We start from the raw sequence: 72,089 nt of genomic DNA on the forward strand, positions 1-72,089 counted from the left end.
CAGGCACTGGGTGTTGTTTATGTTATCTTATTTAGTCCGTACCGCAAAGATAGCCTCTTTTATTGGGGCAGAAGTTGGAGCCTAAAAGAGACTAAGCAATTTGCTCAAGCCAGATAATCAGGTCCAGGACTAAACTCATTACAGCTAAGCCATATTATCAACAATCATCTGAAATTTCCTCTTCCCAACATCTTCAAATGGTTTTCCTATTGTCTTGTATACGTCTAACACCCCAGAGTGACCAGGCACTCGATTCCGCGTGGACCTCTCTCTCCTTTCTCCTCTTTTATCTAAGGTTGCTATTGTCTAGTCCGTTTAGATGACCTGCTGTGAGAGAGACAGAGGTAGCCATCAAGCACCCTGCCCCAGACAAGTGCCTCATGAGACTAATCTCTAAGGTAGAGATCCAGAGCAGGATCCAGGGTTCCAACTGGAAGGCAAGTCCTTTATTGCTTTATTGTAAACCAATCGCCAAGCAAAAAACAAAAAAACAAAAAAACAAAAAACATTGTAACTAGATTAACCACATGTAATCAAGTGACCAATGGGAAGAATGATCAGCCAAACAGTTGGAGACATATCTTGATTAGTCCAATGGCCATTCAACAGGAACAAGAAATAGATGAGCTATGAGACTAGAGGACAAAATAACATTTGACTAATGACCTCTGCACCAGAGGCATGGAACTGACTTCGAGGAATTACAGTGGTGAAGGTAGATGACCCCGGCTTCATGTGCACAAGGAACCCTGGACCAGCTTCCTATGTAGGAGCAACTGTAGAGGATGCTGTAGCCCCAATTTACAGAGATCCCATTGTATTTATACCCACTCCACCAGGTGTAAACAAGGAAAACAGGGGTCATGCATGCTATGGACTGAATGTGTGTGTCCCCCTCAAATTCATATATTGAAGCCCTACGCCCCAATGGGGTGGTATTTGGATGTAGGGCCTTTGGAGGGCAATTAAGTTTAGATGAGGTCATGGGGCTGGATCCCCCACAATGGGATTAGTATTCTTATAAGAAAAGGAAGAGACCAGTACTCCACCATGTGAGAACACAGCAAAATGCTATCTCCAAACCAGTAAGAGAGCTCTCACCAGACACCGAATCTACCAGCAGCTTGATCTTGGATTTCCCAGCCACAAGAACTAGGAGAAAGAAATTTCTGTTGTTTAAGCCACCAAGTCTGAGGTATTTTGTTATAGCAGCTGAGTGGCCTGAGACAATGCCTGAAGTCTTTGGTAAAGACCAGCTCCAAGCACTGAACATTGTGGATATTTACAGACCTACTGACCCAGAAATCCTGGTATGATAGGATTATCAACATGATAGGTTATGATAGGTTAACATCAACAAACGCCTTAAGCATAGGGAAGAAGATGAACAGAGTTGGAGGGAGGCCCGTTTGGGAGAAACTCTGAGAGAATTTCGTTCCTGGTATCCCTGGATGGTAATAAGACAAATTAATTCTAATACCGGAGGAACAGAAATTCTCGCAACTGATAACGCTTCCTAGCCTGGTGTCCTTGGCCCCCAGCAGACAGGGTGGCACCAGACTGCAGGGTCACCAATGAGTCTGCAAACACAACAGCGGACAGACTCTCCAGTGTTGTTTCTCCCTGATGATAGGAACCAAAAATGGCACCTTAGATTGAGAATGCCTAAGGTTCACGGAGTTACCAAAGGAGCAAAGACTTCGCTGAGGGAAGGAAAACTATTTTTGCAATTGCCTTTTGCAACTGGGGAGACAGCATCGTTTAAATTGGCTATGAATAATGATTCGTGTTGTGCTCCAGACTATAGAAGCTCACACACACCTACCCAAGACTATCTTAGAGTTTCCAGGCTAGCATTCTAGGGTCCCATCTGCAAATTTATCTTCATTTATGGCAGACAAAACATTACAGAGACAGCAGGGTGCAATTCAGAGGTGCCTTGCTGGTAAGTGTACTCTATTTCTTTTCCTCCAACTTCTAACAAGGCATTCACAGGCAGAAAGTCTGTCCTTTACTGACCATGATGTCAATTTTTTTTTTTTAATTTTTTTTACCTTCCTGGAAGTCAGGAGATTGAGCCAGTCCTTTTCCCACTGGATGAATTCCCTGAGACCCTCAACTGGGCTTTCCCAAACCCCCCGTTGCCCCCAAGGCACTTACAACAGAAGGACAACCTTGGAGCTGACAATGCCCCCCGCATCTGGGGGTGCTCTAGTTGGCCACACTGTATACACAGAATGTCTCACAAAATATAAGGTTGAACAAGTGCCATATTTACATACTTTATTTAAACCCCCTCAAGATAAAGCATTTTTACACTGGTTAATAGTAAGTCACTTGATTTGTTAGCTTAGACCTTGTAGAATGAAAGGTCTGAAGTACCAAGAGAGCCCTGGGAACACAGGCCTCTTTCCTGGAAATGGTCAAGGCCCACTTTTCAGATGAAGCTCTGGAACTTAATCACTGCATTTCTTTGAGCAACTTACCTCACTGCCCTCTTCTGTAAAAATGGGAATAATAAGCTAAATAGTTTAAAAGCTAATCGTTTTTTAGGATTGTTCTGAAGAGCGTATGAAAGGCTACTCCTGGACACGGTGTCCAGCACATGGTGGAAATTCCACCAAAGCCATTGAGGAAGACAGGGGAGGGGCCGCCCAAGATCCCACGACAATTACCCAGGTGGACAAAGAGAGGAGGCCCCCTGGGAGCAAGATGTCTAGCCTCCCGGTGAGACGCAGGCCTTCAGTGATGCTGGGTCACGGGCGGGGAGGGTGCAAACAAATGAGGATAAGGAGGCAGAGCCAGATCAAAGAAACCCAGCCCTTGGATGTCTCCTCTTCTCCCTCCCCTGAGAAGAAGAAGGATGGCCCCTGAAACTACTGCCAGTGACACAGGCAGCGGTCTCTTTCTTTAAAAGTTAACAAAAGGGGAAAGATCCCTTTCTGCATTTTGCTTATTAGCCAAAATAAAAATAACCCAACTATGCCACAGCTAAATTTGGATTTCGTTCTCTATCCTGCCTCTCTCTCTTGTTTACCCAGTCCCCATCCATCCTTCAGCTCCATCTTCAAAACTCCATGAGTAATTAACTGAACTTTGCCATTGCTTGGAAGGACAAAAAGAGCCTGTTCGAGCCCCTGCAGACACAGAAGGGCAGGACGACCCTGGATGGAGACAGAGCTGCGCAGGGCTCTGGGACCAGCTCTGACTTGGTACTTCTTGGCCAGGCCACTGGCATGCTGCCTTATTTGAGTTCCTTCCCTTAGGATTCTTTTCTTCTTTTTTAATTTTTTTTAATGTTCATTTATTTTTGAGAGACAGAGAGCACGAGCAGGGGAGGGGCAGAGAGAGAGAGACACACAGAACCCGAAGCAGGCTCCAGGCTGTCAGCACAGAGCCCGACACGCCTGGAGCTCACTAACCGTGAGATCATGACCTGAGCTGAAGTCAGGAGGACACTTGACCAACTGGGCCACCCAGGCGCCCCTCTTGGGATTCTTTATTTGTGATCCTTCTATTATCGCTCATAGTGCGCAGATCAATTACCGCATGCATAAGTAACAGGCAGGCAGGAGGAGGAGCGCCTACCACTGATAAGGTGCTTTTGTGCAAATCCCGGGAAAGCACTCACGGAGGCTGATGCAGCCCCACACCAGGGCCCATGGATTAGTTTGCAGAGCGAAAGTTGGAGTTTCAGCTCCCACCTGCTCTCGCCGTCCCAGGCACCTTTGTGCAAACCAAAAAGTGCATCACCCTACCTGTCAGTCCTCCTGTTCAGTAAATATTTCTTGATGCGATGTGCCTCCTCGCTGATGTCTTTTAACTGTTTATGTGACAAGTAGGCTATGACTTATAGTAAGCATTTCAATGACCTCAAGAGTGGGGGTAACAACTTTATAATTACATTTCTAAGCTCAGGAAGGTCCAGTGGCAATAGAGTGCAGAAAACATAACGGTAACAGTTAATTTTTCCCAAAGATTTACTCATGCCGGTTAAAAGCTTTCTGTTTGCTATCACGCGAATATTCACCATTCAAATGAGGTACATTTCAGTTTACAAGTGAAAAAACTTTAATAGAAAAAGTTTATTAACTTGAGACTGTCGGAGCAAGGACATGAACTCATGTTGATTTATTTCCCAAATTGGTAGGCCAGAAGAATATGACGTATTTCAGGTTTTACTCGCTCACAGTTACGGCATTAAACACCACGGAATCGTCTGGTGAGATCAGCATTCTCTTTCAACCTTCTCTCGATCCTTGCGATTGTGCCTCATTCTAGTGCTGGCATGCCTTTAACACGCACCCTTGCTGTCTTCCTCTTCCAACCAATAGAAAATAGGTCTCAGGCTCAGAGCCTTCCACACACAATAGTATCCAAAAGAACAGTATACAGTTTTAATTATATTATCTTATGTCTATGGCAAGGGTTATGTGTTCTCCGTTTCCCAGCTATCGTACAAAATTTCCGTTCTAAATAAAATCAAGAACGTTGTAAAAGCAAAATCCTAAGCAAGTAACAATGTGGTATATTCACCATGAGAAAAATCATTACAGGGGTAGTTATAGGTGTGCAAATATAGCAAAACTCAGGGAGGCGTTGAACCAACAGCTAAGGATTCAGAAATGTGCTGATATATAACCTCCATATACAACTGGAGGGAGAATGCCAGGTAATTAAATATATCACTCTAGCCCTGAGGGTAGTGAATTAGACTAATAAGCATTTCATTCCACTATTTCTTCTTTGTCTGCCTAACCTTCTTAAGGGCTTCATTTTCTTTTTAATAATCTGGTCTCTGTTTTTAAGTCCCATGAGTGTACTTTGTTAAAATTCAGAAATTGGGGGTGCCTGGGTGGCTCAGTCAGTTAAGTGTCTGACTCTTGATTTCATCCCAAGGTTATGAGATGGGGCCCTGCATTGGTCTCTGCACTGAGCACGGAGCCTGCTTGGGATTCTCTCTCTTCCTCTCCCTTTGCCTCTCTCCAACTTGCATGTGCTCTCCTTCTCAAAAATAAAAATTCAAATTAAAAAAAATTTTTTTTAAAGAATTCAGGTATTGTTTTGGAATTTTTACTTAATTCACATTGGACTAGAATATTGTCAAGTACCCTGGTGCTTATGATGCATTTGGTTTTTTGTTCGTTTGTTTGTTATGGGTTTTTTTCCTAGTATACCCTTTGCAGTACAACTTAATAGTAAGTCCATTAGGAAAAAAAAAATTATTTGCAGATAACATTTTAGCAATTCCTTATGTGAAACTATCAGGGCTTTTTATTTGTTTCTGCTTCCATTGTTAGTAAAATGAGTTGGAGATAACTTTCTAGGCAAAATGTTTGTCCATGACTAATCATGAAATTATTTTACAAATAGAATGAATGTCATTAATGATACTAATGAGGGAGAGCATCTACATGAATTGATTGAAATGTTAAAGTGTTATCAAAATATTATGATCATAGCTATTCGTACTTAGCGCGTGAGTTACCTAGAAGAGTAAGGAAGCTTAGACAAAATTGATCCCAATTATCACTAACCTATCCACATGAACTGATCACATTATTCTACTGCTGGATTATAACAGTGAGTGAAACACTATTGAGCAAGATCACTGGTTAGCCTCTCTGGTTGATTGGATCCTCCAGCTGTACCCCACAGTTGTATGGGGCTAGAGACTATGTTCTGAGTTGGGGTGGGATGGTCACTGTCTGGGATACCAGGTCCGGTAGGGCTTCAAGCTATATTCTGTGACTGGGCTTAGTCATTGACTCAGCTCCCTGCCTGGGCATATCTACAGTCTCTGTTCACCAACTGGGCATGACTATATGCTGGGCTCTGCTGGTGGGTAGGGTAGTTGACTGGTCTCTGAGACTGCTCAGGGTCACTGGTCAACATCCTGGTTATCTGGGGCCAGAAGCTATGCTGAACAGTTGGGTGGGACTGTTGACTTGGCTCTCTTCCCAGGTGGGACATAGGATATGATCCTCAGCTGCTGGGCATCTGTGGCCATGCCTTCCAGTGGGGCAGAACTAAAGGCCATGCTGAACAGTTGTGTTGGACTATAAGTTTGCTTCCCTACTTGGGTAGGCCATAGGATGTGCTCCACAGCCAGCAGGGCTCATTGGGTAGGGATCCAAATCAGGCAGAACTACTGAGTCCCTGGCCAGACAAGGCCACCAGCTCAGCTCTATAGAATGGCTGCTGTCTGAGATCTCTGCTTGGGCACTGCTATAAATAGGAACATAGTCCACCAAGATCTCAGCACTGGTTGCTCTAAGCCCTGCTCCCCTTTTCCATCTCTATCTGGTCTGCAACATTGGAGCTCTGAAGTTTCCCCCAGTGATCCCATAAAGTGAGAGCTTAATAAGCTTAATAAGCCTCCCGAGAAGCATCACCCAGCGCTGGGGATGCTGGATGACCACCCTGGGTTCTCTTTTACCAACTGGAGAAACTGTGGGCCCATGAAGGGCATCTTACTTTGGCTTCTTACTGCTCTGTGGCAAGGGTAATGCAGTCAAAGTGGTTGTTACCCTTCTAATACAGTCCTTTTTAGTCTCTGTGGTCCAGGGGATGCCTCAGTTCCACTCTCACATTCTGGGATTAACACAATAGTGTCTTGGCTCTGGATCATTGCTAGTTGATCTTCTTGTGGTGGGGACTGAGTCATGAACAGCCTATGTCACCCGCTTGATAATGTCAACCCACTCAAATTTGATTTTTTTAAAAATATTAATACATACATTAAAGAAACTTAATGAACGCCATGAAGGATAAACTTAAAGAGATCCACACCTAGACAAATCATAATCAAACTTTCAAAAGACAAGAATCTTACAAGCAGCAAGAGAGAAGTGACTCATCCTATACAAGGAATTCTCGCTAAGATTAACAGCTAGTTTGTCATCAGAAACTATGGAGACAAAAGTTGGTAGGATGACTTATTTAAAATGCTGAAAGAAACAAATTCTCCATCGATAATTCTGTACCCAGCAAAATTAATTTTTTTCATGAAGAAGAAATTAAGCCCTTCCTAGATAAACAAAAACTGAGATAATTTTTCTCTAGCAGGTCAGCCCTGTAAAAATATTAAAGTCTCTCAAGTGGAGTTGAAAAGATACTAGAATAAAGAAAAAATAAAATAAAGAAAAAATAAAGAGCATTGGTAAAGGGAAATTACAGGTAAATGTGAGACAGGTTAAATGTATGTTTTTGTCAGCTCTTCTTTTTTTCCCCTCCATAAGATTTATTATTTGTTGGTTGGTTGCTTGGTTTACTGAGAGTGAGAGTACTTGAGCAGGGAAGAGAGGCAGAGGGAGAGAGAGAGAGAGAGAGAGAGAGAGAATCTCAAGCAGGCTCCAAAATGCTCTACGCTCAGCATGGAGCTCAACACAGGGCTTGATCTCACAACCACAAGATCATGACTTGAGTTGAAGTTCAGAGTTGGCCATTTAACCGACTGAGCCACCCAGGTGCTCCTCCCTCCATATAATTTAAAAGACAACAGCATACAGCAATAATTATATATTGTGTTGCTAGGCATTTGATGTATAAAGATGTAATATGTACACCAGCAATAACACAAAGGAGGGGGAAAGGTTGGAGCTATATAGGAGCAAAGTTTTTATACACTGTTAAATTAAGTTGTTGAAAATCTGAACGATGGTTCAGAATTGAAACTGACAGTTTCAATTATAATCATCAGGGAAGGGCTAAGAAAATGATTTTTAAAATATAGTAAAAGAAATGACAAAAGAATTAAAATGACACAATAGAAAATATCTATTTAACACAAAAGAACTCAGTAATAGAGCAACAGAGGTTGGGGAAAGGCATGACATAGAAAACAAATGATTAGAATTAGACAGATATGGGTTACATGTCACCTCTGCATCAGCTAGAAATTTCCTTGGAAAAATTTCCTTATACTATGTTCCTCAGTTCCCCATGTCCTATATATAGCATGGAAACAAGAACGTCTACATTACTGCCTTGCTGTGAGAAATAAAGCAAGTGAAATACATAAAATACTGAATTTGACATTTGGTAGATTCTCAGTAATTATTAACAATAATCATTGTAATAGATACCATATAAATTCTGAGAGGTCTTAACTTTCGAAAAGTAAAATGTATGCTCAAATATATTTAAAAAGCAATGGACGCAATATATAGAATATACACAGAAATACTCTTTACGTTTTAAGTATCAAAATACTAACTTAATCTTGGAAGATTTTATTTTAATAAAGCAGCATAAAAGACCATGCAAAGAAGCATTACCTATATTTCTAAGGTGTCACTTTATTAGAAGTGGACTTTTGTTAGATAAGAATATATTGAGACTAAATGTGTAAAGGTGTGTACCACGTGCATTCAATATTTTTAGAAAACAAGCATGATATGCTTCAAACGATTTTGAGTTGAGTGAAAAACAATACTGAAAAAATCACTCTGCTATTTAAAGCATATGAAACCAAACAACCATTTTTTTGGGACTTGATCTTGCTGGTTTACATGCTAAAAAGAAGTACTTCTCATGGTTCTTTCACGTGAGATAAAGTTAGCAAAAAATCTGGCGAAGCAAGGATACGCATAAGTTGAGATATTTGAACAGTTTTGCTGGCATATGTCAGAATCTTAAAAAAAAATGTTGGGGAGGCTAGAGTTGTCTTGGAATTAAAGGCAACAATGAAATAGGAAAAGAGTATTGGGTTGGGCATCAAGGAACAAACAGGGACCACATCCTGGACCCTGTACACTCTCAAGCCAGAAGATCTTGACAAGTTAACTCTTCTGTTTCTTAATTTCTTCCTTTCTAAAGAGTGAGGGGTTTTTTTTGGTGGGCTGTGTGATCCTTCTCCATTCTAATATTGTATGGTTCTGTGTAATATTTCCTCTTCTGGAAGAAAAATGCCAAGGCTCTACACAGGCTTTTTCTCTTTGAGTATTATTAACAAGGAAGACATGAATTCCAGAGTTTGGGTCAATTTTTCCTTAATGAGTGACTAGCAATTCTATGCTGCTTCTCTCTCCAGCTTGTTTTTTTCTTCTTTGCTGTTACGATTCTTCCTATTATTTAAAAAAATGCAACTAGAATTCATGCTATGATCCTCTTATTATACCTAAAGTCAGAGGGGTATTCCAAACATATGGCAACTAGCATAGCACAGGCATGAAACAATCAACAGCTACGGATGCTGGCCATACAGACATGTATTAGCCCTGCATAAAACTAGGAGAGGAACTTGATCGATTTATTTTTTTGCTCTTCTCAAATTTTTATTTAAATTCTAGTTAGTAAACACACAGTGCAATATTGGCTTCAGGAGTAGAATTCAGTGATTTATCACTTAAAAACTCTACCCAGTGCTCATCATAAAAAGTGCCCTCCTTAGTACCCATCACCCATCTAACCTATCTCCCACCCACCTCTCTCCATCAACCCTTAAAACTTGATCAATTTAGATAAGGTTTACAAATATTTGTGTTCTTCAATCTGTGTGTATATATACACATGTATTAATGTGGGATCATATTGACTTCAAAATGCATTTAGTTTATAAATTGAATTATCCTTAGTTATGTCTAAGACGCTTAAAGAGATAAATAAAGGAATAATATTCACTAACACTGAACAAAAAGGTATTCACTAGAAAAGGAGATAGATGAAATAAAAAGAAGTAGATATGGGAAAATTAGAAAATTTGGGAATTGAAAAATCATCATTGAAAAAAATTTAAATATGTATTAGAGAAGATAAACTCGAAACGGGAAACAAAAAGTGAATTGGTGAATTGGCGTTCATAAGAATTTCACCTATAATGCATCAAAAAGAGATGACAGGTGCAAAAGGTGCAAAAAGGTGCACCTATAATGCGTGCAAAAAATATGACAGGAGTTAGGAGTGAAGGAGGATAGGCAAGAAACTCTAACCTAAACCTAATGGCAGATCCAGAAGAGAATGTAGAGAGTAGAAAAAAAACACAATGTTTAACAAGACAAAAGACATTTTCACAGCTAAAGGGAGACATGAGTCCCCCAATCAAAAGTACTGTAGGATTACAGAGCAAGAATAATAATTAAAAAAAAAAAGACAAATAAAAATATATCTAGTCTTAGATTTTTCTTACCAAAGCTACAGAACATCAAGGGAACAGGGGTAGAGGAAGGGAAGACAGAGATTTTAAAAAGTGCCAGAGGGGAAAGCAAGATTAATTACAAAAATTTGACAGGCAGATTGACAACAGACTTTTCATGAACAACTATAGATCCTGGAAGGCAAAGAAGAAATATCTTCAACATGATGAAGAGAAAATTACTCTCAATATTGAATTTTATATCTAACCTCATAGTATTCAACAGCAAGAGCAAAATAAGGACATATTCAGACATGCAAAGAGAATTTACCTGCCAAGTACCTTTATAAAAGGAAATAATGAAGGAGACGATCTATTAAAAAAAATAAATCTGACCCAGAACAGGGATCAAAATTGAACCAGGGAAGACTGAGTTCATAAAATAGGCCAGTGAATTTAATTTTTGAATTCTCACTTTTTGTATTAAAAAGAAAAACAATAGAAAACAATATCACATGTTAGCAAGTGTTAAACGAACAGTTAAAGTGTCCTCATAGATATACAAAAATGCAAAATTATTTTTAGTATGCGTTTTTGAAATGGAAGGTATTCACCAAAAGAATAGAAATGCAATCTATGATTTACAAACCATAAAAGGGAAAGACAAATATATAAAAGTATTTATTATGCAACAGAAAACAATAAAGGAAATGAAAAAGAAGAGAAGGGATGATCAACAGAAAATTTGAAGATGGTAGAAAATATTCCAATAGAAACATTTTTCTCCTAAAGTCAGTATCAGTCCTTAAAAGCAGATATTCCATGTAAAACACTAACCAGAAGCCTATCCTCCTTTGTTTTAAGGGCTAAAAAAATATGAATAGTACAGTTCAATTAAAAATTCTCAGTGGCGCCTGGGTGGCTCAGTCGGTTAAGCGTCCGACTTCAGCTCAGGTCATCATCTCGCTGTTTGTGGGTTTGAGCCCCGCGTCAGGCTCTGTGCTGACAGCTCAGAGCCTGGAGCCTGTTTCGGATTCTGTGTCTCCCTCTCCCTCTGCTCCTCCCCCACTCGTGCTCTGTCACTCTCTCTCTCAAAAATAAATAAACATTAAAAAAAGTTTAAAAAAAAATTCTCACCCAGTTTCAATTTTCTAAAATGAAACTATGACAAAGTAAAAAAAGCTTATTTGTATAAGTAACAAATTATAATGATAGGTGATGAAATGCTTAAAACATTGCTTCCTGATGATCAGTTAATATGATTGTTAGCACACAGTTGCTTTATATCCAATGGCATGATCTCCCTCATTGCCAGGAACTCTGAGTCACATTTCCTCTTTGTGGACATTGGTGCACTTATCAAAATGTCCCCAAATAATTCTGAAATTCTATTCATTGCATTTAGAATATAACACAAGAGTTTTCTCATACGTCAATTTGTTGAAAATGTTAGTATTGGACTGGATGTAAACATAATTTCTTCATACATAAACAGCAGCCAGAAGGCATAGTATTGCAAAATAGGAATGGTTTAAGAAGGCATTGTTAAGGAAATTGTTCTAGAAAAACATTGATACGAAAGATGTTCTGTGGAGTATAATTAAAACAAATTATAATCATTAAACATACCAATTAAAAGACAGAGACTATCAGAATGGATAAATAAAACAAAATCTAGTTATATAATGCAGAAAAGACACACCTAAAACAACCACACAGATGGTTGGAAATAACAGGATAGAGAAGACTTACGTATTAGATAGGATTCTGCTATGAGTGACAGAAAAGCCAAAACGATAGTGACCAACCAAGTTCGAAGTTTGTCTCTCCCATAAATGGAGTCTGGAAGCCAGTTTTTAGGGCTGGCAAGACAGCTTCACTCCATGGAATTTCAGCAACCCAAACTCCTTGGTCTTCACAACTCTACCATTCTTAGGCTGGAGCCCTTGATTTTTGGTTCAATATGGTAGGAACTACATTCTAGGTGGCAGGACTGAATTAGGGATGAAAAAATAAAAGGAATGTGCCAGCCATCTTGAAGAATGCTCTTCGTTCATTTCACCTTCAAACTGAAAATTACCGCCATCATCACAGTGCAGAAGAGGCAACTGAGGCACAGAAAGATGAAATGAGTTGCCCAAGTCATCACATGACCAGTAAGTGGTGCAGGCAGAACTGGACCCTAGAGGGTCTGTTCTTATACACCACACCATATTGATAAATAGCTTAACTTCTCTAGACCTGTATTTCTCCATCTGTAACATCAAAAAGATGGTCTGGATCTTTGTGGGCCAAATAAGGTCTACAAGTGGGTTTTGTTTGATGTAATTGCTTTTTTATTGTTGGTGGTGGTTTTTTGTTTTTGTCTTTTGTTTTTTGGGTCTTTTTGCAATTAGAATGTCTTTAGGTAGATTACACATCACCCAGTCATCCAAGACCCTACCACCTCCCCCTTGTTTTTCTCTTATATTAGCTTTTCACTTTATTTCCCTTCTGGCACCAGAAGACGTTTAGGCTGGGAACCCCTAGATAAGATGCTTCTCCTTTCAGCTCTGCAGGGCTACTGTCAAGGAAGGAAAACAATCTTCTGAGAGATGTTCACCAAAATTATCCAGGGTTCATTTGATTCAGGAGTATGTCATTGAAATAACTCAAATAACCAGAAACTTCATTAAAATGGAACGAGATAAGCAAGGTGTAAGCAGTTTGAATATCCTTTGCTAAATTTATGTATACTAAATATGTGTGGCAAACTCCAAACTCGAGAGATTAATGCAACACGCTAATCCTAGTTTTCAAGTCCTACTCATCACAATATAGGAGATCCAGGACAGAACTATTTAGTAAATAGTCCATCTAGTTGGGGGTTCTTTTTTCAAATTTTTATTGAAAGTCAATAAATTTTTAAAAGCAGTTTTAGGTTCACAGCAACATTGAGGGGAAGGTAGAGATTTCCAATATACCCTCTGCCCCCACACAAGTAAAGCTTCCCCATTACCCACATTCCCCACCAGAGCGGTACATTTGTGACAACTGATGAACTCACATTGACATCATTATCACCCGAAGTCCATACTTGACATTACGGTTCACTCTTGACTCCACTTAGTTCTATATCCATCTCCTGTTTCATCGACTCAATTTCCTGTCCCTGACCTAACCCATCTGAATCTGTTGCCCAGTCAAGGTTACGCTGGCCCAGTTGGTTACCTGTTTCAATATCAATAGGCTAATGGAGGGGAATTCTCAACATCTCTAGCTGCGATAGTTGTGGTTGAGTGGGGCTTTAAAATCTAAACCCACTGCTTCATGTACCAGATCATGGTTCATGTTTCATTGTTTTAATACTGGCTGCTTTTCTCTTTTCCAGTGGCTATGGCACTCTGCTTCAGGAGCTGTTTGAGTGTCGCTTTTGTGTGTCTGTGTGGTGGCTTAGCTATCAAGTGTGACAAAAGGAAAAAGGAGCAAAGGAGTGAGAGCATCTTTATAGTGACAAATGTTAAGTCTACACTGGCAAAGGGGGAAGTGAAAATGAAAGAAGGCCGCTGGAAAAGAACATATTGGGAACACATGCTCTGGGAAGTACATGTTACTTCCCAAAAAACCATTCAAATATTTGTGTTCTGTGTCTTGGAAATTCAGTTATGGGTGAGAGCATTGGAAGCTAAGCTCCCACAAGAAAAAATTATTTTAATTGATGCTACATTTGCTTTCAATAGGAATGTTGCAGTTGATTAATCCATGAATCAATAAAATGCTAAGGATGAAACTCACGTTGGAAAGAAATTAATTAGCAGACTTCAGATAGTTTAAAAATTAAACCATGATAAGGAAGGAGGTTGTCACTTCTCATTAAGCCTTTTCACAATTAAAAAAAAAAAAGCCTCTGTTTTTGGAGACAAGAATGTGCTGCTAGAATTCAATGCTTCATCAAGAGATGGGACATGAAAGAAAGCAGGCAAAAAGATAAAAGAAATGAAAAGAAATGAATGTTTTGTCTTGTTTAATCTTCCCCAAGTAGAGTCATATAATGATGGATGGTTCAATTTATTTAGCATGCTGCAAAACAGCAGAAGGCAGGTGACCTCGATGGATATTTGCATATTTAGAAACCTTTGGTCCATTACATAAATAACTCATCATCAAATATTTATTTCTTGTGAGAAAATGTGAATTGTGTATATGATATGAAAGAGAGAATACAAACATAGAAGGAAGTATAACATGTTCTAAGACTTTTCCATGATAAAAACTTCTATATATAAGGTACATGTGTAATCAAAGCACATGTATCTGGATAATAGTCTACAATATGAATAAGTGTTTCTCATACATCCCCAATCTGTTCTTAAGGCACCGTCTTGGGGTACCTGATCCTTCCCTATTCAAACTAGATTGATATTTCCCTCGCCACAGCGTAGATTCTACCAGCTGAACAAAGATCACAAGGGAGTCATTTCTGTGATTTTTGAATAATCTACAGTCTCTTGAAATTTACGGCAGAGGCACTAGTTTGAAAGAAAAGATGTTTTGAGAATCAAAGTGAAGCCCTGAAGGATTCAAGACATAAAGTTTATGTCATAAAAAAATGCATTTGGGAGAATAGATAAAGGCCAGGGTAACCTTGTCCTCTGAATTCTATAAACTAGTAGGGGAGGAGTTGCCAGGGGAAAGAGGAAAGCTACTTCAGTGTGTCCCTGTTAAGGATCTTGTGTCTTACCTCTCACCTGAGGTCCAGAAGCAAGTGAGCCTCTCAAAAATTTATGCAAATCGCAGGTCTGTCATTCCAATTACACATAATATGCACTGGGAGTCTCAGATTCATTAAATCCTCATTTTTATGAGGATGCAGCTTTGGAGAATTGAAAGCAAAGGTTTGGAATCTGTACCTGGCCTTGCAGGTAAAGAAAAGACACCTTTGCTCCCCATCACTGGGGAACAGGCCAATGAAAATGGCCACAAAACACAGTCGGGCAGAGACACCTAAAGCAGTCTGATAGAGTCCTTCTGCTTTCCACTGTGGCACAGGAAGACACAGAAGTTTTCCTCGTGTAGTCAAGAGCGATAAGGGCATGGCCTTGGCTGCTGAAGGCCCTGAACCCCTGGAGATGTGACAGGTGAGACAGCAAGGGTACTGAAGTAATCCACAGAGACCGCCAACCATAAGCTGCTCAGGGCATCACCTATGAACTTGGGTTCTCTTTCCCAAGGTGTAATAGGTGTCTGCAAAGAAAGGTTCCATAATCATCTCATTCCTTTGGGTCACAAATGGGGTTAGAGGAGGGGTATGGAACAGAATAGAATGTGGCATGTAAGAGGATTTCTTTTTCCCATAATTCTAGGCATGCAAGCTTACAACATTCATTCAGGACACCTACGACCTCCAGAAAGTACAGGATAACAAAACAAGCAATTCAAGGTACCTGCTAGTTTGGTGAGGGGAAAAATACATTTATACGTGTAGTTGATTCTTTTTTTTTTTTATTTTTTTTAACGTTTATTTATTTTTGAGACAGAGAGAGACAGAGCATGAACGGCGGAGGGTCAGAGAGAGGGAGACACAGAATCTGAAACAGGCTTCAGGCTCTGAGCTGTCAGCACAGAGCCCGACGTGGGGCTCGAACTCACAGACCGCGAGATCATGACCTGAGCCAAAGTCGGCCGCTTAACCGACTGAGCCACCCAGGCGCCCTTGATTCTTATTATTCAGGGTGATTATGTTCTATAAAGTCACCATGAACACTGAATTAGCAAATACTGAACCATTACTTCTTGGGGAAATACGGGCTAAGTTCCTATATGCCTCTGGTCATAACACTTTCATCAGTCGATTAACACATAAACTTGCTTTATGTATGTTTCTGTTTAAAGACATTATTCAATATACGTTGTTACTTCAATAATCACAGCCAATAGCACTATAACTCTGCCTGAGGGAAGCTCATCTAACACAAGTATTTTCTCCAAGAGGCACATCACAGGCTTCTCCCTAGCATAGGAACACTAGACAGTATTTCAGCACTGTGCTTGGGGGCCACTTTAAACAGCAAAATCACCAACAAAAAGAAAAGACAAAATGTGCAAAAAACAAAACAAAACAAGAAAAAAACAACTAAACTAAATACACCATGAAAAGGACATTTGTTTTCAGTGCGAGAGCTGGAACACGAAGGCAGAATGTCACCTTGTTCAACCTCAGCTGGGAACGTCTGTGTCAGGCAACTCAAAGTTTTCATCACTCTGCACATATCTGGAAAGCCTGAAAGTGCTGGGAGCCCTGGCTTGGAGGTTACAACAAATTTCAGGGAGAAGACAAGTGTGCAAGCAGGGTTTCTGCAAATAATGAGGACTGACCGCATTTAAGACGCATGGGTATTAAGATGTTAGTGGGTGCAAACCTGGGAGGCAATCTTCGCTTCATTGATGAGAGTGCACTGTTGAAAGCTCTTTTCATTCCTATTTGTACTCAGAATTAGGAAAGCTCCAAATGCTTGCAGGAATCCACACATCTTCTATCAGGGTATATTGCAGATGGTTCCCAGGAAACCAGCTCTGAACGGGTGATTTGCAGCCGGTTTACTGGGGAAGTGTTCCTGGGATCAACCCCTGTAGGGAAATGAAGGCAGTGGATTTGAGTACAAGGGGACACTGAAGTGACTGAAATGAAGTCACAGTGAATCACGGCAGGGGTGGGGCTGAATCTCAAATGACCTCAGAGTTGCCCCCACATTAAGGCCGAGGAGCTGGGCTTTCGTAACTCCCCCAATGGCAAGTCACTAGACGCAGGCTGTCCCTCAGAAGGCACAGTGACTTTACGTGCGATGATGATCTTCAACAGATGACAATTCCCAAAAAAGACCAAGCTGCATGAAGTCACCATGATCATTCCCAGGAGCTGGAGGGATGGGTTCCCCGTCATGGAAAGAGAATATAGGCAGCGCGTACCTCCCTATCACCCCCTAAACTGTGCCAAGCACAAGAGGGTGTTTCCAATGATGTATCTGGGGACAGCCTCAATGAGGTTTTAAAAAGGCATGGAACTAACTGTAGTGGCAGAATGACGGACCCCAAAGATGTCCACTCCCCATCCTCAGAACTTGGGACTGTGTTGCTTTACATGGCAAAAGAAACTGTGCACACAGGATTACAGTTAAGGACCTTGAGGTGAAGTGGTTTTCTTGAATTATGCAGGTATATCCAATGCATCCATATGAATTCTTAAGAGCAGAGAAACTTCACAGGCTGCACATATGCAGAGATATAACAATATGAGAAGCACTCCATCTGTTCTTGCTGACATTGAGGATGGAAGAAGGGGGCCACGAGCCAAGGAACGTGGGCAGGCTTCTAGAAGGTGGAAAAGCCAAAGAAATGGATTTCCATCTAGAGCCTCTAGACAGGACTCAGCCCCGAATTTTAGCCTAGAAGACGCACGTTGGACTTTTGACCTATAGAACTATGAGAGAGTGTATGTGCATTGTTTAAGCCACCAAGTATGCGGTGATTTGTTACAGCAGCAATAGAGAGCTAATTCACTACCTATCAATATAGTGACAGTGGCTCCACATACGGAGAGAAAAGGGAGGCATCTGAGTGTTCCAAGCGACTGACTGAATCTGCAAGGATTTCCCAGCCAGCGGCGGAAGCCATTACAACAGCTTCAACTACTGTTGATCACTTTCCAGGTGATGTCTTCTTTTTTTCTTCACTGTTTTATCTCAGTGTATGCCTCTGGAGCCATTTGTTTCCTTTATGTTTTCACTCCTTGAATTGCTCACTACTGAACCTCACAACTGCACAATTGTACACAATTATAAATTAATCCTGTAGCCCCGAAATTCTGTGTGATTCACAACCAGGCAGCTTGGCCCAGCCTAACAGCTGTGCCTTCAGGAAGGCGAGAAAACCAAAACATCTTTTCTGTCACTCTTCATGCCCGTTCATCTCCCCTGAGAGGGAACATTTCCCCAAGTCCACTGGTAAAATACAAGCAAGCGTGCAATTCCATTACTTACCCAGGAACATGCCTACCTACTCTGGGTCTGACCTTGAACTTGGTGAAGGAGGGAAAATGGTGAACAAGAAAGATTCAGTCCTCACCTCAGAGAACTTGGAGTTTGGTGAGGAGTATAGCAAGAGTTCATTTTAATGCAGTGTATTTATGTTCATTGATAGAGAAATACAGGCTCCTGTATGACTATATGGAAGAAACAGTGTTAGACGGTCAGGGAACGCTTCTCTGGAGAATTGGCTCTGAAACTGAGACCTGAAGAATGTATAGAAATTAGCTAGACAAATGGATTTAAGAACAAAGCATGCTCCAGATCAACAGAACGTGGATACTGCAGAGGCAACGGCGAAAATCACTGCCATTTACTGTACGTTTGCAATATGTGTGGTCTTAACGCTGAAGTGCTTTACATACATGATTTCATTTCATCATCAGAACAACCCAGTGAGGTATTATCAATCGCATTTTCCAGATAGAAAAACTAAGGAACATTGAGTTTATAGATCTTGCCCGAAACAATGTTGGTAGTAAGTAGTTGAAAATAGACTTGCATCCAAAAAGTCTGGCCCTAGAATTCCTACAATTCCCTTAGAACCCTGCACCGTCTCTTGCTCAGTCCCAAGCAAGCGATCCAGTGACTCATTCCAGGAACTGAAAGAAGTTCCAGATGCTTGGAGCTAAGGTGACAGGGGCAGGCATTTAGATTTAGGAGCAGCAGAAAATGAAGTAGAACTTAGTATTTACCACCAGATCATAACGTATATGCCCAATATGCAAGATTTCATCAGTTTTGGATAAGGGTTCGGAAGCTGTGGGATTCCGTGAAAAGGGCATAGTCTTTGGTGTCAAACAGACCAAGTCCCAATTCTCCCACTTCTACTTCTACGCTGAGCAATTTAGGTTCCTTAAACTCCCTGTACATTTCCCCCTATGCTCCCATCTGTGACTTGGAGCTTATAATAGATACATGAAGGAGTTGTGAGGACTGCATGGTGTAAAGTACATAAGTGTCTGGCATATAGTGAGGAGGTACTTAAATGTTCAGTATTTCCCCTTCCTCATCCCTACGGGAAGGAGCAGAGCAGACTGTCTAAATACCTCTGAACGGTTCAGCCAACAAAGAGCGAGAAGTTGAACAAAAATGGATCCTGACCCACAAATTTTAAATTGCACTTGATTTGGGTCCAAACCTCATATTTTGTTGAACCAAACTGTAAACACCAAGGACAGTGTGGTATGGAGGCAGGCCAGTGGAGCAGAAATCAGAAATGTCAGTGTTTGTGTTCTCTCCACCACAAGTGACTATGGTGCCCCCTTCTCTGAGCCTCAGCCTCCTCCGCTGAAACAAGAGCAGGCGGCTCTTGGTGGCCTCTGTGTACCATTCAGCCTGAGCTTCGAGCTCCCTCAGTGCTTCGAGCATCTGAGCAGGAACAGGACTAGAAAGTCAAATTGATCTCTGAAGTAGGCCAGGATTCCCAGGTTAAACAAACAAACAAAAGTTGTGTATGGATGGATGGATGGATAGATGATAGATAGAAAGATAGATAGATGATGATAGATAGATAGATAGATAGATGATAGATAGATAGATAGATAGATAGATAGATGATAGAGATAGAGATCTTAAATACCTTAACAAAAAAGGGGTATATAACAAATATCTTCTTGGGAGATGCAGAGAAGCAATGTAGGAAGGATATAAAATGCTGGGGTTCTGATGTAAGACAGACATACATTCTAATTTTCTCTCTGTTGTTTGCTGAATCTGTCACCCAAAGTAAATAATTACCTCTTTAACTTTGTCTCTTCATCTGTAAAATGGAAATGATAACCTTCTTTCATAGACTTGTATTCAAATTAAAGGGTGTTTACAGCTTCAGTTCACTTTTCATCCTCCATGAGAAAAATAAAAATCGACTCAGCCCATCGCTCCACGGAAAGTTAAATACCCCTTCGTTTTTGCTCCCACTACACGGGGTGTACACAATGCCTCATCAAAGCATTTATTTTTCGAGCCACCTCCTATGTGAGCGCTGTCCTCCGTATTGGGCTTCTTGAGGACAGAGACTGTCATATTCACATGTATGTCTAAAGAGGAGCACTCAGATTGGCACTCAGCATGTGGTGATTTTTCAATGAATGTTGGTTATTCAAATAAATAAAATGAAAATTAAAACAATGAAATTGCACGTTTTGTCCACACTAGATGCTGAAGATTTTTAAGAGATATATACACTTAATGCAGGCAAGTGCACATGAGCTGAATCAACCTTTCTTGAAATCAACTAAGTAATACATCTCAAGAGTCTTAAACCTCTGTACCCTTTGATCCAGTAATTCTACTCTGAGGGCTCCAACCAGTGGAGATACTAGGCTATTGGCCAGGTAGAAGGCAATGGATGGGGAAAAGAGACTAAGTAAATAACCAAAGTATGAATAGCACCATTTCTGAGTGGTAGAGGGATTAAAAGTGATTTTAATTCTCCATTTGATACATTGCTGTGTTTTCCAACGCTTAATGGTCATGTAAAACTCTTATAGGAGGATTATAATGTACTTTTATAGTTCTAAGAGACATTTTTACAAATTTAAATATATAACCCTAAATATATTAAAAAGATGTTCATCTTCCTCAAATACATAAGCTGCTTTTATTTACCCTGATACTCAACATAGCGCCTTGCATCTTGTAGATACCCTACAAGTTCATTACACATATATATGATTTTACATGAGTGTATCTACTTGGGGCCTTAATTAATCTATCTTCACTCTCTAAATTTAGAAGTGTCACTTGTATTTTTCTTCTGGTCACTTAATTGCCAGAGACATGCAAGTGTCAGCAGATCTATCGTTCTCCAAAACAGGTTAATGCTCCAGTTAAATGCTGTCCAGATAGTTTTTATTAAAAAGTAGCACAGTTCTCCCCATGAGGTTTCAGCATCACATGCCAGGAGGAACAGAAAAGCTAACTAGGTTGCAAGGATTTGTTGGAGGGTCTGATCATTGCTGTGTTATTGCTGAGGTAGACACAAATGAAGTGCTTAAGTAAAACGTCATTATTGTGGCCCTTCTCTCTTAATGGAGTTCTTTGAGACCAAAACATCTGGCTATAGTTCTTTTCTTTGTTTAAAAAAAAAAAAGGCCAGCGTTGGGGTGCCTGGGTGGCTCATTCGGTTGAGGGGCCAACTCTTGTTTTCAGCTCAGGTCATGATCTCACAGTTTGTGAGTTTAAGCCCCACGTTGAGCTCCACGCTGACAACGCAAAGCCTGTTTAGGATTCTCTCCCTCTCTCTCTGTCCCTCCCCCACTCATACTCTCTTTCTCCCTCTCTCTCAAAATAAATAAACTTAAAAAAAAAGACCAGTGTTTACTTGGCCAAAATTTTTACTGGGTAAAGATGCCAGTCTCTCAATAGAATTGGCCATCATTGCATATTTTTCAATAGTCATGTTGTAAAACTTTTCCTGTGTCATCTCAAGACCTCCTCCTGGAGTTTATTACATCAAATACCCAAATTCTTATATTTCCATAAGACTTTGACTATATTCTTATCCCCCTCAGACCCCAATATGATCAAAATCATTCCTGCTCCATTATTCTTTTGGGCTGATTCTGCTTCTCTCATTTCCTAAAGTGTCAATGTCTTAAAACAGGTAGCTCACACTTGGCTGGAAAAATTTCGCACACTTCCTCCAGTCCCCCAGCTTACTCCAACTTCTGATTTCTACTCTTGCTTTCTACTCTGATGAAATTATGTTCTTGAAAATCTCCCATGAATTCTTGCTACCAAAGCCGCGGCTCCTTTCCATTCTTCAACTTCCTCGCCTTCTCTGTTTTCTGTTGTTTGTTCTATCTTATTAAAAATCACTTCTTTTCACTTCAATGCTTGGCAGGGTAGGATGTCAATGACCAAGGAACTGGGATTTTGCCCATGCCCCCAGTTCTTTATCAGTATCAAGCAATAGTTTGAAAGTGCATTTAACTTTGTAAAATGTTCACACAAGTTAAACGTAAGTATGTTTTTACTGAAATATGGAAAATGAAACACGTGCAGGAAAGTCTGTCTTTATACCCTGTCCTCCACACCAACTCATCCCATTCCTCCTCATGTAAATAACCTGGTGAATCTCTTCCAGTGCTTTTTCTGTGTATCCAAATCGATATATGGGTATGTAAACAGAAATAGACATCGTATAAACATAAACGATACACACATAGTTTTTGCCAACAAATGAGCTCATGTGTGTATTTTTTCTGAAACCCGTCTGTTGCTTTAAAAGTAAAAGGAAGAGATACTAAGGGTGGGAAGGAGAGTAGCATGAAGAGTAGGGAGACACAAAGGTGGACAGATGGCTTGCCTTTAGGCTTAAAATATCTCATGAATACACAGGCATATTTCATGTCCATGACACATAAAGCTTCTTAAATTTAGCAACGCAAGATTAAGAGCAGAATCTTGGATTTTGATTTCGTTTTTAACAGTCGTTTTGTTGCTAATGTTGAGAATGAAACCACAGAGAGCTTAATTTGAGGGCCATCAATAAAATTCAATTTCAGTTTTTATTAGGAACTTGGGAAAGAAGGAATTATTTCTACATGACTTAATTTTAATAGTTGGTTTTGGTTTTCAAAAGGTATGAGGTTGAAAGTAGTTACAGTCAAGGAATAGAAAGAGAGCAGCTTAATTTGAGTGTTTTGGTTTTTTTTTTTTGTTTTTTTTTTTTTCACATTCTGGCTACACTGAGCAAGGTGATTGGATTACACGGTCTACTCAGATGCTGTAAATATCTTTACATGAGGTAAGCCTTTCCCTAGCACAGTGGTAACATGCCTTAAACAAAGTATTAAAAGCTTTGAACAAGATGGCATCTGAGTATAATGAGGTTTACTAGTTTTCTAGAAAAATGAAACACCTTTTGAAGTGACTTTTAGAAGATGAAGAAAGATTTGTACTACACAGAAGAGGCTTTCAGTGTTTGGGTTAAAAAGAACTCCGGTTCAAAAGACTTCAGGGGATTTTTCTATGAACTAAATGGTTAGAGATTGGTATCTCGTCACGCACCCTGTTGAAAAAGGAAAAGGTTATAGAAGGGCAGATATTAGAAAGGGCAAGGGAATTTCAAACAAGAATAAGCAACATTCTATTATTGCAGATATAGTCATTGCCAAAGAACTGGAGGTATCATTAATCATGTTACATTGAAAGAAATGAGCAATTGATTTGGAGATGATTGGTAGCTATCACCTGTAAAGACTAGAAAAGAGAGATTTAAATAAAACACTTTACGATAAAGATCCAAAAGTGAAAAATACCTTAGAATTGAGGGACACTCAAGGAAGAGATAAAGAATGCATTAATACATGTTTATTGAGAGGTTGAGGACTTTGGTAAGGGCTTGAAGACTTTCGACAGCCTAACCTTCAGATGCATGCAGTGAAAAGATTACTTAAGCAAGATAGCATTGATTGATATTTTTCTCACACTTATTCCTATTAATGGGGCTAAAAGACATTAGTAATTAATAACCTCAAGATTGATAATTCTCATTTTAATCATTGATGTTGGTCATCACACATACTGGGAGCATTAAAGAAACGTGGCAAACATTTACTTTGAGTTTTAATGATGGGCTGTTTGCAAGGTTTTACAAGGCAAATGCTTGGGGGCTATTTATCTCTTCTCAGGTAAGGCCCCAGCTGCTGCATGAATACTAACACGAATTCTCAAAATGAACCAGTGGACTTTCCACAGGTGTGGTTACCTAAAGAAGAAATATGACACATACTCATTTTCTTTGAAATAAAAAGACAACATTTTTAAAACCAAGAAGCCTTACACTACCTAATCACTTATCACTGTCCAATTAAAATGCAATTCAGAAAACATTTTGAATAAATTAAAATACCTAAGTGCAAACAGACACCTCTTGAAACCTACATGTATATTGTCCCACCCACTCTCATCCAAGATTCTTACTATATCAGTCTAGGGCTTTATGCTGGTGAGCGTGTGCTTACATATTCTTCCAGGAGATTTCAATATGGATGCATCTCATCACCACAACCAAATGAAAACTACTCTTTCAATGCTTCAGTAAAGGGTAATTGAAAAGAAATCAAAAGGCCTCAGTGTATGATCATGGTGCAGTTCACACACTTACCATCTATACTGATTTTTGTTTAGCCTTCTACAACCAGAAGCTCTCTTTCCAGGGGCAACCTCTTCCTCCCACTTTGTTCGCCCTGAATCCTATTATTTCTTTATTCCTCTCCTCTTGGCCACAGGAGTGGTCACATGACCCAGCCCTGTCCAAGCGTTTATCCTATTCCTCTGGCCAAAGTGACTCAAAATGGGGCAGAGAAAGTACTCTCCAGGATTTTCTGCCCCAGCCACTAAGACGGGCAAGTGTTCCTTTTTCCACTGCGGATGTTAAGCTGGTAGAATGTGTCCAACCTGCTATGTGATTGCTTAAATTCTTTGGCTTATTTTCCTCACCTATAGAATTGAAACAATGGCATCCACCATGCCTGTACACGAAAGCATTGAGACATAACATTTAAGCTCACATACATCCCTCCAAAATAAATATTTAATTCAGACAGTAAGTCATCCGAACTAATTATTTAGTATTATATAAAAATGTCTTAATTTCTTAATCCTTAAGGAGTTATTCCATTGTCATGTAAATAGTGCTCATCAGCAAACAAAGCAAAAACCTCAATCTATTTATAAACCAATAATTAATAACAATGAATAATTCATTCTTCAGCCACTGAATAGTTTAATCACGTTATTAGTTATATCTTAATAGCCCTTTCCTCCAATATTAAAATTATATTTTAAAACTTCTAATTTCCTGGTACAATGTGTATCAGTCACTCTCAAATTTATCAATCACCTGGTAATCATATAAAATGCAGATTAGGATTCAACAGGTCAGGGTGGGGCCTGAGATATGGTATCTCTTTTTTTTCTGGCTTTATTGAGCTATAATTCATATATAACGTTGTGTAACTTTAAGGTGAACAATGTAATATGATACACGTATATACTGTGGAATGATTACCACGACAGGGTTAGTTAACATCTTCACCACTTCACATAATTACCTTTGTGTGTAATTGTGTGTATGTGTGTGCATGTGTGTGGTGGTTAGAACACCCAGGGCACCTGGGTGGCTCAGTCAGTTAAGCTTCCAGCTTCGGCTCAGGTCATGATCTCGCAGTCCACGAGTTCAAACTCCTGCATCGGGCTCCCTGCTGTCAGTGTGGAGCCTGCTTCAAATCCTCGGTCCCCCTCTCTCTCTGCCCCTTCTCCACATGTGCTCTCTTTTTCTCTCTCTCAAAAAATAAATAGACATTAAAAAAATAAGATTTACTCTTTTCAAGGGAGGCAACCCATAAAAGACTCTTAAATACAGAGAACAAACTGAGGGTTGCTGGAGGGGAGGCGGCAGGGGGGATGGGCTAGATGGGCGATGGCCATCAAGAAGGGTATTTGTTGGGATGAACACTGGGTGTTACATGTAAGTGATGAATCGCTAAGTTGTAGTCCTGAAACTGATACTACATATATGTTAACTAACTTGAATTTAAATAAATTAAATAAATTAAATAAATAAATAATTGATTTACTCTCAACACTTTTTTTTTTTTTTGGTTAATATACAGTGTAGTATTAGTTTCAGGTGTATAATATAGTGATTCAGCACGTCCATGCAACACCTGGTGCTCATCACAAGTGCCCTCCTTAACCCACATCACTGATTTCACCCATCCCCCCACCCACTTCCCCTCTGATAACCATCAGTTTGTTCCCTCTAGTTAAGAGTCTGTTTCTTAGTTTGCACCCCCCTCTCTTTTCTTCCCCTTTGCTCATTTGTTTCGTTTCTTAAATTCCACATCTGAGTGAAATCAGATGGTATTTGTCTTGTCATTAGTTTTGAGCAATTTGATTATGATGTGCTTTGATGTGGTTTTCTTTGTTTCTTCTGCTTGGGGTTTTTGAGATTCTTGGATCTGTGCTTCTATAATTTTCATCAAATATGGGAAGTTTTCATCCACAGTTTATTCAAATGATTTTTTTCTGATTTTTTTCTGTTTTCTTTTTTTTTAATTTAAATCCAAGTTAGTTAACAATACTTTTTGAGTATATAATAGCATTTTTAACTGTTGTCACCATGCAGTACATTAGATTCCCAGAACTTATTCATCTTCTAATTGGAAGTCTGTGCCCTTTGATCAACATCTCCCCATTACCCCGACCCCCCAGCCCCAGCAATCAGTGTTCCGCTCTCTCTCCCCTTCTATGAATTTGACATTTTTAGGTTCTACATGAAAGCGAGATCACACAGTACTTGTCCTTCTCTGTCTGACTTATTTCATATATGCATATAACACAACTTCTTTATCCATTCACCCATTGATAGACACGTAGGTCGTTTCCGTGTCTTGGCTATTGTGAGTGACGCTGCAGTGACTATGGGGTTGCAGACATCTCTTCAAGATAGTGATTTCATTTCCTTCAGGTATATTCTCAGATGTGCAATTGCTAGATCATGTGGTGGGCCTCTTTTTACATTTTTGAGGAACCTCCATACTAATTTCCATAGTAGCTATAGCAATTTACACTCTCATCAACAGTGCACAAGGGCTCCCTATTCTCCACATTCTCCCCCAGTTCTTGTTATCTCTTGTCTTTTTGATAATAGATATCCAAACAGGTAGGAGGGGGATGTCTCAGTTTGATTTGCACTTCCCTCATGATTAGTGATGTCAAGCACCTTTTCATGTACCCGTTGGTGATTTTCATGCCTCCTTTGGAAAAAATGTCTATTCAGGCCCTCTGCCCATTTTTCAATCAGATTATTTTGGGTTTTTGCTATTGAGTTGTATAAGCTCATTATATATTTTGTACATTAACTTCTCATCAGATAGGTGGTTTACAAGTATTTCCAACAAACTCTAGATGACAGGTGTATATCTGGGCTGCAGACCAGCTTCGAGCATCAAGGAGCTAGAACAAAACCCTCAGATCAATATAAATACAAATTAAATTAGTTTAGTTGGGAGTTGAAGATTGAAGACATAGCCTTATTTTTCTTATTAAAAAAAATGTGATTATGACAAATGGTTCTCTGGGCTTTTGTCTCCTCATCTTAGATGAAAATATTGAAATTTGTTATACAAAAAAACATAAGCATACAGTGGGTACTTAAGAAATTATTGATTGACTGACATTGGAAAATACCATAGAATCACATCTTGGGATTTTTAAGGACTTACTATTCTAAGTGAAAAGGCTGGGCATTTTTTATTAGGTAATTATTATAGAGCTTCCAGATTTATATTCAGTCTTCATTTTCACATAATAGTCAATTTGACAAATATATATATATATATATATATATATATATATATATATATTTGTTTTTTTTTTTTTTTTTTTTTTTTTAACATTTATTTATTTTTGAGACAGAGAGAGACAGAGAATGAACAGGGGAGGGGCAGAGAGAGAGGGAGACACAGAATCTGAAACAGGCTCCAGGCTCTGAGCTGTCAGCACAGAGCCCGACGCGGGGCTCGAACTCACGGACCGTGAGATCATGACCTGAGCCGAAGTCGGATGCTTAACCAACCAAGCCACCCAGGTGCCCCGATCCTGTCATTTTCAATGAAGATTTGAGCCTATAATTAAATGTTGTTCACAGTTCAGTGACCTAGGGTTCATACTGAAAAGACAAGTTAAAATGGTAGGTAAACAATGAAACACATTTCTGACCAAGCGACTTCATGAAAATATACACTGGAATATGATTGTCAGTTAAGGTGGCTTCTTAAAGGCAGCCTGCATTAGAATAGGGTGTGCATTTCCTTCCCATGCCTTGCAGTGCTGGTGCAGAATAGTAAACATATCATTTTAATATAAAATAGACATCCTGGTTCAAAAGTTGCAGCATAGAGTTGACTCTTTAAGCCAGAAGACATTGAAATATACTGAGAGGCAACATTTCACCAAGAAATGCACAAAGTTCATCAAATTTCAGTCATGAAATTTCAGCTAAGAATATTCCTTCTTAGCATAAAAGATTTTGACATTCTCTGTTTAACAGATTTTAAAGTGAGAGTAATTTAGTGTATCTCAGATAATATTAGAGTAATCGATGGATCGGGTTTCCTTGTTCCAAGGTAGAATACCAAGTATTCAGTTGAGTTGTTGATGATGGATTGATTTGACCCAGACTTAAGGATATCCCTAAAAAAGCAAAATAATAAGATCAACGTTTCCCAGGGTGGTTTCTTTTTTGTTGTTTTTTGTTGTTGGTTTTTTTTTGGTCGTTCCTTGATCAACTAAGTCGATTTTGGCTTTTAGTTACTAATCAATATTCCACTAATGCCTGTTATAACAATTCAAAAAGACTTAACAGAACCTCATAAGAGTCAATTTGGTTAATTCCCACCCACCCCCCCCCCACATAGGTAAATGTGACAAATGTATTTTTATTTAGTGACACCTGAGGTGGGTTAGGATTTTTTAAGTTTATGGGCAGGCTTTTTTAAGAGACCTGAGTGAGAATTTCAAGCTAACGGCAACATTTCCATGAAGTATATCTCTAAACAAAAGAAAAATCTGACAGTTGTTTTGAAATCAGCATACCATGTTAAGTTTAACACACATTCCAGCACAAAGCTGGTCATTCCATGACCAGTCTAGAAAGAATTACCCACATGGTATAGATGAACATTTGTCCATTCAGCTTCAAGATAGCTCTTAACGTCTGTAGAAATCATTTTTTTTTCACTGAAAAAAAAAAAAAAAAACCATCAGGTGTTACATGGCACAATTATTTGTGACATTGTCGGGGATCCTTTTATTTTTGCTATATATTGCCTCATAATTGCAACTTTGAAAGTGGATTACTGAGTTGAAAGGGCAGAAAAGTTGAAGGAGTGAGTTTATGAGTTGAGCTCTGTGTGGAAACCTCCCTTGGGTAGCTCAGCATCCAGCAGTATATAGCATACATAGATTAATGATTTGAGTTAGAATAATATGACTTGTTATTTAAGTACAAGGATAAATAATGAACACTACCACGTTTCCCAATCCATAAAAAACCTAACCCTTTAAATTTTTTAAAGTAGCTATATAGCAGATAAAAACTTTTTTTTTTTTTTCCTGTTCTTTTCTCAATCCTTTTACTGTTACGTTGTTGTCTAAAGGTTGGAAGTAGATTTCTGAATCTTTTGGAAGTTTCTTGGTTGAGGTTATCCCATGTAGAGTTTCATTATCTTGGCAGGAAAACAAACATAAGGCAGATAACATTTGAGGCATTTAGCACTACACCTGGCACATAGCATCCGTTTAGCATTTGTAAAATTATGTATGGTATGCTACATAATTTCTTCATTTGATATTATACTAATCAGAGACATTTTTCATGTAAAATAAAATGTTTTTAATCACCAACACAGAAAAATGGGTCTTTAGGCCAAACTTCATGGTGATTGCAAAATATTTAGATTATTTAAAATACTGATGAAGAAGCTCAATCTTTTCCCCTTTTAGCAGATGTGAGATTTTCAAGATAGCTCTAGTGGTAAGAACTGGGGGCCTACTTCAACGCACATGTGCTGAAATGTTCTGTTTCCCAGCTTTATAATTAGAGATTATTTCACAGTGATTTTCAGCATAGATAAAATTTAGCTCACTTAAGATATGACAGCCATCATCTCTTATTTTCATTAAACATGCTCTAGAGCGGGTGGTTATAGAAATAAGATAGGAATTAGCATCTGAAAGTTTAAAGATGATTGCAAAATCTCTTCCTTAGAAAATTATGGGTTTCCCTTGGCTTAGCTTTCCTAAAATAAATCACGATTGCTCCAAGTGGCAGCCTCTGCTGCCTGATGTATCACATTTGAGCGTTCATCCACATCCACAAAATAGAAGTCTGACTTCAGTTGTTCCAAAATATAAGCTGTGTCTCGCTCTTGAGATGTAGGGACAATTGGCTGAGTGTGTCACCAAAGCCCATATGCCCCTGCATAATTTGCCCACTTTTCCTCTTCGAATGTGTCTTGGCACAAATGCATCTGCTCCGCCATACACGCTCTTCAATGACACGCAATTTTCCTATGCCTGGGAGCAAACCTTTAAAGTGAAGTTAAAAAAAAATAATAATTAAGAAACTATTTCTAGTTCTGTTTAAAAAACGAATAAAACTTTGTCTATGGAGGGCCATCAAACAAATCAACTTAGCTCTTCCACTGATGATCATTTCCTGTGGTGTCCATTTATCAAGGGGAAGAGTTCGTGTTGGCTGGCTTCCACATTCAATGGTGGTTCTGTCAGCATTCAGGGACCATGAGAGTTGTTGCTCTATTTTTTTGGAACCAAACTCCGATGCTCTGGGAAAGACAGTCTGTGAAGTGCTTAGGATAGGAAAATTTTCTAAGTCCTCTGTCTCCCACTTTCTACGTGAATTATTTTCATCTCTTCATTGCTGTGATATTCAAGGACATTCTTATTAGGAAGATGTTGCTGATGGGAGTGATCCTCAAAGGGACCTTAAGACAAAAACGACCTTGGATATTTCATCTGAGCGTCCCAGGTCCTTCAAATGCTTCTGAAAAAAACCTAAGGAGGAGTCATAGAAATAAGTGCATACATCTCACTGTTCTTCTTCTTCACTAATTTCAGAATACAGGGCCACCAATTTATCCACTAATGTTTCTTTCTCACTACAGAAAACATAGGATTTAGTAAGCACTTATTACTTGGTATTGGACCAATCAGTATGGAGGTCTTGTGGACTTAGGGCTTATTTGACACAGGTAAGACGAGAGAGTAAAGGGCAAAGAAAAACACATAAAGCAAGTGTGCAAAAGCAGACAGAAGACCATTTGGCCGCCACAAATGAAAGATGTGACCTGGGTTCTTGACTTTATAGTTTCTACTTCTGGTAGTGAGCGAGACTTTCTGTATTTCCTATGTAGATAGTCTGTGAGATACCACGGCTTTCTTCCAATAGATTCTCCAAAGCATTCAATCAACAAATATATATTGACTTTGTACTATGTGCCCAGCATTGTAGAAAGTTCTAATTAAACAACAGAGTATGAGATAGACATGGAAACTATCTTCAGAGATTGTATGGTTTGACAGGAAAATGAAACACTGAACAGATAATTCCACCAAAAAAACATATTGTGAGAGGGGAAATACAATCTGATATGAAAGCATGTAGTTTGGGTGGCATGAGTCATTATGCAGCATTAGTCTACCAGTCATTAGTCGGGTAGAGAGGGATACTGACACTGGTTAAACAGGGCCTCTTTGAGGAAGTAGCATGTCAAAAGAGACCTAAAGGATTATGGACAATTGACTAGGTGAATGGAGAGGGAAAAGTGAAAACATTCCAAGCAAAAGAAAAAGGTAAGAGCTCTGTGAAGCCTCAGGATAGATAATTGGTATTCTGGGAAATGCCAGTATGAAGAAATCCAATACAGCCCCCAAAAATTGAAGAGGTAAGTAAAGGTTAAAACTTAGGAATGCTTTTATAATTAGTGTAGATTTATAATATATTTTAAAGTCAGAAAATTTAATGCCTCTAGCTTTGTTCTTCTTTCTCAAGATAGTTTGGGCTATTTGAGGTCTTTTGTAATTCCAATGAATTTTAGGATAATAAAATTTTTATGTTAAAAAATGCCTTTGTATTTTGATGGGCATAGCATTAAACCTTTGTATCTCTTTAGCTAATTAAAACAAAGTGGTATTAACATAAAGACAGACATATAAACAGTGGAACAGAATAGAGAGCCCAGAAATAGATTCACATGTATACACTCAATTGATCTTCAACAAAAGTGCCAAGAATATAAAATGGGGAGAGGATAGTCTCTTCAATAACGGGTGTTGAGAAAACTGGATATCCACATACAAAAGAATTTAAATTGGACTCATACTATACAAAAATCAATTCAATATACATTAAAAACTTAAAGGTAAGACCTGAAAATATAAAACTTCTAGAAGGAAACATATGAGAAAATCTTTTTTTTTTATGTTTATTTATTTTTGAGAAAGAGAGAGACAGAACATGAGCAGGGGAGTGGCAGAGAGAGAGGGAGACACAGAATCCAAATCAGGCTTCAGGCTCTAAGCCGTCAGCACAGAGCCCGACACAGGGCTCAAACTCACGGACCATGAGGTCATGACCTGAGCTGAAGTTGGATGCCTAACTGACTGAGCCACCCAGGTGCCCCAATAAAATTCTTGACAGGAATGTTTGCAATGATTTCTTAGATATGACACCAAAAGAAAAAACAACAAAAGCAAAAATAAACAGGTGAGACTCTATCAAACTAAAACTCTTCTGCACAACAAAGAAAACAATCACCAGAATGAAAATGCAGCCTATGGAATGGGAGAAAATATTTGCAAGGAGTTAATATTCAAAGTATATAAGGAACTCCTACAACTCAATAGCAAAAACTAAAAAAACCAACAACCATAAGAAACATGTGACTCAACTTAAAAATGGGCAAAGGGCTTGAACAGACATTTCTCCAAGGACACAAATGGCCAACAGATACATGGAAAGCTGCTAACCATCTCTAATCATGAGGAAAATGAAAATCGGAACTACAATGAGATATCACCTCACACCAGGTTATTCTCAAAAAAAAACAAAACCAAAAAAAAAAAATGTAAACAGGTTGTGGAAAAATGGGAATCCTTGTACACTACCAATGAGAATGAAAATGGTGCAGCCAAGATGTAAAACAGTATGGAGTTTCCTCGAGAAATTAAAAGTAGATCTACCATATGATCCACTAACCTACTTCTGGGTATTTATCCAAAGGAAATAAAAATCACTATCTCTAGGTGATATCTGTATTCCCATGTTCATTGCAGCATTATTCACAATAGCCAAAATACGGAAACAACCTAAATGTCCATCAACAGATGAATAGATAAAGAAAATGTGATATTATTCAACCTTAAAAGAAAGGAATAAATCCCATCATATGGGACTACGTGGATAAACGTGAAGGACATTATGCTAAGTAAAATACCAGTTGCTGAAGGATAACCACTGCATAACTCCACATATGTAAGGTACCTAAAATAGTCAAACTAACAAAAGCAGAGACTAGAATGGTGGTTGTCAGAGGCTAGCAGGGGAGCTGTTGTTCAACGGATGTAAAGTTCCAGTCATGCAAGGTGAAGAAGTTCTAGAGATCTACTGTACAACATAGTGCCTATATTGCGCACTCTTAAAAAAATTTAGTAAATCTCATGTTAAGTGTTCTTATCACAAAAGAAGAAAAAAGGGGGAGGCATAAGGAACTTTTGGAACTGATAGATAGGTTTATTATCTTGATTATGGTAATGGTTTCACAGGTATGCCTGTCGTACTCATCAAATTGTATATATTACATATGTGCAGTCTTTTGTATATAAATTATGCCTCAATAAATCTGTTAAAAAAGCACTTGAGAATGCTTTTAAGAACTCTGAATTTTATTCTAAAGTCATGGAAAAGCAAAATAAAGTTTTTTAAGAAGTTATGATAACATAATCAGATTTGCATCTTTCACCATTTCGGGCTGTTGCATTAAATAAGGAGGGAAATGATATTAACTGGGACTAAAGTCATGGTTCTCAACTGGAAGCATTATTGCTTCCCAGTGAACATTTTATAATGCATGGAGACATTTCTTATCATCAGGACCCAGGGGGAAGGAGGAAGAGTGGCTACTGGCATCTAGTTGGTAGAGGACAGGGATGCTGTTAAACTTCCTACAATGCACAAGATGATCTAACACAACAAAGAATGATCTGGTCCAAGATGACAATGGTGTTGAGGTTGAGAAACCCTGGAGTAGGCTAAAGGCAATGGAAATGAAGAGAAGTTATGTATTAGATACTTAAGAGGTAAAATTAATACAATTTAGTGATTAGACAGAGGGGTCAGGCATAAAGAGCAAAAAAGTTTAACCCTCTGGTCAACCGCATCATATGCTGCTTTGACTTCAAGTAGATCAACAATCAACTTTTTTTCCAGATAAGTTGGGAGATGAGAAAGTCACCGGTGACTTGGGAAACGCTGGTTTGGTAAAGCAGTGAGGAGAGTTCAGAGTGGGTTGGGGAGTGAAGAGAAGAAATACAACCTTTTAACAATTCTTTTGAAAAGCTTGACTGCAAAGAGCAAGAGAAAAGAGCCATAGCTAAACCAATATACAGTTGATTTATTATTATTACCCATTACTGCTTAAGAAGGGAGAGATTTGGTATGTTTAAATATTAATATCAGGGTTAAATGTCAGTAGAAGAATACTAAAGATACAGGATACAAAGAGAATAATTGTTGGGGCAAGACCTCCAAGAAGGAAGAAAGGGAGCATGACAAATAAATAAGACGACTGATGGAGCCCACATAACAAACAACAGCTTACTGATGTAGTCATTTTCTTTCCATAGGTGGAGATAGTTGATGCAAACTACGGAGTGAAATCCCTAGGAAACTGAAGCAAGGGCATTGCCAAAGGAGTTCTTGTTTGTTTGCTTTTCTCACTTTGGTGGTATTTTGAATATTAAGGGAAAATAAAAGTCTCCTTTTAGGACTCTCTTCACAGGCAATGTTTATTTAAATTCACTTTATGAGCTGAAGGGATAATAATGTGTTCTAAATCAGTATCTTGTCTGTGGCCGTCAGAAAGAGAAATGACTCCTGCTCATAATTGCTAATATATTCCCAAATGTATTTGGACATGAAGAGAAGCATCACTTTGAAACTTTTCTTAGTGTACCAAAGGGCTTTACAAGGTATATGAGAAGGGGTTAGTGGAGAGGATCGAGAAATCATGGATAAATACCTTCACAGTCCCTTGTAACCTGTAGATTAGCTGTCGGGGAGGGAGAAGGTAGGGTAAAGGACAGGAAGTATGCCATCGACCAGCTACGTGATCCTGAGCAAGTTGTATAATACCTCTTTGTCTCAATTTCCTCATCTGAATAAGGGGAATTATAATACCACTTTCATATGGGTTACTTGGAGGATTAAATGAGATAATGCCTGTAATAATCGTCAAGAAATATTATCATCATTAGAGTGGACAATTTGCCCTTGCCAGTTCAGTGATGTAACCATTGGGTCAGTTTTATATTCACAACGGCATGGAGCTTTAATTCATTCTCTTAAACATCTAACGTTAATTCAAAATCCTGACAATGGGCTTTGATACCTAGAATAACTGAGCAATAGAGCATTCTCACTTTTGCTCCATAGGACATTGTCTATCTAAAAGCATCTGCTTAAATCCTAAAGATGAGAGAGAAATCATGCAGAAAGAGATAGAAACTGCCTTTGCCTGTTTGGAGGCCTTCCATTGACTGCCTGATGCTCTGACCTCTCATTTATTATCTCTCTTTCAAGAAGACAGCATGGAGAGGGAAAAACAAAATGCTCTCGATGAAAATATCTGACAAAATGAAAACCTTAGCTTGGAAGTCATCGTCATACACTGAATAGCCACTGTCTTTTGATTACTCAGCTTGGCATTTTATGCCTTTGGGGGGAAAAATGGAGAAAAAGGCTCAGAAGCAGTAATGACAGAATTGGGGTGATCTCTGTTCAGAAGGACACGGACAGGGCAAATGCCATGATCCTTCATTGCTCCAGAACCAAAAACTAATGAGTCTGATTCACCTCTTTGCCTCAAACATGCCTTGGCTGAAGGTTAATCACATTAATTCCTGTGAGTCAACATTCTGCCATGTCATAGGGAAAACAAAAACAAAAACAAAAACCTGTCAACCATTCCAATAGTTAAGGCCCCATGTGATGATTTTCAAACTTTCCTGAACCATAAGAATTCTGCCATCTTTATATGTCCTTTAGGTTAACTCTTTTCTATGAACAAATATTTGGCTGCTGAGAGTCTAGAAACTAGTGTTTTTGCAAATCATGGGTTTTTAAATTGAGGGGCACGAGCATTGTAAAAGGAAAGAGGAGAGCCAGAGGGGAGAAAGACTGGAGAGAAGGGATATCAGAATTGTGAATGGATGCTTTTGCAGACCAGTCATATCAAGTCTAGAATAAAATAAAGCCCACATCTTCCTCCCTGTTTTCCTCTCAAACTAGCCTTTTACCTAAAAAACATCAGGGCTTACAGGTGATGAGCTCATCTTTAGACCAAAACCATAAAAACCAAATGGGTGTTTATGGGAGTTAGCATCGCAAGCCATCACAATACTTAATTACTACAATGCTGACCTAGACCAGTGCTTTCTCAAATTGCGGTGTGCATACAAATTCCCTGAAGTTCTTATCAAAATGCAGATTCTGATTCAGTCACTTTGGAATGGGGCACAAGATTCTGTATCTCTAACAACGAATTCTATTGCATTCTATTGACTTTGAATGCCTACAAATTGCATTGATAGGTTCAAAATAAAATCACTTCTAATGATCCATTTCATTATTGCTTAACCTATGCCAGATTTTTGTGATTCAGAATCCATTCCACTATTTCAGGGCATCAGAATCATCCTAAAAGTAAGTTTTTCACAGTGTATTGATGACCAGCTTATGTCCAACCAACCATGAAGATTATTCAGCGCTTTCCAATAACCCGTCTTAATTATGAAAGGTTTGTTGAAATGGGTCATTATGATGTATACAGAATTTTTTTTTTAATTGGACTCTTGATTTTTTTTTTCTCAGATGTGAATCTTAAGTTCTTAAATTATACAATAAAATTTAAGGTGTAAATTTAGGGTCTATTCACGTGAGTATAACATTAACATTTTTTAGTATGGAGTGACATAAGTGACGTAAAAGAAATCTGAAAATAATCAATGATGTGCCCTTGTGACCAAAATGGAATAAATGGGTAGGCTAGAGCAAAGGCATTTAAGTATCTTATGCACTGCTTTTAGACAAAATCTCTGGCACCAACAGCATTAATAGTATATAAACAGCAAAGTCCTAGTTTAAAATACCTAGCACACATCAGAGAGGCTAACAGATACTGAAGTTGCTGTAACAGTGTGTTGAATTTAACTGAATTGCAAGGCTATGATCTATTCACCAAAGTCTTTGCCAGAAAAGACCAGTGAGAGGAAAAATACTACCATAGTAGGAAGACTTTTGAATGAGAGGGATGTATTCCCAAAAGCCTCTTTCCTTATAGAATATTGCAGCCACCCTCACTCTCCATTGTCTTTTTGTCACTCTGCCACACCCGGTTAAGTCCTAACCTTAGGTAAACCGGACTGTCTGTCTTCCCAGTACCTGCATTCAAATAGCTGAAACGTTCTGGAACAAATCACATCACCAGGTTGATTGATGGCACTTTCAATTTGTAATTCCCAGTCTCAATGTAGCTCTCAACATCCCTTATGATCTTATCACATTATTCCAATCAGTTTCTGCAGATTCTTTTTGCCCTTCACACTCCTTAGATGACCAACCCCTCCCGTATCCCCTTCACCATCTCTGGATGGCCTTAACAAAACATGGCTTGTTGTTTGGCCAGCTGTCTAAAAGCGAACTGTCCAGGCTTTTATTCAGCTTCCGGCAATTTATCTAAATGCAACTTTAGATATTAACTCCTTATCTGATGCATCATTTGCAAATACCTTCTCCCATTCAGTAGGCTGTCTTCTTGTTTTGCTGATGGTTTCCTTTGCTGTGCAAAAAGCTTTTCATCTTAGGGTAGTCTCAATAGCTTAATTTTATATGTTAATTATACTTGAGCAAATAAATAAATAAATAAATAAATGTTAAAAATTAATGTAACTTTAGGCATATATGTCCTAACAGTTCTGGGCTTCAGGTTTGTAGTAGTAAAATAGAGATAGTAATAGTTCCTCCCTCATAAGTAGTGAGTCGGTACATGTAAATGTTTTACACAGTATCGGCTGTCAATAAACCATCAGTAAAAGTTTTCCTATGATTCTAATTATATTTTCACAGGAAAGATGAAGCCACTGGATAGAAATTCCCTTAACTTCCCAACCTCATATCAACAAATCCATCTGCACTTTCATGGCCTCATCTAAACCGGATGTCTTCCAAAAGGCCCCACCTTCTGATGCCATCGCATTGGGGTTAGGATTTCAACATAGGTATTTGGGGGAGAACATAAGAATTTAGTCTGTAACAGTAACCTACAACTAAATGACTCCTATTCCCTCCACCAAAAGCCCTCTAGGTAAAAGTTACAATAATTCCTATATTCCTAATTTCTTTTTTTTAATGTTTATTTATGTTTGAGAGAGAGAGAGAGAGAGAGAGAGAGAGAGAGAGAGAGAAAACGGAGGAGGGTCAGAGAGAGGGGGGGACAGAGGACCTGAAGCAGGCTCTGTGCTGACAGCAGCACAGAATAGTGAGATCATGACGCTCAGCCGACTGAGCCACCCAGGTGCCCCTGTGTTCCTAATTTCAATGATCATTTCGCTTGCGATCTTCTCGGCATTCAAACATTGACTACCTTTCTCTTTGACTTCCATGACGTTATACCCTCCTGATTTTGTTCCTCTTATACCGTAGCTCATGCCAGAAATGTCACAATATCCAATCACCAAGTCTGATGATTCTCCGCCCTAAATATTTTTAAATGCATCCACTTTTGCTCGTGGTTATTGAATAGACAAAATAATATTCCTCTACCTAACCATCTGAACTATCCTTTTTATTCTCCACATAGCATCTTAAAAACCGTATAGCTCTCCTTAAAGTCTTTCAATCACTATTCATTGTTTTTAGGTTGAAAAGAATACTTATCACATTTATTTTAACTGTATCATAAAAAAAACTCAAATATACTTCAAGGTAGGGAAAATACTATGATACATTCCCATATATCCATCACCTAGCCTTAATAATTGCAATTTTATCATATTTCCTTCCTCTATTTTCTCATTCGTTCAGTTGTTTTTTGATTGTGGTAAAAGACACATAACATGAAATTTACCATTTTAACTATTTTTAAGTGTACAATTCTATGGCATTGAGTACCATCAGCACTACCCGTCTCCTAAAGATTATATTTTTACTACACAACAAGGTTGACAAGCATGAACTGCTCTCCATCCTAGGTCACTAGAGCCAAGTCACTTTGGCCTTTATATAGTTTCTTGTAAGTGCCAAACTTGTTCCTTGCTCAACACCTTCACACATGCTTTTCACCTTGCTTAAAATGCTTTTTCCCACCCATGTTGCTGGCCAAATCCTACTCACTATTGAATATTCAGTTTATTTTTTTTTTAATTTTTTTTTCAATGTTTTTTATTTATTTTTGGGACAGAGAGAGACAGAGCATGAACGGGGGAGGGGCAGAGAGAGAGGGAGACACAGAATCGGAAACAGGCTCCAGGCTCCGAGCCATTAGCCCAGAGCCTGACGCGGGGCTCGAACTCACAGACCGCGAGGTCGTGACCTGGCTGAAGTCGGACGCTTAACCGACTGCGCCACCCAGGCGCCCCCAGTTTATTTTTTTTTAATGTTTATTTATTTTTGAGAGAGAGGGACAGAGAGTGTGAGTGGGGGAGGGGCAGAGAGAGAGGGGGGGGGGACACAGAATCTGAAGCAGACTCCAGGCTCTGAGCTGTCAGCACAGAGCCTGATGTGAAGCTCGAACTCGCAAACCATGAGATCATAACCTGAACCGAACTCGGATGCTCACCCAACTGAGCCACCCAGGAGCCCCTGGAATATGCAGTTTAAACATTAGCTCTTTCCATGAAAATGCACACTAGGCAAGGTCTCCAGCCACATGATCTTGCTATACTCCCTTACTTCTATAGATGGAGGTAATACAACATAGGTCAAGCTCTAGAGCCAGACTGCCTCAGTTTTAATCTTGGCTCTGTATGACCTTGGGCAAGTCACTGTGTCTCTGTGTCTCAATTTCTATCTGCAGAATGGAGATAATAGGACCTTGTCTCTAGGTCATTTTGAGAATTATTTAAGTGTTTAGAAAATGGCTTGGACTTAGGGTTGCATAAGCATTAGCAATTACTACTCTTCTTCAAAATACTTAAGGATTTTGTGAAAGTTTCGTTAAATGTCTGTCTGCCGCTATGAAGTCTCTCTTGGTTACCTCTGTATTTGAGAACCTAGTTCAGTGCCTGTTACATATTCCTCAACCAATACTGGTTGAATATTGGTCTTCTCAAATATTTTTGGCTCAGAATATTGTTGTTAAGATCAAATTAAAGGATTAAGAAAGAAAAGAAAAGAGAAAAGAAAAGAAAAGAAAAGAAAAGAAAAGAAAGGAAGAAAGAAAGAAAGAAAGAAAGAACGAAAGAAAGAAACTCATGAAAACTTTCTAAGCTTTAAGCCCCAATGTGCATCACGATGCTGCTATTGGGAAGTTTAGGCATAAACAAATGATAGTAAAGTGTATTTGAGATGTTAAGGATGCACATATTAAATTGCCATGGTTCATAATATATATTAGTGAATCCCAAAATGAGTTCTTTGAAATGCTAGTTTATGAAGTAGTTAAAAGAAAAAAATAGGAACTTTTTACCCTGATTGATAAATTTGGGAAATGCTGCAAATAATTGTCCCCTCCCCCTTTGTAGTTTCACAATATACATTTCCCTGTGAAGCACTGGAAAATAAAATAATTCAACTTCTTTAACTCAGAATTTCACCAGCTTACTTTTTTTCTGTCATAGAACTTTTTTTTTTCAAGAAAACCTATTAATTAGCCATAGGAACCAAATTTCATTCATAGAATCCAGCTTGATAGAAACTGGGGAAGACGTGATATGATTGAAGCGAGAGCAAGGTGATTGCAGACTCAAGCGATCTAACAATGTTTCAGACACAAGTTGGAATATGAGCCTGGCAATACGGAAAATAGAATTTAGAAAGATAAAGAGAGGATAAAAGCATTTCACAGATAACAAAATGTTAGCCATAGAACTGGAATTAATCTGGTAAATATGGAGCTGAACTATGTCTTGGTATCAAATCTCAACGATCTTGCCAATTTTTCTTTAGGATGTTTAGTAAGAACTGCAGAAGTATCTTTCTTTAAAGTTTCACAGAGAAGTTGAGAATTTAACTAGCATTTGAGGAGGAGTTGGTTGGGTAGGTGGTGTGGAAAAGAGAAGGAAAAATGTAAAGGTTTCCGAGCCTTAGTGGGGGTGAGGGCGGGAGGGGTGGGGGATTGGACAGGCAGATTTGCATTCATTGAGAGTTCTCCACTCAGGCTTTTCTGTATATTTGTTGTTAAATTCTAAATTCAGCAATCCTCTAAAGTGGTTATTACTATATCTCTTTTGCAAATAAGTAATCTGGGGTTCACAGAGCTTATGTAATGTGTCCAATAACACACAGCAGAGTTTCAATTGTAATCTAAATTACACACACTCTTCCCATTATACCACACTGCCTCTTAAATTCAATTGGAAATTAAGCACACACACACTTCTCTCTCTTTTGTTGTTTCCAGTCCTATCACCTCATTACATTCTCAATAAAGTCTCTCTCTCTCTCTCTCTCTCTCTCTCTCTCTCTCTCACACACACACACACACACACACACACACCACTCCTCTCCCATGCCTCATCTCCACACAGACACACAGAAAATGTGCTCTTAATTTATCTGAATGTAATCATGCTGTCCTGTATGGTAGCCACAAGCCACATGCGGCTGTTGAGCACTTGAAAGGTGGCTATAGTCCAAACTGAGATGTGAGTGTAAAATACACATCAGATCTCAAAACCTTAGAACAAAAATAAGGTAATAATAATAATTAATAAATTTTATACAGATTATATTTTTAAGGACAATATTTTGAATATATTGGGTTAAATATATGATTCTTAAAGTTAACTTCACTTGTTCCTCTTTCCTTTCTCGAGAAACTGCTAGAAAATTTTGAATTACATGTGCAGGTTATATTTGTGGCTCAAGTTATATTTCCGTTGTACAGTCTGGTATATAATATCAACATTTTTTTTTTGTCCTTTTGAAATTCTCAAGATTCCTCCCACGATTAGGATTAATCCCCTGAAATGCAAGTCCTCGTAAATGTGTGACACATTAAGCCATTATCTTTTCTGAATGAATTTATCGGAAATTAGCCCAATCATCCGGAAAGGCCCTGAATGAATGGGGCTGAGGCAGGAGGGAAAAAAAAAAAAAAAAAAAAAAAAGATTCAGATAAAATCAAGTCCAGGTAGAGAAGGTGGGGGAAATGAATGGCCTGCTGCATTTGGTGATACAGGAAGCTGGGCAGGTTACCAGAGAAGAAGGGGCTCAGGAAGTCGGAAAGACATTGCAAAATAAAAGAACTGCCAATGTGACAGTGTACCCAGGATGGGCCCTAAACATCCATCTTCATGAGTTCTCTTTTAAAAACTAAAGTTTGGAGGGGCGCTTGGGTGGCTCAATTGAGCATCCAACTCTTGGCTTCAGCTCAGGTCATGATCCCAGGGTGTTGGGATTGAGCCCTGCGTCCAATTCTCTCTCTCTCCCTTTGTCCCTCTGCCCAACTCTTGCTCTCTCTCTGAAACCTACATTTTGCTCTGTAAAAATTATGATCTTTTTTTAAAAGAAACTTTCTTTTTTAATGTTTATTTATTAATTTTGAGAGAACGACATTCCCAAGCAGGCTCCGCACTGTCAGCACAGAGCCCCGTGCAGGGCGGGCTCAAACTCACGAACCATGAGATCATGACCTGAGCTGAAATCGAATGGGATGCTTAACCGTCTCAGCCACCCAGGCACCCCTCTAAAACTTATGATCTTAATGCCAAAGATAGACTCTGATCCCATAATTCCAAGGAAGATCTCAGTGCTGCAATCCAGCCAGGGCTTTCTGATGCCCCTCAGACTCATCAAGTGCCATTGATGTTGTTGGGGTTGGACTGGAAGGAGAGGTGTCATGCTTGTGCCCTTAACAAATTACCGGCCCAGTGAGGCTAGCTCAGAGTCTCAGGGCTTGGAAGAGAAAGGATGAATAACGAACAGCAAATAGTGGGGTTTTATTTACCTCAGTTATTTTGAAGAAAATGATCACTATTTCTGATAATAGAGCCTCCCTTGCCATCAGTTTTCAATTAGTTGTTTCATTACACCTATACGTTTATCCCTGATGTGGAAATAGTCTCTGAGGACATATTACAAGCACATACTTATTTAGGCAATTTGAATACTCTTCTGACTGGAGGTGAGAAATCGTGTGTGTGCTTCAATCGCAGTTTTAAAATGTTAAAATGTGTAGCAAGTAGTGAAGAAAATGGCACTATTTTGGATTCTTTTGTTTTATGTAACTTAGCATTTAGATGTCACTGTACATGACCTCTCAAGTCAGGACGATTTAGAAGACAAAATGCGATTTTTAAAAGCAGGTGAGGGTGGAATCTTATCTTTTGAAATACTGTGTTTATGTAAGTGACCGTATGTTTTGTATGTTGTAAAAATACAAAACTCCATTAAGTGGTGGGAAAATACTGGGAAAAGGGTCTCAGCCCAGTAATGATTAACTGTGTCACCTTGGGTCAATTACTTCATGAAATTTGTTTCTCTCCTCTAAATCGAGGATAATTAAATCTCCCTCTGGAGGTTGGGGTGAAAAAAGCAAATTCAATGGACTATAAGTTACAACTACCACCCTGGAACAGAACAGATGTTAACACCCTCAGTGTACTGCTGCCATTTTTTTAAAATGTTTATCTATTTATTTTGAGAAAGAGGGAAGAGAAAGAGAGAGAGAGAGAGAGAGCAGGGGAGGGACAGAGAGAAAGAGAGAGAGAGAATACCAACCAGCCTCCATGCTGTCAGTGCAGAGCCCGACATGGGGCTCGATCTCACAAATTGTGAGATCATGACCAGAACTGAAATCAAGTCAGATGCTTAACCAACGGAGCCACTCAGGCACTCTGTACTCCTTCCATTTTTAAAGGAAAGGCACTATCTCCTTCACTCAAGGAGCTTCAATCATGAATCAGAACATCTTAGAATGATTCAAGCTTTCTTAGTAAATTCCTAAGTCTATTGTCACAGACACAGAGCACCTGTCTCTGGGAGGCCACTCCATCCCTGTTGCCCAGAGGTACTCCTTTCACCTCTCTTGCTTGTGTAGTAAGAAAACAACAATGTTCTCTATCTCGACGAGTGATCAGTTTGACTCTTACAACATTTCTATCTCTATCCAGTAGCCCTTCCTTAAAAATGCCATCTTCGGGGCGCCTGGGTGGCTCAGTCGGTTGAGTGGCCGACTTCGGTTCAGGTCATGATCTCGTGGTCCGTGGGTTCGAGCCCCGCGTTGGGCTCTGTGCTGACAGCTCGGAGCCTGGAGCCTGTTTCAGATTCTGTGTCTCCCTCTCTCTGACCCTCCCCTGTTCATGCTCTGTCTCTCTCTGTCTCAAAAATGAATAAACATTAAAAAAAAATTAAAAAAAAAATGCCATCTTCATTTTGCACTGGAATCTTAACTAGAGAGCCTTTCCAAGACCGTAAGATGATGACAGGACTCGAGATTTTATCTCGGCCTCCAACACTGTGGAAACTTTCCAGCTCTCCTGGAAAGTTATAGGACCACTGATTTCTATTCATTCATCGGGAAAAGCTTTCAAACGGGCAGATCCTTCCAAAAATGGATCCAGTAGCCTCAGGGGATAATAAGTTTCCCATCATTGGAAGTGCTCTGGCAGGTGTTAAAAGACAACATGTTTATTCACTGAGTAATTATTTAATGAGTCTCTACCTTGTGCCTGTAATGGGGTCCTGTGGGTAGAAAGTGAGTAAGAAAGGTAAGCTCCCTGAGTCAGGGTGCTTTTGACCTAGTAGAGGAGACAAATACAAAGGCAAATAATGCTATATTTTGCTAAATGTGTCATAGCAATAATTGTTAGGTTTTAGAAACATGGAGGAGGGCAACTAATACCTAATGAAGACTTCCCATAGGAAAGAACATCCAAGTAAGATCTACAGGAAATATGAAGGTAGAAAGAACAGAAGAAAACATGCTTAGACAAAGAAATAGCATTAGAAAATCCCAGAGTGGAGAAAAAATAAGGCTCCAATAAACAAACTGTAAGTATGAAGAGGACCAAGGGGGTGGGGGGGGGGGGGTGGCTGCAGAGGCACCTGTAAAGATAAAAAGGAACCAGAACAAGGACATTTAAAGGGTCATATACACACATGGAAGAGCTTGGACTTTATTTCCAGGGAAGCCAGGATGCACAGGTGTTTTTCCACAGATCCTGTGCCTGGGGGGTCTGGCTGCAGCCCTGACATCAGAGGGCTGGAATGGAGACCTACCTGGCTCATGTCCTTATACCTCCAGTCCAGGGGAGGGCTCTCTCTGAGGTGTGGGCATCTCTGACCTGGGAGTGTGAAGGGAAAAAGGAAGTTGTTCCAAACTTTCTGAGTTTTGCTTCTTCCATTATCATTTCTCTTAAAAAGCCAGAGGAAAGGAAATTTTCCAAGGAGCCCTGACAGGACCCATAGGAAAATGAATGACTCATCAACCAGAGATCTATTTAGTGATTATCAATGTGCAAGGAATTCCTTTACAAAGAATCCATTGGCACTCCAATAAATAAATTTTATTTATTTAAATACTGGCAAAAGAAAAATAAGAAAAGAAATAAGAAAAGAAAAATAAAAAAGAACATTTGAAATAAGTACTACAAAAGAAAAAACTCCTATATTATGCACCTTTCCAGGAACAGGTACATTCCTCCCCAGCCCCCCATCTTCATAGGCACAAAGACATAAAAAATTTCTAGTGGAAAGAATGACTCAATCTTTTTTCTGTAAATGACTAACTTCTCATTAGTATAAAAATAGCTAACATTAGTTGAACATTTACTTTGTACCAGAAAGACATTAACTGTTTTACATACATTGCTTTATTTAATCCTCCCATGACTGACAGGTAGGTAGGTATCATCTTTATTCCCACTTCATAGATAGTAAAACTGAGGCTAAGAGGTTAAATGACTCACTCACCATCACAGAGCTCACAGTGATGGTACCAGGGATCCAGACTCAGGATCTCAACCACTACACAAGGGTTTCAACAGGCAGAATTCACACCTGCATCAACAACATCTAGGGTACTTGTTAAAAATACAAATTTCTTCAGGTACACTCCAGGCCTATGGAATCAGAAATTCTCCATAGGGGTCAGGTCTAGGGACCATATTTTAATCAGGTACCCAGGGCGATTCTTAGGGACACTGAAGTTTGGAGAAACACTCCACTCTCTACGCCATTCAGAAGGACTTTAATTGATAAAAGTAACTGTCCCAACCTTCCGGGGGGGAAAAATGATCTAAGGGAGGAACATTAGCTTTTGATATCTTTGAGTATGAATGCTCCCAGTAGTAAAACTGTCAGATTGGTAAAGTGAAATCTAGCTACCATCTGCCTCAGGGCTCTTGCTCTAATAAAAGTTGGGGCTGCTCCCCACAGTCGGCACCCTCTGGTACCCCTGCTCTTGAGCCTGGGGCAGCCCTTCCTGACTGCCATAACTGATGGCACTCAGATGAAGTAGAAGGAGAGGCATCCATTGGCCTCCACTCCCAGCTCTGTCCCTTACTAACTGTAAAAACGGAAGAGTTCCTTAAATTCTCTGGACCTGTTTTGTTATCTGTGAAATGGGAATAATAACTCTTGGGAAACAGCTTTGCAACAAAGAGTAGGTTAAATTTTATCCGATACTTTATGTAAGATTTATCTAGTCTAAAGACCTGATGTCTAAGAGGTCCTCAATAAATGGTGGTGGTGATTTCTATAAATAGCCACTCTGGGATGGTCCTTCGATTTTGTGTCCAATTTCAGGACAATGGGCAAAGAGCCTTGGTCTTTTAATCGGACAGATGTGGGCTACGTCCGGGCTTGGTCAGTCCCTGGGAGACCCTGGGCAAGTTCATTAAACTCTCCAATGTTCATCTTCTCACTCCTTACACAGGAAGAGAGGTCTGCTTCTTAGTTCTTTAAAGAATTAAAAGAAAGTATGCAAAGTTCTCATACAAAGCAAGCCCTCAACATCTATTGTTTTCCCTCCCACTTCATAGCCAATGCACCTTGGTTTCTCAACAACCTCAAAACACGGTTTATTATCATTTTAGCTTTGCGTATTTTATTGAATTCTAATTCCTTTTAAGTCAGCAAGATAGAACTTCTGTAATTTCTCATTAGTTTATTGGCTGGGACCCAAACATTATCCCAATATTAGATATGAACCATTTCCTAGCCCTTCCTTATCAGCCCAAAGGATTTGGCCAGACTTTGCTCCCTTAGAGACCAGGTAGCTCAAGCAGTGTCTCTTCCAGGCAAGATATTGGCAGCCAACAGAGGGGAAGGGACAGAAAATCCAGGTCAGCTGCAAAGATGTTCAAATAGTTGGAAAAAGGATTCGTGAAAAAATTGATTTTAAAAAATAGAAATTGTTTCTTCTGGAGATATTGAGGACAATTCAGTGTGGGTCGTCAGCACACCAATGTTTATGCTCCAAGGAAAGGTGCTACTTGGTTACCTCCCATTGCCACAAAAGACAAGGGGCTCTGGGCCGAATCACAGCAGGAGAGATTTAGAGTAAATGTGAGAAAGATGATGGCAACAACAAAGCTGACAGTTCCTCTGATTTGTCTTCTATTATCCTTTGTAAATCTCCCAGAATCATGATTCAAACGTCAGGCTTTGGCCACAGATGATTACTTCTCTAAGCCTCATTCATTCACTCAACACACAACTGGGGAGATACACAACGCTGTATCTGCAGCAAGCACTGTACTAGCCTCATGTTCCCCGACTGTGTGGCATTACAGTCCGGCTGGAGTACATGTTACATACAGGGTCTGTAGAAAGGCATCTCTAGGGTGTAATGATCATTTATTTCCTTGTTCAGGAACTTTGGAAATTCCTACGCCACCCTATCGGTAAAGATACTAAGTTGCAAATTCCTTGGTATGCCATTCAAGTCCTTTCAAGGATCTCACCCTCCTTTCTAGTCTCATCTCTCAAGATTCCTATAAGATGTCTCAACTACACACAGTTCCCTAAATCTACTTTGGTGAAGACATGCTCTTCTACCTTAGAGGTTTTGCCCATGCTATTTCTTCTGTTTGGCATGTTCTGCTTCCCACCATCACTGAACCTCTGGAAGTAGAGCGGCCCTTGTAGTAAGTAATTGACACATTGTGAGTTCTGTGTATCAGCACCCCTGATAGACTGGGAGCCTCCAGAAACCAGGAATCATGGAACATCATTATGGTCTACTGGTTAGCTACGTAACTCACATTATGTCATCAATATGTGGATGATTGGTATAGTAAGGAAGGAAGGGATAGAGAGAGGAAGGTAGAAGGAAGGAAGGAAGGAAGGGAGGGAGGGAGGGAGGGAGGGAGGGAGGGAGGGAGGGAGGGAGGAACTTGATCCATATAATGGGATACTACTTCTGAATCTTAATTATAGTTCTCTCCAAAGGCCTCTTTTCACTTCCTCCACCATCCCTCCACCCCCACCTCTGCCTTGAACTTGTAACCCACTACAGAAACTGAAGCAAAAACAAAATCAGCTTGAGTCAGAACTCAGGCACACATCGACAGAGTGAGTTTTTATGCTAGCAGGTATTAGCTAGATGACCCTGACTGAGAAAGAAGGGGAAAAGAAGGAGTAGCTCTCAGATCAGAGAGGAAGACACAGAATAATCTCAAGGTCAGTAGGACTAAGGTTTAGACCGGGAGGGTGAGGAAAGACCTTCCTTTGAGAGCACCTGGGAGTTACGTCAAGACAGACTTAGTTCTAAGTTGTCATGCTTCCTCCCATCCAAGGAGGACTAATTGCCCGGAAGCTACCTCCTGCCCAGGGAGCATCCCTCTGGAGATAACTGGTCAGGGCACTGGAGATGCTGCCCTAGCTTCTGCCCACCATGAGAACCCTGGACTTCTACAACCCAGAGATCTTGTATGAGAGACATGGATGCTTGTGGCCTGAGAGTGGTATGAAACAATCCAACATGGTCCCTCCTGGGTTGAACTCAAGACACAATGAACAGGAACACGATTACTGAGACTGTCTGAAGGGCCACCACGGTCCCCTTCAGTGATTTCCTGCAACAGATTTTATGAAAAGTGGGAGTTCAAACCTATGGCCACCAGCACGGGCATCCGGAAAGTTCATTTGGAACCTGTGTTAGTTTCCTAGGGCTGCTCTAACAAATTAACACAAACTGGGTGGCTTAAAACAACAGTAAGAACTGGTATGAAATCTACTATCGCACCATTCCAGAGGGCAGAAATCTGAAACCAAGGTGCCAGCAGGGCCACGCTCTAGAGGCTCCAGGAAGAATGCTTCCTTGCCTCTTTGACCTTTTTATCGTTGCTGGCAATTTTTAGGGTTTCATGATAGAGGCAACATAACTCCCATCTCAGCCTCCCTGTTACATGTGCCTTCCCTCTCCGTGTTGGCCTGTGTCTCCCTACACTAGTGATTGGATTTAGGGTCAATCCTAATCGATTATGACCTCAGCTTAATTTGCATCTTAATTACACGTGCAAAACCCTATATCCAAGGTCACATTCACAGGTACCAGGAGTTCAGACTAGACTATAACTTTGGGGGAACATAATTCAACCTACAACAGAATCTTGTTATTTCTTACCATAGCCTTCAGTGAAGTGGCAAATTAGATGCTATGTGATAACTTGCTCTATACATGTTTTTACTCAACTATTGGAAAATCACATCCAAAAAATGACCCAACTACATTAGAATTTCCTAATTAGTGGGGGCGCCTGGGTGGCTCAGTCGGTTAAGCGGCCGACTTCGGCTCAGGTCATGATCTCGCAGTCCGTGAGTTTGAGCCCCGCGTCGGGCTCTGTGCTGACAGCTCAGAGCCTGGAGCCTGTTTCAGATTCTGTGTCTCCCTCTCTCTGACCCTCTCCCCTGTTCATGCTCTGTCTCTCCCTGTCTCAAAAATAAATAAACGTTAAAAAAAATTTTTTTAAAAGAAAAGAATTTCCTAATTAGTGTTTTGCAGAATACCGTATCTGAAGATGTAATTAACTGTGCCAGGACTCAAGGGTTATGTATCTATTAGGGCCCCAATCAGAAGCAAAACCAAAAAATGATATACATTATATGTTATGTATCATAGACAAAGTATCTATGATATATAGCATATATAATATCATATATATATTGTCAAAAATTAAGAGATGGCTAAAGTAAAGTGCAATTAGTAACAGTTTATTGTGCACACACCTAAAAGGCACTTTGCAAACTGGGAGCATTCAAACTAAAACATGGAGTGAGGCTCAAGGGTACATTGTTACGGAGCAGCTACAATAGTGAGAAAGTAGTGACTGTTTTTTCTTCCCAGTGATCGGTTATAATAGTAAATTTTCTTAAATGATAGGGAATCAGTCGGTGGTTATTTCATATCAACCTTGGGAAACAGTTCAAGTTTTCCTCATGATTTCCAGAGGCATAAACAAGAAATGACCCTGGTTGAGTTAGACTTGCAAAATAAGCTAAATTAAGCTTTGTTTGTATGAATAAACTGGTTTTGTCTGCTCAGGGAATTTTCAAGATTAGTCTCCATTTGTTTCTGCTTTTAAAAAATATCACATATCATATGGGGCACCTGGGTGGCTCTGTCCGTTGAGCGACCGACTTCAGCTCAGGTCATGCTCTCACAGCTTGTGAGTTCGAGCCCCACGTCAGCTCAGAGCCTGGAGCCTGCTTCAGATTCTGTGTCTCCCTCTCTCTCTGCCCCTAACCCACTCGCATTCTGTCTCTGTCTCTCTCAAAAATAAATAAACATTTAAAAAAATTTTTTTAATTTAAAAATATCATATAAATACACAAATTTTATATTATATAATTTGGGAACTTTTAAAGAAATCTCAGTAAAGCCGTTGTCTTTCTGTCTGTTGCTGGAGCTTGAAGTCCAATGAAGAAGGAAAGATGAATGTAAAGTGGGGGGGAATAAAGATACGCTAAAATCCAACGGCACAGCTAGAACCCAGATCTCACTGCCTCTTACCACACTGGCATGGGCATCCTCCTGTAGGAGAAGCTGGTGCTCTGCACGTGGGAGTTAAACGTACGCCTGGCTTCAGGGTTGGAGAAGCTGAGAGAGGATTCTTGGAAAGGTAGAGAAGTTGCCGGGGCAGCTGCTGCCCCACATCAGTAAGGTGGGTCAGCAGATAAGCAACCACGTGAGAGCTACAAACCGCTGTGCTCCATTTCCTCCATTTCCGCCTTGTAACTTGCGGCCTGCCCTAACTGGAAACACAGAGAGAAGGGAATTCTGGGAAATGTAGTTCAGCCTAGCCAAGCTGACACATTACAAAGCTACCATATATCCCATAGCCAACCGTTGAAAACCACAACATGCCCTATCTCTCAGAAAGACTCACAAGCACATTACTGTGTTAAAGGCTCAGCCAAGTCCTCAAGTTTAAAAATAAATATTTAACTCTGATCTAGGATTTCCCACACTTAGAATCACTGCTTTTGGAGATTATTAACTCATTGTAGAAACTCAATGATTACTTATTATTGTGATGTCTGTTTGGGGGGAGGGGGGATAGTTCTATGAGTGAATTTCAGAAAAAAACTTTGTACTGAGGTGCTGTGTCTTTCAGAATGTCAGTATAAGTGCAGGGTACTAAGTGGAGAAGAGCTTCCTCAATTTACTCCTCAACGAAGTTAGCCATTCCCAATTTCAAAGACAAATATATTGAATTTAGGCAGCAGTCTGAAGAAATGTAGAACTTTTCAAATAATACTAAGTAACCTATTTTAAATGTGGTAGCTCTATTTTATTTTCATTAAAGGCCTGATAAGGAAAGCTCAGTTGATTTCCTATTTGCAAGTAATATAACTTCCTACAGAAGCAACATGTACACACACATCTGGTAACTTATAGTCATTGTATTAAACATTTTAAAAGTAGATTGAAGAAATGGGCAGAAAACATGAATAGACACTTCTCTAAAGAAGACATCCAGATGGCCAACAGGCACATGAAAAGATGTTCAACGTCGCTCCTCATCAGGGAAATACAAATCAAAACCACACTCAGATATCACCTCACGCCAGTCAGAGTGGCCAAAATGAACAAATCAGGAGACTATAGATGCTGGAGAGGATGTGGAGAAACGGGAACCCTCTTGCACTGTTGCTGGGAATGCAAATTGGTGCAGCCACTCTGGAAAGCAGTATGGAGGTTCCTCAGAAAATTAAAAATAGACCTACCCTATGACCCAGCAATAGCACTGCTAGGAATTTATCCAAGGGATACAGGAGTACTGATGCATAGGGGCACTTGTACCCCAATGTTTATAGCGGCACTCTCAACAATAGCCAAATTATGGAAAGAGCCTAAATGTCCATCAACTGATGAATGGATAAAGAAATTGTGGTTTATATACACAATGGAGTACTACGTGGCAATGAGAAAAAATGAAATATGGCCTTTTGTAGCAACGTGGATGGAACTGGAGAGTGTGATGCTAAGTGAAATAAGCCATACAGAGAAAGACAGATACCATATGGTTTCACTCTTATGTGGATCCTGAGAAATGTAACAGAAACCCATGGGGGAGGGGAAGGAAAAAAAAAAAAAAGAGGTTAGAGTGGGAGAGAGCCAAAGCATAAGAGACTGTTAAAACCTGAGAACAAACTGAGGGTTGATGGGGGGTGGGAGGGAGGACAGGGTGGGTGATGGGTATTGAGGAGGGCACCTTTTGGGATGAGCACTGGGTGTTGTATGGAAACCAATTTGACAGTAAATTTCATATATTAAAAAATAAAAAAATAAAAATAAATAAATAAATAAAAGTAGATTGAAAAATTGTTACCATTTGAGGCAGCATACTAACAGTAAAGAACACAGACTCCAAAACCAGACTGCTTAAACTTGTAACTCAGGTCTGCCACTTATTAGCTGTGTGACATTGGCTAAGTTACTCAACTACCCTGAGCCTGTTTTCCTATATGTAAAACGGGGATAGTAGTAATATTTCCCCCTCCATAAGTTATAACGAGTATTAAAGTAGGTAATATTTGCAAAGTGCAAACATTACAATGTGCTTGGCACGTTGTGAATGGTGTGTGTGTGTGTGTGTGTGTGTGTGTGTGTGTGTGTACAGTTCCTCACAGCAATCCCTGCAGGGTTTATACTATTATACCAATTTGATAGTTGAGGAAATCAAGTCCTCTTGAGGTGAAGCCATTCTCTCTCAGGTCACATGGCATGAGTCAGAGCCAGGACAAAACCCGAAATGACTGACTCTAAAACATGGTCTCATTCCACAAGGCCATGGCACCTCCCAAGCAAAGCTTAATGGCTCTCTGAGACTTCTTCCTGAAAGTCTCAAAAGACAAAATCAAATTGACTAGGTCCAGAAATGGAATTAGTCCCTCTCCCCAGGGGTACTAAAGTTGTTGCTGTCACTCATTCTTGACCTAGACTAGATATGAATGCAGAGCTTAGAATGCAAGGTTCCATGGGTTTATTTTGCCCTGAGCTTACACAGTCCCTAGAAAGTTCTCTAAATACTTTCAATCAAGGGCTCAGAAAAATTTTTAAAAATAACCTTGCACATACAATTAGAAACTGGCATGTGGGGAATTAAATATAAGCTGAAATTGTCTGTGATTTTCAGGGACTACTTGAAGGGAGGTGCTTTGAAGAAAATACCTCAGACTCTCAAAACCCACACAAGGGGTCCGACATGACTGTCCACAGCAGGGCTCACGTGAGCTCGAGGGCAGAGACTCTGAGCCAAGCGAGACCCTCCTCTCGCTGCCAGTCAGAGACGGAGAGAGACCAGGCTGGAAGGGTCTGAGGCAGGTGTAGCTGTGTTATCATGATTTTAATGACTATTACAGGAATGTGAGTCAGGAGAATATTTTAAAAGCAAGTCTGAAATAATCCCTTTCACATAAAAATCATGTACCTGTATGAGCATGGTTGAGAAACAGATCAAAAATAAATTTCCACACATGTCTATAATTGTTCAAGTAATTTGAAGGATGGATGCCTTCCGGACACCAGATCACGGTTTCTCTACAGGCTGTGAAATAGTGAAAAGGAGAAAAGAGGTTTGTTCGCAGTTCTCCAGGAAGCTTCTCTGATGCCTGCCGCCCGCACTGATTTCGCACATCCCTGGACCCCTCCTGCCAATATGGTCAGCACAACATGTTTTGAGTCTGTGATTTTTCTACTTATTCCCTGACTGACCTAAAGTAAACTTCCTAACTTCTCTCACCCTGTTTCCTCAATGTCAAAATGAGAAAACTAATCCCAGTCTCACAGGTTGCAATGAGAATGAACTTAGCCAACTACAAGGGCAGTTTCAGCAGTGTTTGGCACAGAGTAAGTGCTCAATAAATGGTAGTGTTTCTTGGGCTCTCCACGTCGCTGCCTCCTGCCTCGCAGGTCCTGGTCCTGGATATTAGCCATGGGAACTATCGTGAGACTCACGAGAACTTGAAAATATCTGTTTCTGAGATTTCAGCTCTAAAATCATCACAACGTTGGATCCAATCACGGAGTTAGCTTAAAGTTATAAAATGACCCTCAAGGCAGAATAAGGCCTGATTTAGATATTAATTTTGTAAAAGAATGAATGTGTGAGTATCTGTGAAAGGCACATTGGTGGCTTCCTCAGAACTCCTTTGGACACAAGTGACAGAAGCCCAATTCAAATAACAGTGATAATAATAATGGTAATTTATCACATCATTTAGCCGGAAATTCAGGAGAGCTCTTATTCCCAGTGCTAAAAAAAAAAAGACAAGGGCTCAAACAGTGTCATCAAAAGTGTTTCTCCATTTCTCAGGGTGCCTGGGTAGCTCAGTTGGTTAAGCGTCTGACTTCAGCTCAGGTCGTGATCTCACAGTTTGTGAGTTTGAGCCCCCTATGGGGCTCTAGGCCGATGGTTCAGAGCCTGCTTGGGATATACTCTCTCTTCCCTCTCTCTTTCTGCTCCTCCCCCACTCACACTTTCTCTCTTTCTCAAATTAAAAAAAAAAACAAAACTTTTTAAAGGAGCATTTCTCCATTTCTCTGTTTTGTTCTCTTCTGTGTTGGCTTCATTCTTAGGCAACCCCTCAAGTGAGGTGGACGTAGCTAACACTATTACTAGCCAAGGACTCTCAAAGTATTCGATTTGCTGATATGGAATCCCATACAATATGTCCAAGGAACCCATTTTACAGTCAAGCAGGCAATGCTGTGGGCACATAATAATGGGACACACTGGTCCTAGCGCATACCACTGATAATTAGCAGCAGGGGTCCAGTAAGCAGTGATATGGCCATTTGAAGGCACTGCTGGGGCACTGGCTTGAGATGATACCTTGCAAAGACAAGAGGCCACCTTATGTACACTCCAAGACATCTCATATACATGATATTGGTGACCATTATGGGTGCTGGTGCAATATTCCTTGTCGGTAGAATACACGTACGTGGGAACCAGAGGGTGAAACTAGAAATGACCTCACTGACCATCGCTCTCAAGGATCCATGAGAACACCTGAAGGATCTGGTTCCCAGGGACTTCCATGCTTCCCATTTCCATACCTTTGTGCTGCATGAGCCTAAATGTCCTGGTTTCTAGAAGGCACAGAGCAAGGGTCCCATTAAACTTTAAGCTATAGCTTCTGCCAAGTTATTTCAAGGTGTTCATGCCAAGAGAACAGTGGAAAGGAGTCACCATTTTGGCAGAGCTGGGATTGTGATCACCCGGAGAAAGCTGTCACACACAGGAGGCAGAGAAAAACAGATTTAGCACCCCGATGGCCACAGGGGTGCTTCTTGGCACTCCCCTGCACCATTTTGATGGCTAACAGAAAAAGACAACAGCCTCGGCATGAGGTGGGCATGGAGACTAGGAATGAAGACCCGGGTTGCCCACCAGCTATGCCACCTAGACCAAGTATGAGAGGGCTCTGGACATGTGGTAGAGGAGGGAGATGAGGAGTATGGCTCTGGCCTTGAGACAGCCACAGCAATGAGCACTGGAGTTTATTCCACCAATGTTCCTCTCATATCTTTACTATCGGAAGACTCCTGGATGAATCCTGGAGGCATTCATCCCAGACGGGACACATCCTCTGTGTGAAGTGGACCCAAGTGCTACATGGATGAGGTGGGGGTGGGGAGCACTGTGGTGTGCTGCCTGACCCCGCGGGACTGAAACATGCCCACTTTCATAGGTACTGGGAACGTGGGCGGACAATTTCTCCCCACCAAATCACTTTCAGGGGTTTTCTCTCAACAAAAGGACTTACCTTAACTCCACTCACCTCTGTTTTATGGAAGGGTAAAAGAGGTCCAATATCCTCACCTCAATCCAGGACAATCTGAATGGTCATCCCGGCACCAGATAACCCATGGGCCTCTGTGGCAACCCCACTTTCGACGTCCTCCTCTGCCCAGCTGTGCCTTCCTCATTTGTTTGTAGTGATGTTCCTGAGATCAAGCCTCAGAGCAGCTCCTGCACAAAAACCTTCAACTAGAGTCTGTTTCTCTAGGCCCCTTACCTGGGACAATAGCTGACATCTATGGAATGTTTACTGCGTGCCAAATACTTTGCAGATGTTGACTCATTCAATGCTCACTGAAAATAATATTATCCCCATATGACAGGTGAAAACTTTAGGTTTAAAAGAGGCTAAATGACATACGTGAAGCCTGATAGGATGATTTGAATATTAAACTTGGGACAACTATGTACTTTGATCAGGTCGGTCTCATTGAAATTTGGAATGCCACCAATGTCTTCATTATCAGCAAATGGCTCTGATGATCCGTGACATGTAGTACTCTACCCACAAAGGTTCCATTTACATCACACATATTCTGAGACAACTAGTGACAGTGCTTTGGAGTCTACCCAGTGGCCACGTCTCAATGGGGTTTTATTGTACCCTCACCAATTCCAAAGATCAATTTTATTTATTATGACCAAATCCCAGTATACAAGGCTGGCAAAAAGTAAAATAAAAAAGGAAAAGAAAGGAGCGCCTGGGTGGCTCAGTCAGTTGAGCAGCCAACTTCAGCTCAGGTCATGATCTCGCAGTCCGTGGGTTCAAGCCCCGCGTCGGGCTCTGTGCTGACAGCTCAGAGCCTGGAGCCTGCTTCAGATTCTGTGTCTCCCTCTTTCTCTGCCCCTCCTCTGCTCATGCTTTGTCTGTCTCTTTCTCAAAAATAAATAAACATTAAAAAAATTTAATAAAAAAAGGAAAGAAAGATGTTAATATTTATTGACTGCTTTGCCCTGCACTAGTGCTTTTCAAACTTCTTTTACCTCAACTTGTAGTAAGAAATACAGTTTTCATGGTAACTTGGTGTGTGTGTGTGTGTGTGTGTGTGTGTGTATGCACGAAACTGAAGCAAGAAAATGTCACTATCCAATACATACCTTCATTAATGTGACACACTCTGATATTTTCTATTCTACTTGAATGTTTTTAAGCCGGTCACTGTACACTATATTGATTTCATACTTAATGATCATGAAGTACACTTTAAAAAACACCACCCAATGCTAAGACTCTTCACATGTATTTATTTTTTTTTTTTCAACGTTTTTTATTTATTTTTGGGACAGAGAGAGACAGAGCATGAACGGGGGAGGGGCAGAGAGAGAGGGAGACACAGAATCGGAAACAGGCTCCAGGCTCCGAGCCATCAGCCCAGAGCCCGACGCGGGGCTCGAACTCACGGACCGCGAGATCGTGACCTGGCTGAAGTCGGACGCTTAACCGACTGCGCCACCCAGGCGCCCCTCTTCACATGTATTTATGAATTTAGCACCTCCCAAAGAAATTATTGTCATCCCCTTTATTAATCAAGTACATGATTTAACAACTCTCCATTCTACAATTCATAAATGACAGAGCTGGACTTTAAACTGATTAAACTACTAAATTATTGTTTTTCAACTTCTTGGTTGAAATAAATGCCAAATGTAAAAGGAGAGAGAGAGACACAGAGAGAGAGAGAGAACAGAAGAGAAAATAAAGAAATAGAGGTGTTCTCTGCATTCATTTGCTTTTGCCTCTTACAGCAGTTCCCTCTCTGTTCTCAGGAGGAGGTCAGAGCTAGCAAGATTCCCGGACCCCATGCAGATGGAGTAACTGAAGGCAAATGGTGACCACCTGGCCATTCCTCATGAGATTTCATGGAATTGAGCGTGTAGCTCAAGAAAACGTGTCTTCCTATCGAGGCGATGTGCTCTCCCACTCCCTGTACGGCAAGACGTCCAAGTAAGGATGAGGCTGTTTCTCATCATCCTAGTTTTAAGCACCTTTTTTTTTTTTTTTTTTTTTTTTTTTTTTTGCTTCTTGAGGAGTAAAGGAACTGTCAAGCCAATCAATGCTCCTATGGACTTCTTTCTGGAAGTCAAAAAGTGAGAAAATTTGCCCTGTTGCAGCTTAAGCACGTTATTCACTCTGGACTCTTATGGGTAAATGAAAGTGAACTGTGATATATTTCCTGAGCTGCCCAAGTTTTAGTGTTTGTTAGCATTTGAGGAAAAGAGGAATTTGAGGGATGAAATTCTCTTAATCTCTCCCCAGCTTCTTTAGCAGCACTGTCCTCACAACCAATACATTGATGTGAGGTACACAGAGCATCTTCCTCTCCACGCAATTTATTTTTGGTTTTCTACTGTTCCTCAAATACGTGTATACTACAATGAGAAATGTAGACCCTGGTGGTCAACAAGAGCTATAAATTTATGTCTTTTCTAGTGAAGTGGCAGGTCAGAAACCTATTTACGTGGATCATGTGAGGAAGAAGAAAGAGCAATTTCAGACAAGTGTTTACAAAACGATCTTCAGATTTAATGTTTTCCTCGTCTAAATCCCAACAGCAGTCATATAAAACTGGCAAACAGACTTTAAAAATTAATTAAAAGTGAGAAGGGCAAAAATAGCTAAATCATTTCCCAAAAAAGAAAACATGTCTGCATGTTTTTAGTGAGTGGACAATTGTTCTTGAACATTTGGTGTGTATTTGATTATAAAGAACATAGAGGCCTTGGTGTGTTGAAGCAAGACCCAGGCCTCAGTATTTTTACCAAGATTCCCAGGTGATTTTGATATCCCCCAAGGTGTGATAACCACTTTTCCAGTAGGCAACAAGACAAATTACAAGACTATAGCAATTAAACAGAGTGGTACTCATGTAGGAAAAGATAAAGAGACCAATGGAACAGAAGAGAGAGCCTAGAAACTCATAGGGCTACATGCATGAGTGATATATAACGGTGGCAGCTTACAGACACTGGAAAAGAAGAATACTCAAAAATAATGGTAACAAAGTGGTTTCCATAGTAAAATAAGGTTAGATTCCGAAGGTCAACAAAATCAAAGGTAATTAAAGACAAATATTAAAAAGCCAAAACTTTAGAACTTTTAAAGAAAAGCAAAGGAGAATAACTTTACCACCTATAGGACATAATGAAAACGATTTTATTTAGAATAAAAAGGATTTCTCAAGGAAAGCTTTATAAAGCACAAATGATAAGGAAAACATTGGTAAAATGTTTTCTTAAACGTCTTCCATTTAACTGTTTATCTATAAGAAATCACAAGTTTCTAGTTTATTGCTTAACAAAAACCAAAAATATTGGAGGCTAAGGAATATAGTTGTCATTCCTAACAAGGGTTTAAAATGTTTATTTTTTAATTGTATAAATAAATGTCCCAAAGTTCAATATATATGATACATTTATACTAATATGACACTGGTTGAATTTCTTTTCCATGTTTATGTTTCATATTAGATTTTATTTAAACAAAATGTCTTCCCTTAATTTAAGCCTCATGCTTAACAGACAGCAAACCCAAGTCCAAAGAGGTTACTTAGCTTGCCCAACATGATGGATTTAATTAGTCAAAATCAACTTTTCAGATGGAATGAAAACACTAAATAACTTTCTAGGATATTAGTTTTCCTTAAAGCCTTCTCTTTTATCATCTTAAAGTTGTTATTAATAACCTCAGCACTAAAAGCTTGAAAGTAAAATGACAAAGTCCTAAGTGGCAAATTTGGATTGTGAACATAGGTTTCATGGATAGGTACAGCCATTTAATTGCCAACGAAATAGATTAGTAGAAGTCATTAAGGTTTTGTGGCAAGAAATAAACCACCAATGTCTCCTTCCTTATTTACTTTCCTGTATAAAATTTGATTATTATCATTTAAAATGAGTCAAATCAATTACCTTTTCTTTCCCTCTAGATTCTGAACAAATTGATAACTATACACAGGCAACACTGAGCTCAAAATATCAACCTGATTGCTAGTAAAGCTGGACCAAAAAAGGCAACTTGGATATAAACTCCAAAACTGTGCCCCCCAAAGTTGACCTTTCCCCAGTCACAGGCATCAGTAGGTCATAAAAACACTATTCCAGGGAGCTTCTCCAAGGAAGGAAGAAGAGAGAACACACAGATTGCTGGAAGGCAGGCTGATTCCAGAGCAAAGGCAAGATGCAAAACTATGATCCTGCACTGATATTTTCCCCACTCTTCCTTTTGTGGGGAGATAGAATACACATGGGCTCCCAAATATTTATCCACCACTTCTTTTGAGGAATAAAATTGAAGACCCTTCATGGAAGCACAAGGCTGATAAAATAAGGTGCCTTTTTATCAGTTGGGGCCATAGCAAAAATCCAATGACATAATTCAAATGGAGGATTGATTGTTTGAATCGATGGGCTGCTCACAACACTGTGGGTAGTGCTTCAGGAAAATGACAAAGGAGAGTGACGCTCTCCAAAGCTAGAAGCTCCTTGTTGCATACTCTTCTTTAAGACCTGAAGGGCAAAGGGAAGAGGGAAAAGAAGTGTCCAACAGAATATGGCAAAAGGTATGGCTATAGGAGAGAGGAATAAAGCAACTGCCAGGCCATGGCCAAGCAGAGAGGGAACCAGAAAAACAAATACCCCAACCTCCCCTTCTCTACTCACCCTCAGGTCTCTTCCAGATGCCACTCCTTCTCCCTAGGAAAGCATGGTTGATGCAGTCCAGAGAAGTCAGTCTTCCAGGATACAGGGAAGAGTGGACAGGGGTGGAAGGTACATCTGGAGTGTCAGAGAATATCAGCTCAGCCCCTAACATGTGCAACTACTACCCACTACAGGGGACTGAAGCTGTAATACCTACATAACATTATAGCAGCCTGTCTTCAGTACCTCAGTACTTGATCTGTCTTAAGTACTTCGGTGCTTCAGTGCTTTAGTACTCGACCTGTCTTCAGTGTTTCAGTGCTCAACCTGTCTGCAGCACTTATTAAGGGAAAATGTTTATGGATTCTTTAGTCTCCAATGAGGAGAGTGATCAGATTAATCACAAAAAAGCACTTTATTAAAAGGGTTTTTTAATTCTCAAAATACAAATATGATCAAGATTTCTGATAAATTTTTAACTTCATCATACATAAGATATCTTCTTGTATATATACCTGAGCATTTCTAAAATTCATGATACAGTCATGGAGGTATTTCAACGCAAATGAAACTAAATAAAAGTAGTACAGGAAACACTTTGTATCACACATATAAGTGTGTAAAACAGAGCTTCTTCCTGCAGAAGAAGATGATGGGGTAGTGGTCAGGGATAACCCTCAAACCATGGCATTGCCTTCCAAAGTTGAGGTCACTTTGACCCAGCTCAGTTTTCTTCTCAAAGAATGTCAAGATCACTTGGAAATACCACTACTGAGGCTTGGATTCCACCTTTTCATTCCACCACTTCAGAACTATTTAGCTAAAAGCTACACCTCTGCCAATATTTTACCAGCATTTCTCAATAGTTAAAATTTCCCTCTTAGGTGATTCACCCTTTAGAAAATATCAGCTGAAGAAAACAAAATTTCCCCTAACATATCAGGAATAATAAAGGATCCAATTTTTCTCTCTTTTACGTGAAGTCTACACAAACCTAAATTCCCAAGGAAGCACAGATCATTCCCATCATTTACCCTAGCAGCCATAGTCTATCTCATGAATCGCCAAAATGTCAACTGAAGCAGCAGCTGAATGGTCCACTATCCTTCTTTCTGTGATTCCCCAGCTGTTTCACCCTGTGGGCCATTTGTTCTCTTTGTGGCCCTGTCTAAAAGAACAATGCAGAATGTATTCATTTTGGAACAATGTCTGAGTTGTGCTTCTGAAAGTTCCTACTTCAGTGATCATATAATTTTTTCAGGCACTGTGCATTTTTTTCAGTCTCCAAAAGGACATCAAGTATTGTAGAAAGTGATTTCCAGGTAAATTTGAGCTGAGAATTTCAAAACCCAGCTTGAGATAAAAACAACAATAAATGCCTACGGTCTTAAAGCCAAAGGCAAGAATCACTGTGGTTCATTCATTAAATGTTTGCTGTTTCTGCAATATGCCAGGCGGAGTTCTGGTCACAGTGTGTCAGGAGGAAGGATGGACAGGTAGGAAAAGACCCAATCTACCCAGGAAAGACAAACTTTTATAAATAATTAGAATGCACTGAGTTGAACTCCATGTGTAGACCTACCTATTTAAAATACCTCTTTTCTTTTTTAATAAGAGACTCTTGATTTTCATTGCAATAGTAATGTGACCAACTAAAAAGGTTTGATTTCCTGGACTCCCCTGCACGCAATATAGTTCTGCCAATGAGATTAAGGCAGAAGTCCATGAAGAGGTTATTGCTTCCTGAATAAGAAGTCAAAAATCTCTCAAAAAATACAACTTAGCTCCTTTCCCCTTTGTTCATCCCTCTTCTTCTCAAGAACAGAAGATACCAGAAAGTGCAGCAGTCACCGTGCAACTGTGAGGCAACAAGCATGAGGAGAAAATCCTACATCTAAGGATAGTAGAGTAGAAATATGGCAAATCCTTGAGTAACCCTGTGAGGCCTTCCCCTAGAATGTCTGTCACATAAGACAAACTAAACCTGTTTAAATCATGTGGGTTTTTTAAATGTTTATTTGTGTTGGAAAGAGAAAGGGGGCACAAGCAGGGAAGGGCAGAGAGAGAGAGGGAGACAGAGAATCCCAAGCAGGCTCTATGCTGTCGTGCAGAGCCGACTTCTGGCTCCATCTCATGAACTGTGAGATCATGACCTGAGCCAAAATCAAGAGTCAGACTCTTAACCAACTGAGCCCTGCAGGTGCCCCTAAACCATGTTTCACTGTGGTAGATGACGATAGAAGAATGCCTCATCCTATAAAATACAAAAGAAGGAGCAAAGAAAAGTTTTCACAAGACACACTGGCATTTGAAATGTGAGGTGTAAGGAAGGCAGAGGCAGTAAAGTCTAGGGGTTAAGGGGAACTGGACTCAGAATGCTTGAGTTTATAACAAGTTTCTGCAACATACCTACACTTGTGTATATTTCATCTCTCTGTACCTCAGTTTCCTCATTTGTGGGAGAAGGGGTAATTTACTTCTTAGCACAGTTTTAAGTATAAAACAGTTATCACTGGTGACGCTGCTAAACAATACTGGGCACACTGGCAGCAGACACATGAAAAGATGCTCAACATCACTCATCATCAGGGAAATGCAAATCAAAATTTCAATGAGATATTACCTCGCACCTGTCAGAATGGCTGAAACCAAAAACGCAATTAATAAGTGTTGGTGCAGATGTGGAGAGAAAGGAACCCTCTTGCACTATTGGTGGGAATGCAAACTGGTGCGGCCACTGTGGAAAACAGTATGGAGGTTTCCCGAAAAAGTTAAAAATAGAACTACCCTGTGATCCAGTAATGACCGTACTGGGTATTTACCCAAAAAATACAAAAACACTAATTCAAAGGGATACATGCACCCTTATGTTTATTCCAGCATTATTTACAACAGCCAAATTATGGAAGCAGCCCAGGTGCCTACTGGTTGATGAATGGATAAAGAAGATATATATATAGCGGAATATTATTCAGCCATAGAAAGAATGAAATCTTGCCATTTGCAACAACACGGGTGGAGCTAGAGAAAAACAAATACCATACACTTTTGCTACTGTGTGGAATTTGAGAAATGAAACAAACAAGCAAAGAAAAAAAGAGAAAGAGAGGCAAACCAAGAAACACTCTTAACTATAGAGAACAAACTGATAGTCGCCAAGGGGGAGGTGGGTGGGGAGATGGGTCAAATAGGTGATGGGGATTAAAGAGTACACTTATCATGATGAGCATTGGGTAATGTACAGAATTGCTGAAACACTATATTGTACACCTGACACTAACATACCTCTGTATGTTAACTCTACTGGAATTAAAATTAAAAACTTAATTAAAAAAAATACTGAACACATCATATGGCAGGTGCATGTAGATGTACAGGGGACTGAGCTGCTATCCTAATAGCTGAACACCCAAAAGCAGTTGTGCATTCTGCATACTGGCTGTCTGTTATCAAATATTTCCTAGATAGATCTGTATTATCAGTTAATTCACTTGGATTAAGAAAGGCTGATCAAAATATGTCCCTTTCTTGGGATGGGACTGAGCAATATGCAGGTTGAAAATTTTTACAGCTATCAGATATGGGCCCTAGATGGGTGCCTGAATAGACCTGCTTTTCAGTTTGACGATTATTTATCATCTACATGAAGCGTTCCTCTCTGTCACCTCTATTTTGCCATCAGACTGTTCCTATTAGATTGTTCACTCCATATTCAATTATGTCCTCCACCTAACCAAAGGCGGTTCTAACTCACCCTAACTTCTGATTTCCTCCTGAAAATACTCCCAAGTTCCTATGACTTTGTTTTGCGCAGGATTTTGTTTTTATTCAGATATAGTGAAGCCAACAGATCAGGAGACGACTGCCATTGAAAAGTGTTTTTCACAATTTCTAACAGAAAGGGACACACCACACCATGCAGGGCTGCTTGGGGAAGCACCAGGGTCACTCAGGAAGTGGAAGGAGTGAGGCAAAAACATGGGCAAAAGCCTTTATTGTGGTTTTGTGGGAAGGAGTGGGTGAGGCAGAGTAAACAGTTTAGGATTGCATCGTTTAAATATTTTCTATGGGTTCTGGGCTCTAGAGGTTGTCCCTAATGGTCTGGTACTGGGCCTTGGGATGAAAAGGGCATGGGAATATTGCCTCCTGGAGTATAGAAGGTAGAGAAGCTTGTTCAGAGTGTGGGCTCTGGGATTGGTTGGTTTGCATATCAAGGGTGTGCTCATAGACAAGTCATTTCCTATCTCTAGGAGTTAGCTAGACCTGAGAGGGGCATCCTTTTCCTGGTCTAGCTAATGTATTCATTATCTACATTAATTTGGTCAGTGAGGCCCCCAAGACATCAAGGTCTCATAAGATACAGAAAATAAAAACATGACTGATACAGTCTTGGGCTCCAGTTTTGTGTTTTTGATTTACAGTATTTCCATTGTATGTTAAATTTTCTTCCGTGCCATGTAAATGTTAAATTCTGGTAATCTTACAAATAAGTAAGCTACTCACGGTTAAAAACATATTTTTTTTTTTCAAAATGAAATTATACAAGTATTCAGATTGTTTTGGCTGGACCGTTCTGGTGTCTTTATTTTCCAGGTCATTGCTATGACTTTGGACTGTGAAGAGGTAGGCATAGTCAGTTAAGTCTCTGAATGAAGAGATACTTTCCAGTTTGCACTCAAACAAGATTAAACATAGTGCCTCCACAATTACTACAATTAGTCTAATATATGTAATTATTCTGTATCATACACATACCCAAATAGCTATCATCTCAACATCTTGCTCCAAATAATTGCATCTTCTTTTAGAAACCATATTTGATTTTTGGAGGTTGGGGGAAGAGTACAGCAAATGCTAATAGGCAATACAAGGTTTTTTTGCAATAAAATGTCATAATTTTTTTTTCAAATGTCCTTTTGTCTTCATGTTCTCTAGACCTGTAAACACCCTGTGTATAGGCATATGTCTGACTTATGCTCGTCCATAGTATATAACCCAAGGCTGGCACATAACAGAAGCTCAATAAATATTTGTCATAACAATGAATAGTGAAGAAATTAATGTAGACAGTGAATACATTAGTGTACTGTAAAGTAATGTAAATTACAAACATGAGCGTATTTTCAGTCTGTGTGAAGAAATCTCTCTGGAAGTCTACTGAACTAAGTTGTTAAAGTTCACTTCTCCATTTCCTGAAGGCACAGGAAGATATGTCAAGAACAGTCACATTAGCCAATATAGTACTATACAAATCACTGCCCTTAAAGTTTTCACACCCAAACTCAAAAAACTCCCAAATCACAAACTCTTATTGATTTGACCTTGCATTTGAATAACTCAGTAGAGTTTGCAAAGCTCTGTTAATACATGATCTCATTTACCCTTCACAACCACCTTGAGAGGAAATTAGGACGGGCCCATACTCCCATCAGCCCAGGTACTTACACAATCATGAGCTCCAGAGATTTTGAACCAAAAAAAAAAAAAAAAAAAAAAATCATCTTAGAGTGCGTGGGAATTGGGTACTTCATTAGGCTACTGCACTCAGAAATCTCAAAAACAGAAGAGGCAGATCAAATTATTGTGTCCACCACATCTTATATAAAAAAGAAGATATCAGCTTTAAAGTTTAAATTATATACCCAAACAGCCAGTGAGCACCAGACCAGTGACTGAAGTTCAAATTATCTTTTTGTTCAACCTGCCTGGTTGAAAGTGATCTGCTAGAATTATTTAATCCAGTAATGAAATGGCTGACCTTCAGTTCTTTGAAGTCATTGATATAAGTTTTTGCCTACTTTGTGTCCTCTCTCTATTTCTCTCTCTCACATTAGGGGATTCCTTACAGGCCCATGCCCTCAGTTTTTCTCTACTTCCCATAACTTTTGAAAAGCAATCTAATAAACTCACTCACTGGCTCTCCAGTGATAAAAGCCTTCTTTTGTAGTATTTGCCAGTTTCTGTGACGTAAACACTCCCTCCATTGTCAATTTCAAGGATGGCGGTTTTTAACAAGAAGATTACAAAATTCCTGAAAATTTAACAGTTAGTGACGAAATCAAGGATGAAGATTATTCACTGCCCTTCTGAAAGTCATTCGCAAAGCAATGCTACTTCCCAAAGTATACCCCAGCTCCCCAAAGTATGGAGTATCACCTCACCTGGAAGATGGTTGGAAATGTAAATTCTTGGGCCCCCCTCAAACCCAGATTGTAAACTCTGATTGTGGGGCTCCAGAATCTCTATTTTAATAAACACTGTGCATACTAAAGTTTGAGAAGCACTTTATTAGTTTGTTAGGCTGCCATAACAAGGTATACCATAGATTAGGCAGCTTAAAATATGGAAATTTATGTCCTCACAGATCTGGAAGCTAGAAGGCCATGATGAGGGTATCAGCCGGTTTGGTTCCATTCTGATGTCTCTTTCCTTGGCTTGCACGTGGCTGCCTTCTCCCTTTGTCTTCACAGTGTCTTTTCTCAGATTATGTCTGTGTCCTCATCTCTTCTTATAAGGACAATAGTTGTTTTGTATTAAGGCTTACACCAATGAACTCATTTAACTTTAATTACTTCCCACGTTCAGAGGCACTGGGGCTTAGAAATTCACCATACAAAACTGGAGGACAAAATTCAAACGTTAAGAGTGTCCAATAAATATTCCTTAAAATATTTGTTTCCATTAATGAATGAATGAATAACAATAATTCAGGAGGGAGATACAGAACCAATTTATTGAAAGGCTAGGATCTACAATGCTAATCTAATTACTCCCGAATATTGACTCCATCTATTTAGTTAGCAGGCAGAGAATGGTAGTTATTAGCAAAAGCACTCAGTAGTTACATGAAAAAAGTTGCTTCATCAAGTGGCCTTGGTTTTTATTAACTAGTCTGTTGGCTATTCTTACAAAGTCTAGAGTGGGATATACCGCTTAGGACGCTTGGGCTGGGCAGGTCTAACTGACACTTGTCATTATTTTAGCGCTCAAATTCAGTAAGACAAGGTAATCTGGCTCCATTACAAAATGGAGGCTAAAAAGGGTCTCTTTCTGTTGCTGTCCTTCCTTTTATACAATCAGGCATTAACCACAGTTTCCCAAGGCCCATATGTACCCACTCACACAAATACATAAAATAAAAGTGGGACAATAATAATTCTTTCTTTTCTGATATAATGGAGTCTGCTATTTAGGGTTACTCAATTATTAAACTCCAATTTTGGAATATTTACTAATTCTACTTTGTCAGATTCATTAAATTGTGTCCATAGGGGCATTTGGGGTACTTTATATTAAAAGAAACGGTGTTGTAACAATGCTTAGACATAGTGTCACATTAGCAATCTCACATTCTAAAATGGTTCATGATAAAATTATAGTCTTAAACTTTTCTAACATATTCTTTAAAATTTTTGTTGTGAACATATATTGAATTCTTGCACATAGAGAATCATTCTGAGTCTTGCTGCCGTTAATATCATGAATATTTTCTGTTTTATACGTGAGAAGGGCAAATATAAAAGGAACCATTTATTTTTAAATATTAAGGTGAAAGTAGCAAATATCACTCTCTGCTCCCAAAATTTGTCAGATGGCTTCAAAGAGAAAAAAAATAACACATCATCATTAGCAAACTCCCCAGGCAGAAGCGCTGACATATCGCCTTTGATTAAATCTAAAGTATCACATGTTTTTTGTAACTAGATCTGACAGATAGTTCCCCTGGCATATCAACCCAAAACTATTCAAATACTGCTTGCAGTGCAACTTGCTTTTCTGTATTTAGGGCACCAGTTTTCTCAAACAAGAAAGAAAAAAGGTTTTCTGATTCTTCCTAGGAATTCCTGAAAAAAAGGACCATAGAATCCCAGAGCTAGGAGGGACATTGGTGTTCACATAGTTCAATTTTCCATATAATTGGGAAATCCCTCTACACTAGTCCTAACAAACTGCCGCCAGCCTTTGCTTGTACACTTCCCATAACAATGAGCCTGCTTCTTTTGCAGGATCCCACTGGCCCGATTCTGCACTATAGGGTGTCACTAAGTTGTTGACTTTCACAAATTATCAGTCAGATGTTTGAACTTTACTCTCAGAACCTTTTAATTCTTCTCTACTGAGTTAGAAAAGAAATCACCAAATACTCTCCAAATAACTTTTTTATGCCTCTTTACCCTCAATATGGATACATATTTATGATGCAGCAATTAAAACATTAAAATAAAAAATAACCAAAAAAATCCTTGCCTTGAACCTATGCTTTGTCAGACTGTTGCCTTAACTCTCTTCTTCCATAATATTAAGTTTCTAGAAAAGAATATTGTGCACACTGTTTTACTTTCCTACTTTCCATGAACTTCAGAGGCAACTGGGCTTTCGCCCTTACTACATCACTAGAATCATTATTCTCAGTCTTTATCAGTGAACATTTCTAAAATATTTGAACACTCCTGATTGCACATTTCTTTGAAAACTTCCCTCTCTCTTGTTTTCTCTGACACAATTCTTTATTTATCCTCACCTATGTCTCCAGTCAATCCATTGTGGTTTTCTTCTTGGACTTATCTTACTTGCTCACTCCTTTATATTTACTTGAGTTTATCTTTTCTGTTTCTTTATTTTTACTCAAAAAAGAAAAAAGACAAATGTCCTTCTGGATATCTATGAATCCCAAAAAATTACATCCAAAATTTTGTATCTACATGTGTGTGCATACTTCTAGGACTTAAGAGTACTTATTGAGAGCTCAAAGGATTCTTTTACTTTTGTTTGTTTTTAATTTTATTTATTTTGAAAGAGAGAGCACACACACAAGTGGGGGAGGGACACAGAGAGAGGGAAAGAGAGACTCCTAAGCAGGCTCCGTGATGTCAGAGCAGAGCCCCATGTGGGGCTGGGTCCCACAAACTGTAAGATTGTGACCTGAGCCAAAATCGAGGTGGACACTTAACTGACTGAGCCACGCATGTGCCCCAAGGGCTCAAAAGATTCTTGAAATGAAGTTCTACAATGTTCCCTGAGTAAGCACATCCACTCCTAAGACATCATCTGCCTCCTGTATACACCACTAGGTAGCTCCCCTGATATTTCACAAATGCCTCAAACACAACAGTACAAAAGCAAATCACTAATTTACCACCGCCACTAAATTTGTCTTTCATACATTATCTTCTGTCTTTATAAATTCCAACACTTTGGGGCACCTGGGTAGCTCCGTCGGTTAAGCATCCAACTTCGGCTCAGGTCATGATCTCACGGTCCCTGAGTTTGATCCCCGCGTCGGGCTCTGTGCTGCCAGCTCAGAGCCTGGAGCCTGCTTCGGATTCTGTGTCTCCCTCTCTCTCTACCCCTCCCCCACTTGGGCTGTCTCTCTCTGTCTCTCAAAAATAAATAAATAAATGTAAAAAAAAATTATAAATTCCAACACTATTCAGCCAGTTGTCCAAACCATAAATCAATAACGAATTCATAGCACCCCCTCCCACGCTCCAAATCCAGTCGGTGATGAATTCCTCTCAGTGTCACCTCTCTGACATCTTCAGATTCCATCCTCTCTTCTCCACACTGCTGCCTTAGTTCAGGGTGCCATCATTTCTCAACTCAATTAGTCTAACAGATTCCTAACTGGTCTTCCTTTTCCAAAAAGTTCTTCTCCCTAGGACATTTCTATATTTCTGCTAAGTATATGCCAAAGTCCAAATCTGATCCAGGTACTTAACTATTTAAATACCTTTTGTACTTTACAAGTGTCTTCAGAGTAAAGTCCATAGGTCTTAGAATAGTGAGCAATGTTTTTCATCGCTTCTGCCTGAATGTCCAGCTCATCTCTTGACTATCTCATCTTCCTACCTCTTGCATTCCTCCTTCTGGTGCCCCCTTCCCTCCAGCGTTCCCTGCTACCCTCTCCATCCCCACTCATATAGCTAACTGATACCCATTCTTCAAAACTCAGCTCAGACATCATATCATCAAATATTTTATTCATTCATTCAGCAAATGTTTCTTAGGAGCAATCTCTTTGCTCAACACCAGGTAGATGCGGAAGACATAATATTGGTAAGACAAACATAATCCCTGCCTCCTAGAATTTACCTTCTCTTTATAAAAGAATTCATACCAATGAAGTTAAACCAATAAGTATATAACTAACTGTTTTATTAGAACTACAATAAGTGGTTTTAGAAGTAGATATAAATTATGCTGAGAACATGAATATGGTTCAGACCTAGACTGTGAGATCAAGGGAAACCTCCCATAGAAATCACATTTAAGCCGAAGCCTGGAAGATTTATGGGTGTTCCTGGGTGATGGAGGGGAAAGATTCCAGATGAAGGGAACAGCAGGTGCACTGTGCAGAGGGCTTAAAGCAAAAACGCTTGTTTTGGGGCGCCTGGGTGGCGCAGTCGGTTAAGCGTCCGACTTCAGCCAGGTCACGATCTCGCGGTCCGTGAGTTCGAGCCCCGCGTCAGGCTCTGGGCTGATGGCTCGGAGCCTGGAGCCTGTTTCCGATTCTGTGTCTCCCTCTCTCTCTGCCCCTCCCCCGTTCATGCTCTGTCTCTCTCTGTCCCAAAAATAAAAATTAAAAAAAAAAAAACGCTTGTGTTGTATTAGAGGAATTGAAGGAGGACCAGTATGGCTGTAAGCCAGGGTGCAAGACAGAGCAATACAGATTGAACCTAGAGATATAGGAGTGACCAGATCATACTGAGATCTTTGGCATCTTAGTAATGATTTAAGTCTAATTGTAAGAATAACAGGTAGCCCCCAAAGATTTTTTTAATAGGCAAGTGATTTGATTAGATATGACTTTTTATCACTCTGACTTCTGTATGCAGAACAAAGGGGCTAAGTGGAAAGAGTAGATGCAAAGGGAGCGTTTACGAAATTAGTACAATAGTTTAGACAAGGTGTGATGGGGCCTTATACTAGTGTAGTGATGCTGCGATTAGAAAATAGAAAAATATGAGCATTTTTAGGAAGGTAAAAGCAATAGGACTTGACGAAGGATTTGTATGGCAGTTAAAGAA

At 39.7% G+C, this 72,089-nt stretch overlaps 1 long non-coding RNA gene across 1 annotated transcript; it reads right to left on the bottom strand.

Moving 5' to 3' along the window:
- Window positions 1-23,473: 23,473 nt before the first annotated feature.
- On the bottom strand, window positions 23,474-51,436 carry LOC125922698 (uncharacterized). Its single transcript, XR_007457747.1, has 3 exons — window positions 51,126-51,436; window positions 45,389-45,453; window positions 23,474-23,851 (listed from the first exon to the last, which is right to left on the bottom strand). It is a non-coding gene; the product is annotated as an uncharacterized LOC125922698 (long non-coding RNA).
- Window positions 51,437-72,089: the final 20,653 nt, after the last annotated feature.

This window comes from Panthera uncia, chromosome B1 (genome assembly GCF_023721935.1).
Source record: "Panthera uncia isolate 11264 chromosome B1, Puncia_PCG_1.0, whole genome shotgun sequence".
Taxonomy (NCBI): Eukaryota; Metazoa; Chordata; class Mammalia; order Carnivora; family Felidae; genus Panthera; species Panthera uncia.